We start from the raw sequence: 72,089 nt of genomic DNA, 5'->3' as shown, positions 1-72,089 counted from the left end.
AATCACATTTTGTTGTGTTGACTCGAAAGGTGTTTAATTAAATACTTTACTTGGATATTTATGAAAGCTATATTTTACTATACAAAAATGGACCATGTGATTTATTTGAAATGTTTTGATATGTTCTTATATACAAAATGAGCTGAATCTTTTATGAAAGCAAAGAATTATGTATATGATATATGAAATGAATTTTGACAAGTAAATCTCAGAGCAGTCATGGAATAGATGGTAGGGGCTTAGTCCTGTCTAATCGCCATGGCAGCCTGGTATAATGTCCGGCCGATTGGCAAGGTCATGGTAGCCTGGTATAGAATCCGGCCGATTGACAAAGCCATAGTAGCCTGGTATAAAGTCCGGCCGATTGGCAAGGCCATGGTAGTCTGGTATAAAGTCCGGCCAATTGACCCAAGAATGAAATGAGATCAATCGATAGTCATGAAATCTATTGGTCACCCACCTAGAAGGGGTCTAATCTCTAGGTTGAGTACTCAGTAGCCGGTCATTACATGTACTTGTTATGAGCTAATATGGAAAGATTTATGAGCTAATATGAAATGATTGACGAGCTGATATGGAACGATTTATGAACTGATCTGAGATGAGACTCATGAACTGATATGATTCGATTTGTGACTTGAGACGAAATGATTTATGACATTACGATTTCTCATATTTAATTATCAATTAGATGCTTTTAAATTGCTTGTCATTCTTTACTATTGATGATTTTATAAACAACGGTGCCTGGTTTTGGAAGTGAACAAGGTGCAATGATTTGATTATTTCAATTTATGTATCTATAAAATCAAGAGTGCATGGTCCAATAGGGGGTAGATATTACCTACTGAACGATGTATCGTTCAACCCACTTCTTACCATTTTTGCAGATTCTGAGGAGTATGAATTGGTTTACATAGAAGGCCCTGAGGATGACATTTATTAGCTTTGGATGAATAAAAGTTGGTAGGCTAGCTACTTCTAGTTGTTGGTTTTATTTACTTTTGTTTCCGCTGTTTCAATCAAACAATAAATGTACGAACGTCTTGAATATTCGTAGACTTTCTTTTATATGTAATTTGTACCGCACTTTATTTAGTACCGTTAAAGTTAAACTAGTTAATGTAGCCTTGTATTCTTGAGTGGGACTTGGGAGTACGGCGGATGTCATGTAACGGGCACGTGCGGGCTCGTGGCATGACAAATAGTGTCTCTTCAACTTCCTTTAAACTTACCGTTAAGATCCCTAAACAATCATCGAAGAAGGGTAAGATTATCTCCGTCAATGAGTAAGTGCATCATAACAGAACTATAGTGATTGTAACGGGTCTTACTACATCCACCTTACAGAAGAACAAAATTATTAGCAGTCCCTCGAAAAATATTGTCACAAAAAATAAGTTTTCGAAGGACTCTCGACAGACCATCAAAGAGGCACAACTAATGATTCCAATAAAGACGACGCTGTCCAAAGCTTCAAAACCTTTTTCCGTGACTCACAAGGGAGAAGAGGTCGAAATTGAAACGGTGGACGATCACGATTCTATCGAGACTATTGAAAAGGATGGGACTCAAGTTCAGGGCACTGGATCTACCTAAGGAGGAACCTGCTCATTGGCGAGCGGTAGTAGCAGTCAAGACCGTCATTGGAACCGATCAAAGAAGAGGACATCTTCTGATTTGGAGGAGATTTCCTTCACACCATCACTTGTTATAGTGTTGCCACTTAAGGTAATCATCTCTCTATTTTTGTAACTTTTTTTTCTTTCTTTCTTTTTTTCCTCTTTTTTTTCGTTTCAGACCCCCATTTCTTGAATTTCGCCAAGAACTTGTTGGTAACAATTCACCACTTAAACTCAAAACTGATGATATAATTTCAAACAAGAAAAGTGACGAAGTCATCATCAGTATTCCAAAATAATTTGCCCCCAGTGGAGGTACCTCATCAATGCATAAGAAGGAGTTAACTGGTTCATACGAGCTCCAAAAGAGACCTAAGCCAGCGCTGGTTTCAGAATTTTATGGGCAAAAATTGATCCAATCGCATCGAAGGAGATACTTGCAGAGTTTGTGGATGGATTTTCACGGGCAGATTCTTGACACTCTTGTTGAGCAGATCTCTTCTTTAAAAGAGTGTGCAGAGGAAATCATTGTGAAAATCACAACAACAGATCCTACCATTGGTCTCTCTTTAAAAGACTACTTGATAGAATTGTTTGTTAAGGCAGAGGCATATAATGTTTTGGCATCTTCATCATGGAAAAAGATGAGTAAAGAAACACATGCAGAACTCCTTTCCAAAGTGACCGCTAACTTGGGAAAGTGAAGGCGAAGGAAGAAGAACTAACTTGTCATCTGCAAAGTCCTGAAGAAAAGTTGCAGTCCATTGAAGACAGGAAGAAAGTTCTGCAACAAAAACTTATCAATTTGGAGAAACAAGGCCTGGAAATCAGCTCAACTATCGATCAAAAACATGAAACTTTCAAAGAGATCCAGACTGAAATAACACAAGTACATGATGAGCTCTCTTCTATTGAAAATACCAGCATCTTGACTGATGATGCAGTGAAGCAACTTGAAGACATGAAATCTGCACTTGAATCATGCAAAATAGCTGTAGTGGACTACAAATTTGACATTTAGAATTTTCACCATGTCTTTTTTATTGAATTTTTTTAAAAAAAATTTCATGTAATGAAACCTTCTATAAATGGTAAAATTCTTTTCGTTCCTTATCTTCGATTTTTTTTTTTAAGATAAAAGAACTCAAATGTAGTATTTTATTTATTTTTTTAAAGAAAGAGAAGATTCTTTTCAAGGAAAAGGGAATTGGTTTGAAGTGGTGTAACTGAATTTAGAAATTACCCTCTAAGTTGCCTACGTATCCCCAGAAGGAATCAAGTCACACGTAGTTCCTGCCGTTCACATTTTAGCCTCATGCGGATCAGGAGTATCTATTTGTTTACTATCTTAGACTTGGTCGAGTGTTTTAGCAGTTTAACTACATACTACACTATTGGTGGTTCCCATCCACAGTTTTAGCTCATGCGGCACAGGAGCAATATGCTATTCCGATTATGCATAATACCTTTTTAGATATTTACCATTGATGGGGTCAGTCCTTAATCCATTATCAGCAACCAGTTTATATGAATCTTTCGTATACACTTCTCGAACAACATATGGACCATCACACTTAGGAATAAACTTCCTTTGTCCGCCATGAGTGAGAATGATTGGTCTCCGAACAGCGAGCGCTAACTTTTCAAATTTGGAAAGAGCGAGGTCGAACGTGCTTATTAAATGCTTTTGAAAGGCAAGCTTGATAACACTCAATCCGTTGTTGAGTTTTCAACCTTTTTTCGTCGAGTGCTTCTAACTCTTCAAGACGAAAACGAACATTATCTTCTTCACTAAGCTTTTCTTGAATTGCAATTCTTAGTAAAGGTATTTGACACTCATGTGGAATAACAGTTTCAACACCGTAAACAAGCGCATATGGGGTTGCTTGCGTGGGAGTTCGAAAAGTAGTTCTATATGTGTCGCGCCCCATTTTTTATAAGAAAAATAAAAGACGAGTTTGGAAAAATGGCTTTTGATTCAATTTTTTATTGAAAAAATGATTTTTGATTTAAAAAGAAAATGAAAAACATGGGTCTAAATGGGACTTGAAAATACGACGATTTTGGACCCAAAAATAATAATTTAAAAAGGGTCTTTGAATAAAAAATTGGAGTCGCCACTTGGTATTGATTTGAGGTGTACCAAGTCACCTAAAAATTAATTTTTAAAGAAAAAGTAGAAAAACCCTTTTTAAACGATTCCAAGTCCACGAAAATCAGAAAAAAAAAATTCAGGAGTCACATTTGAAGAAAGGGAAGGCAAGGATAAAAATCCAAGGCACCCTTTCAATCTAATCAGGGCTAGTTGCGCGATTGAATCAAAGATTTTCTTATTTTAACCTAAAGATTTATTACATTTGGATGTACTATATGAATGCAAACCCTAGACCTAAGAGGGTATCGGAGGGTCTGAATTTCTCTTCAAAACTTAATTAGTACCAATCACATTAATTGTGACGCCCAATAGGGGCTCTTTGAAGAGATCACAAATAATGCAAAAATATGAGCTTCTAAGAAAAGAAAAGGAAAATAATAATATACAAATATACATGACCTACAGGAATGCATCATGTCGGGTACAGGAAACTAATGTTCGTGACTCAATTTTCCCTTTTATAGAGGGAATACGAGCGTGCTAAGGTTAAAAAGCCAAACTCGTCCGTATCCCATATTCAAGGGATTTTTCCTATCTAATCAAGCAAATGATATAACCTAATTCTAATGCTTAGATGAAATGTAACTCTAATATCATGTTTCATACAAAGGGGTAAATAATATACATATAAGGGAAAATATGGGGAAAGGGATATACATATAAGGAGAGATTTCATGCAAAAAATGATAAAAGACCTTAAAAGTGAAAAACATGCATGAGAATGTAATGTAGTCATATAAACACAATCTAGCGTAAGAGATCCCTAAGGGTCTAGCATTGGACTAACCCTTTACTAACACTCTCTCACAAGCATTGGACTTGTGAGTTCGAAGGGAAGACCATGACTAGCATTGGATTAGCTACGGTAACGTGCATTCCATCATAGAATCAGATATAGTACTAAAAGCAAGTAGACATGCAAGGCACATATTTTCACGTAACACATAGGCATGCTCATCTAGATGCAGAAGCCCTAAGAAAGCGGTAATACATAGCACATAGGCATGCAAATCACACCAAGCAAATAAAGCAAAGAAGCCCTAACTATTACATTTGAGGGAAGCCTACTACATTCTAAAAGGGGGAAGAATAAAAATAAATAAACCTCTAACTATTACAACTTTGGCATTTAAATGCCTTTCAAATAATTACATTAGAGTAAGCGCATAAATTAAAGTAAAAGTAAATAACTAAAGAAATAAATGAATGAAAATAAAACATTCAGAATCATGCAATTACGCACATAAAACACATAAGTGCACATAGGGTCAAATAAATCAGAAATAATGGATAGAGTGTACCTCCCTTGAGTTGGAGCCTTAATGAAATGAAATTATTCTCTTGTTTACCCTCCAAAACAATAAAATGATCAGGGTACCAATTTATTTGAGAAAAACATGCAAACACAAACTCACTTGCTCATAAAGACCTTAACATTATGAATTAAATGCAGTTTCGATGAAGTATGGTGATTAACTGAAACAAACAAATGACGAAGTTGCGAAATAAAAGCTGCCAAGGACCAAATTCCAATATCCAAAAAGTTTTTAGGGCCGTAGTAGCATTGGACAAAAGTTAAGGGGTTGGAGTGTAATTTTTAAAAAATTTTCATGCATGCTTCGCAGAAAGCATTTTCTTCTCAGAAACTCTTCTTCATTCACTGATTTCTACGACAACTTAGGCCATCTCAAACCAAATCATCAAACTCATTAACCTATTCGATTAAACTCCAAAACGCAATACAACAGGTAGGAGACAAACCCCTGAATGTCCATCAAAGAAACAAAATGGAAGAGCATGCCATCAGGACGTGTTCTGCACTATACTTCTTAGGAAATTCACACCAGATGCGAACAACATCTAATCACACATTGAACACCCAAACCAAAACAACTAGGCCTTGCAACTCTAATCATCAAAATTTAACCAAGATGCAAGCTACAGAAATCCATTGAAAGGATGCAAAAACAAAAATGAAAGTAGCAAAAAGTTTTAGCAATTTGGGCAAATAATCATCTTCTCCATTGAGCTCTAAATCAGTTAGCATTTCAGCTTTCCTTGTGATCAGAGCAATACCAGAAATCTGGTTTCAATTTCTAATCAGTCCCAACCAACAATGAAACTCACAACATCCCCTCTCATAACATCAATTTCAGGAGATTAATTCGGGTTCATACAAAAAGAAGATTAAAGCAGAAATATGCGAAAATGAGCACCTCAGAGCCTTCCAAAACTCTATTTTCTTCCATAAAAATCATGACAAACATTGAATCTTGCTGTCCACTTCATTCTTTTAACACGCAAAGTGCAGGTGAATTATCTATCGAATAAAATTTTCACTCAAGCAATTCATCGAACAGGTGAAGGGTATTAAAATCCTACAAGATTCTTGCTCAAATTGAAGTTATAACTAGCCCCAAAAATGATCAAAAATCAAAACATTCAGCTCCATCAATGTACAAAGCACGTATGTTCTCAAAATTATGAATAATCAACATAAAAAAACCTGCCATAGCAGCCCACGACAGACATGTAAAAAAAAATGTAAGGAAAAGAGCAACTTACAGTGGCCTTTTGCGGTGAGGATTCGTGGATGACGGCGGATTCCGGTGGTGGCAGTGGCGGATTTGGGCGAAGTGACGGATTTCGATGGCTGCAACTCCTCTTGCTTCTCCGTTCGGCTATTGATTTTTCCTCCGCTTTTCTGCTCTCTTGCTCCTCTGCCGGTTTCCTCTATTTTTCTTTTTGCTCGTTGCTTAGCCCGCCGCCTGGTTCCTCTGTTTTGCCTCTTTCAGTTCCCTCCTCCATAGCTCTCTCTCTCGCCTAGTTTCCTCAGCCGCCCCCCTTTTTCTCTTGCTTCCGCCTCCCTTTTTTTTTTGCTCCCCAAAAACTCCTTTTCCCAAATCCCAGATTTCCCCTTTTCTGCTCTCTCTTTTTCCTTTGTCCCCCTTAGCCGGCCATCCCATTCTTCTTTTTTCTTTGATTTTTCTTTTCAAAATTCCTTAAGTCCCCAAGTGTCAAGACACCTAATCCTTTAGGTGTTGTGTTGTCCAAAATACAAAGGGACACTTGTCCCAATGCATGCCTCCCCCTTGCCATTTTTTACTAATTTTCTTTTTTCTTCTTTTTCTTTCTTTTTCTCTTTTCTTCTTTTTTTCCTTTTTTACTGAAATTTAGTATGAAGGCAAAAATAAATAATAAAATAAAATAAACTTAAAATTGAAACAAATAAAGCTAAAATCAAATAAAGTTTGAAAAATCAAAAATTTGGTGTCTACAGTTTGCCCCTCTTTGTCTAAGTTTCGAAGAAACTTGGGGCAAAGACGTAGACACCAAATACTTACATGTGTCTTCGGCTGCAGCTACTCGAATGACTGTCATTATTGAAACGAGGACTGACCTGTTTAATGAAAACTTTAAAATGGGACTGACCCAGACGAGAATTTTAAAATGGGACTGACTCGAACCAGATATTCAAAATAGGATTGACCAAAATAGGAAATTTAAAACGGAACTGACCCGAACAAAAAATTTAAAAGGGGACTGACCTCAACAAGAAATTTTAAAATGGGACTGACCCGAACAAGAAATTTAAAAGGGGACTACTCCCAACAAGAAATTTAAAAGGGGTTGGCCCGAATAGGAAATTTAAATCGGGACTGACCCGAATAAGAAATTTCAATGGGACTGATCCAAACAGAAAATTTAAATCGGAACTGACCCGAACAAGAAATGTAATGCACATTAGTGGGATTGACTCATGTTTAATGGCAATGCGATGAAATGCTCACCAATGGGACTCATTCATGTTTAGTGTCGATGTAAATAAAATGCTCACTAGTGGGACTGACCCATGTTTAGTGGCAAAAAAAATGAAATGCATACTAGTGGGATTGACCCATGTTTAGCGGCAATAAAAATGAAATGCACACTGGTGAGACTAATCCATGTTCAATGGCGGTGAAAAATAAAATGCACACTGGTGGGATTAAATCATGTTCAGTGGCGGTGAAGAATAAAATGCACGCTAGTGGGACCGACCCATGTTTAGCGGCAATAAAACATGAAATACAATGTAAATGAAAGGCTCACCAAGTAGGACTGACCCAATGGCTAGTGGCAGTGTAAATGAAAGGCGCACTAGTGAGACAGATTCAACGGCTAATGACAATGTAAATGAAATGCTCACTAATGGGACTGACCCAACGGCTAGTGGCAGTATAAATAAAAGGCTCATTAGTGGGACTGACCCAATGGCTAGTGGCGGTGCAAAATGAAATGCTCGCTAGTGAGACTGATCCAACGGCTAGTGGCAATGTAAATGAAAGGCTCACTAGTGGGACTGACCCAACAGCTAGTGGCGGTGCAAAATTAAATGCTCACTAGTGGGACTGACCCAACGGCTAGTGGCAATGTAAATGAAAGGCTCACTAGTGAGACTGACCCAACAGCTAGTGGCGATGCAAAATGAAATACTTACTAGTGGGACTGACCCAACGGCTAGTGGCAATGTAAATGAAAGGCTCACTAGTGAGACTGACCCAACGGCTAGTAGCAGTGGGACTGACCCAACGGCTAGTGGCGATGCAAAATGAAATGCTCACTAGTGGGACTGATCCAACGGCTAGTGATAATGTAAATGAAAGGCTCACAGTGGGACTGACCCAACGGCTAGTGGCGGTGCAAAATGAAATGCTCACTAGTGGGACTGACCCAACGGTTAGTGGCGGTGTAAATGAAATGCTCACTAGTGGGACTGACCCAACGGCTAGTGGCAGTGTAAATGAATGGCTCATTAGTGGGACTGACCCAACGGCTAGTGGCGGTGCAAAATGAAATGCTCACTAGTGGGACTGACCCAACGGCTAGTGGCAATGTAAATGAAAGGCTCACTAGTAGGACTGACCCAACGGCTAGTTGCAGTGTAAATGAAAGGCTCACTAGTGGGACTGATCCAACGGCTAGTGGCAGTGTAAATGAAAATGTCTTGACAATGGGTCAGTGTGATTAAACCCGAGCCTGCCGTGATGAAACTTGATTTGATTTTTGATTTTTGATTTTTGATTGATTTTTTTTTTGAGATTTGTGATTGGTTTTTTCCTGATTTTTCTGAATTTTCCTGATTGAGAGAAACTTGTCAAAATAATTTGCCCCAGTGTCGGACCCTTTTCCTCTTTCTTCTTTTTTCTCTTTTCGGTATCAGTTTTCCACATCACCAAATGCTTGTTCATCGATTTCAGCCATAAATACCTGTACAGGGGGCTTATCCAAGTACAACATGCACTTAAATTCCCTTTTTTTAAATTAATGCAACTATTACTTATGAAAAGAGCGGTGTGATTGATTTGAAAGTATATTATTTGACTCTTGTGCGAAATCCTCAAGTGTATTACAAAAATTTTTGCCCCAGTATGGGCCCATTTTGCAAAATCCCTCAAATGAAAATTTGCCCCAGTGTGGGCCTATTTAACTGCAAAAATTTGTTTGGATGACTCTCCATTTATTTGAACAAAATAAGAAACTATGTTTCCTAACAGAAAATTTCATGATGAATCTCTCGAATAAAACCAAATTACAGAAGATTTCTTCCTCACCTTAGCATCGATGCATACAGTAATGGGTCACCATTTCTTGTTAGCAAGTTTTTCAGGACCAATCAAGTGATTTTATTTCTGATTTTGAGGTGGCTAAGGAAAATGAGAAGTCAAGATTTGTCTTGTTCTTGTGCCCAAAATTGTATGTAATCCATTCAACATCACATCTTAGTGAAAGCAAAGAGTTTGTTACCCTTATTTTTTAAGAAAACTTAGTCAACATTTAAGTTTTATAGGCTTGTAACATATGGGTAGAAACGATAGTTGAACATGTGAAAACAGGTTATAGCCTTATGATCCTGAATGATTGAGGGATTCCTCAGAAGCATAATCCTCACTTCGAATTGTAATGTGGCTTGAAAGCGATAGTTAAAGGAATAAGATTTTCAAGGACATTGCACTGAAAATCGCATTTTTCCAAAATTGCTCCTATTTTGAACTCGAACATCTTGGACTTTATTTGACTTTCATCATCACTCAACAGGGACTTCAACATCGAATCTTTTGCATTTCATTTGCATTTATTTCGTTTGCTTTTCCCTCTCTCTTTTTTTTTTAACGACATCCTTGCAGGTTTTCACATGATGAGTAGTATCAACCTCACACCTAATCAATTCATAAATACATCTAAAATTTTCTGGCATCAGTATATGAGCATCACTTGCCAATTAGAAAATTTCTTGACAGAGATATTGCAAAGAACAGAAGTCAGGACTTTCGACTTTTGTAATGGGATCTGGTGGGGTGCTTAGAAAAGTTAAGGCTTGAAAACGGATTTTTAAAAGTGGTTTAAATGATCTGAAATCGCATTATTGTATCAACCCTCTTTTAGGGTTAAATCAAAACTTGCCCCAATTTATTCTCAACTGAAGCTCTTTTTTTCTTTTATTTTCTTTCTTTCGGCCTTCTACTATTCCTTTGAATTTTCAATATTTGCTCCAGTTTATACTTAACCGAGATTCTCTTTTCTTTCATTTCCTTTCTTTTGGTCTGGGGCCATTCCTTTGAAATTTCAAAATTTGCCCCAATTTATGCTCAACCGAGATTCTATTTTCTTCTTTTGTCTTTTGATTTTGCTGCTTTATCACTTTTCACCTCTTGAGACTTTTCTTTTCTTTTCAACTCAAACTTGCCCCCAGTGTGGGATTTGCGATTCTCAGGGGTTGCCAAACGAAGCAACTTATCCTGAAGATTCAAAAGGGATAACTAGAAATAGAATGTTTGATTGGAAAAGAAGAGGGCCTGACTTTTTTCCGTTCCTTACATTAACCTTGAAAGGAAACTTTCATTAATGCGAAATTTCTTGCCTGCATCTGAATTAATTAATTGAGGAAAACTCCTGTTCATCTATATCTGTGAAACATAGGTGATCCGCCGGACAAAACTCTTCCTTTTTTTTGTTCTCTTTCTCTTTTTTCTTTTCTTCTTTTTTTTTTTCAAAATTGAAGCCCAGGTAGAATCAAATTTCTCCAATTTGTGATTCCCTATTTTCTTTTAATTTTAGCATTTTTGCTTTTTCTCCTTTTGAAAAATTCTCCAATCTCCTTCCCCAATGTGGGGTGCGATCGTAAGTGCTTTTGAAAAGAACCACTTATTTTAGCTTAAATGAGGATGCAAGGGATAAATAGTGTTTAGATTGTAGAAACGATGGCCAAAGTATCATTCTTACACCTCATGACAACCAAAATAACGAAATGGTCATTGAAAATCCACTCCCCTTTTGATATCTAAGAATTTTTCAATGTAGGATAGTGATCATTAAGACTCTTATTTGAAACAAAATTATTCTTTCAAAGGCTCAAATGGGAGAAAAATAATAAAATCTGTATGGGTAGAGAAACGAACGCTCGAAGTATCATTCCAAATTTTCAAAACAAACAAGAATAATGCATATTTTTGCTTTCACTTAGACGTGAATTGAATATAATTAGGCACAGTGGACATTTTTCAAGCAAAGATTGCCCCAATTTGCACTTTATCAGTCAATGTGATTAATTTTATTTTGGGGTTAATAGAAGTGAGCAAAATATGAATTGTACAGTAAAGGAGAAAAGGTATCTCAATGGGTCCTTTGAGTGACCGTTCACCCCTTTTTTTTTTTTTTTTACTCTGAGTATTCTTATTGTATAGCTCGGATCACCAATCGAGTGTACATAAAGATTTTAGAAAAGTATAAACTTGTGAATTTTCAGGCTGGAGGTTGAAAATTCTCAACTTGATCTTATTTTTTAAAATTCATCATAAAATCTCTAATGAGCAAAATACAAAATCAAATGTACATGAATATACACAAAACAATAATTGTCCAAAAATTTTATTGCTGAAAAAGTTTAAAATAAAATTTTTCGTTCAATTATAATACAAATGAGAAGAAAAAACTTCTAAAAAACCCCACATACACACTTTTTGTCTCCCTTTCTTTTGGAACAAAAATGTATTAACAAATCAAATAAACAGAATTTTTCTTTGAAAACAATTGAAAAGTCTCTCAGAGGCTTTAGCCTAACGCTTCCAGATAAATCCTTCATGTTTTCATTGCAGGGTCCGCCCAAGAATCAAGTAATACTTGTAATTTTCAAACTTTATTAGATCAAAATTTTTATCAGATATAGAAAAATATTTTCACCTTATTGAAATATTTTTATGAATGCAGGGGGAAGGGAAAAAATAAAAGAAAAATACCCAGAGTTAGTAAGCAAAATTGTAAAATCGCTATGCATGTCCTATGGGGGAGCCCTTTTATACCAAGAGTAGGCCTTGCATGAAAATGCAATCCTTTGGGGTAGGCACTATACAATATCTGATGAATCCGACCAACTTATTGAGTGAAAATAATTAAAAAAAATTTGGCTAATTGGAGCGAGAAGAGACATTTGTCCTAAAAAAGAGGACAAAGTCCGAATGGATTGACTGCTTTGATCAACACATAAAATGATGTGTAAAAGAGATTGCAATGTCTCGATTAATTTATTCAGTGAACCTTAGACTTAAACCCTAAAGGGAAAAAATCAGGTCAAATGGATAGGATGAAATTGATGATTTATTCAAAATCGACCGAATTGCACTAAAAATAGATAGATTGGTCAACTGAATCGAATGAAATTGATGATCTTTTCAAAATCGACTCGATTGCCCTAAAAATGGGTAAATTGACCAAATGACTGATACGGAGTTAATGATTTATTCAAAAATGATTAGATTGTTCTAAAATTGAATGAATTGACAAAATGGATTGGATGAAATTGATGGTTTATTCAAAAATCGATTGAATTATCTACCCATTGGTAGTTCCAAGAAAATCATTGCGATGTATTAGTCTATGAGCCTCCTAAAATCAAAATTTGGCCTCAATCCATTTATCGTTTTAACAATGAGGAATTATTTGTGAATTTCTTCAAGTCAATGTCCTTTAAACAAGGGATTTTTACCAACTATGTTGCAAATAGCCAAAAGATGATTGTTAGATGCTCATATTCTAATGTGCAAAAAATTGCTTTACTGTCTTCGAAAGGATCGGATTCTACCTTACCTCGTGCACTACCCCTTCGGACAGTACAAAAAATATAAACGTGCAAGTTTCATTGGATTATATATCCGAAACACGGGGCGGTTTATTCCTATACGGGATTTTCTAAATGGCATTCCCTTCTAAGGTGGATGCATGATGCCAGTTTATCAAAGCGACTAAATATGCAGTACACCAATGAAACGTGTCCTAAAGGAACCTCTTTTTGTATGCCGGGGTGAGTCTAAAATGAAATGTATTCATACTGTAAATGCGAAGCAACGAATTTAAATGTATCACATCAAATAGGGTAGGCTCCTAAAGAGTACCATGCCAGGACTCTTATTTTCTAAGTTTATGAATGCAATGGAGACAAAATCCAAGAAAAGTTAGTTCAATCAGACAAATACACATAACACATTTGCAACAAAACAATACAAAGAGATAAAGCAATAAAAGGAATAGAGAGGTTGGATCCCTCCCCTCGTAAATAATGTTCCTAATTTAGGGTAAGATCGACTCTACCCTATGTAATTCTAATATGGATGCATGAGCCTTGGCTCACTAATGCATCTAGACTCGATAAGGCTTCGGCTCCCAAGCCTTTAGACCTAAAGGCGAAGGGTCATCACTCCCAGGGCCTTCGGTCGGTGGCTCAAGTGATCCCTTAGGCATCGCTATGGGCGCAGTGCACACCATCCGCCTACCTAAGGAAATCGATCCTAATCCTACAGGGAGATGTGGGATAGCGCTCACGATAAAGAGAAAAAAATATGGTAAATAAAACTATACATGCACGTATGAAGTGCTTTTCTTTGGAGGGGAGGGATTTGAGATCCAACGCGAGGCTCTAGGGTAATATTCCCCCTACCCAAATGCAATGCAAAGCGCGGGATCACATAAATAAACCATTCATCCATCAAATCAATCGTACGCAAATGTGTGAGGGAGTGAGTTGATACGCGCAAAATGCAAAATCCTAAAAAAGGAAAAATGCAACCCTAAACATCCAAATGCGATATATGATAAGGTTAAAAGAAGAAAAAGATTGACTAAATCGAATTTGCTCGGACTCTCTAATTCCCCAGTGGAGTCGCCAACTGTCGCACCCCATTGTTTATAAGAAAAATAAAAAACGAGTTTGGAAAAATGGCATTTGATTCAATTTTTTATTTAAAAAGAAAATGAAGAACATGGGTCTAAATGGGACTTGAAAATACGACGATTTTGGACCCAAAAATAATAGTTTAAAAAGGGTCTTTGAATAAAAAATCAGAGTCGCCACTTGGTATTGAGTTGAGGTGTACCAAGTCACCTAAAAATAAATTTTTAAAGAAAAATTAGAAAAACCCTTTTTAAACGACTCCAAGTCCACGAAAATCAGAGAAAAAGATTCAGGAGTCACATTTGAAGAAAAGGAAGACAAGGATAAAAATCCAATGCACCCTTTCAACCTAGCCAAGGCTAGTTACGCGATTGAATCAAAGATTTTCTTATTTTAACCTAAAAATTTATCACATTTGAATGTACTATATGAATGCAAACCCTAAATCTAAGAGGGTATCGGAGGGTCGGAATTTCTCTTCAAAGCTTAATTAGTACCAATCACATTAATTGTGATGCCCAATAGGGACTCTTTGAAGAGGTCACGAATAATACAAAAATATGAGTCTCTAAGAAAAGAAAAGGAAAATAATAATAGACGAATATACATGACCTACAGGAATGCATCATATCGGGTACAGAAAACTAATGTTCGTGACTCAATTTCCCCTTTTATAGAGGGAATACGAACGTGATAAGGTTAAAAAGTCAAACTCGTCCGTATCCCATATTCAAGGGATTTTTCCTATCTAATCAAGCAAATGATATAACCTAATTCTAATACTTAGATGAAATGTAAGTCTAATGTCATGTTTCATACAAAGGGGTAAGTAATACACATATAAGGGAAAATATGTGGGAAGGGATATACGTATAAGAAGAAATTTCATGCAAAAAATGATAAAAGACCTTAAAAGTGAAAAATATGCATGAGAATGTAATGTAGTCATACAAACACGATCTAGCGTAAGAGGTCCCTAAGGGTCTAGCATTGGACTAACCCTTTACTAACACTCTCTCACAAGCATTGGACTTGTGAGCTCGAGGGGAAGACCATGACTAGCATTGGACTAGTCACGGTAACGTGCATTCCATCACAGAATCAGATATAGTACTAAAAGCAAGTAGACATGCAAGGCACATATTTTCACGTAACACATAGGCATGCTTATCTAGATGCAGAAGCCCTAAGAAAACGGTAACACATAACACATAGGAATGCAAATCACACCAAGCAAATAAAGCAAAGAAGCCCTAACTATTACATTTGAGGGAAGCCTACTACATTCTAAAAGGGGGAAGAATAAAAATAAATAAACCTCTAACTATTACAACTTTGGCATTTAAATGCCTTTCAAATAATTACATTAGAATAAGTGCATAAATTAAAGTAAAATTAAATAACTAAAGAAATAAATGAAGGAAAATAAAACATTCAGAATCATGCAATTACGCACATAAAACACATAAGTGCACATAGGGTCAAATAAATCAGAAATAAGGGATAGAGTGTACCTCCATCGAGTTGGAGCCTTAATAAAATGAAATAATTCTCTTGTTTACCCTCCAAAACAATAAAATGATCAGGGTACCAATTTATTTGAGAAAAACATGCAAACACAAACTCACTTGGTCATAAAGACCTTAAAATTATGAATTAAATGCAGTTTCGATGAAGTATGGTGATTAACTGAAACAAACAAATGACGAAGTTGCGAAATCAAAGCTACCAAGAACCAAATTGCCAATATCAAAAAGTTTTTAGGGCCATAGTAGCATTGGGCAAAAGTTAAGGGGTTGGAGTGTAATTTCTAAAAGATTTTCATGCATGCTTCGCAGAAAGCATTTTCTTCACAGAAACTCTTCTTCATTCACTGATTTCTACGGCAATTTAGGCCATCTCAAACCAAATCATCAAACTCATTAACCTATTCGATTAAACTCCAAAACGCAATACAACAGGTAGGAGACAAACCCCTAAAGGTCAATCAAAGATACAAAATGGAAGAGCATGCCAACAGGACGTGTTCTGCACTATACTTCTTAGGAAATTCACACCAGATGCGAACAACATCTAATCACACATTGAACACCCAAACCAAAACAACTAGGCCTTGCAACTCTAATCATCAAAATTTAACCAAGATGCAAGCTACAGAAATCCATTGAAATGATGCAAAAACAAAAACGAAAATAGCAAAAAGTTTTAGCAATTTGGGCAAATAATCATCTTCTCCACTGAGCTCTACATCAGTTAGCATTTCAGCTTTCCTTGCGATCAGAGCAATACCAGAAATCTGGTTTCAATTTCTAATCATTCCCAACCAACAATAAAACTCACAACATCCCCTCTCATAACATCAATTTCAGGAGATTAATTCGGGTTCATACAAAAAGAAGATTAAAGCAGAAAGATGTGAAAATGAGCACCTCAGAGCCTTCCAAAACTCTATTTTCTTCCATAAAAATCATGACAAACATTGAATCTTGCTGTCCACTTCATTCTTTTAACATGCAAAGTGCAGGTGAATTATCTATCAAATAAAATTTTCACTCAAGCAATTCATCGAACAGGTGAAGGGTATTAAAATCCTATAAGATTCTTGCTCAAATTGAAGTTATAACTAGCCCCAAAAATGATCAAAAATCAAAACATTCAGCTCCATCAATGTACAAAGCACGTATGTTCTCAAAATTATGAACAATCAACATAAAAAATCTGCCATAGCAGCCCACGACAAACATGTTGTAAAAAAAATGTAAGGAAAAGAGCAACTTACAGTGGCCTCTTGCGGTGAGGATTCGTGGATGACGGCGGATTCCAATGGTGGCAGTGGCGGATTCAAGCGAGGTGACGGATTTCGATAGCGGCAGCTCCTCTTGCTTCTTCGTTCGGCTATTGATTTTTCCTCCGCTTTTCTGCTCTCTTGCTCCTCTGCCGGTTTCCTCTGTTTTTCTTTTTGCTCGTTGCTTAGCCCGCCACCGAGTTCCTCTATTTTTCCTCTCGTTCTCTGTTTTCTTCTTTCAGTTCCCTCCTCCATAGCTCGCTCTCTCGCCTAGTTTCCTCAGCCGTCCCTCTTTTTCTCTTGCTTCCGCCTCCCTTTTCTTTTCGCTCCCCAAAAACTCCTTTTCCCAAATCCCAGATTTCCCCTTTTCTGCTCTCTGTTTTTCCTTTATCCCCCCTAGCCGGCCATCCCATTCTTCTTTTTTCTTTGATTTTTCTTTTCAAAATTCCTTAAGCCCCCAAGTGTCAAGACACCTAATCTCTTAGGTGTTGTGTTGTCCAAAATACAAAGGGACACTTGTCCCAATGCATGCCTCCCCCTTGCCATTTTTTACTAATTTTCTTTTTTCTTCTTTTTCTTTCTTTTTCTCTTTTCTTCTTTTTTTCCTTTTTTGCTGAAATTTATTATGAAGACAAAAATAAATAATAAAAAAATAAAATAAAATAAACCTAAAATTGAAACAAATAAAGCTAAAATCAAATAAAGTTTGAAAAATCAAAAATTTGGTGTCTACAATATGCCCAAAGAGTTTCTCCAATCTGAAGATGTCAATCCCTTTTCGATTTATCGATGATTTTCTTCAATATATTAAATAATGTCTTGTTGAATGTTTCAACGAGTCCATTTGCAGCAGTATAGTACATGGAAGAGTTGTATTATTTGAAATGAAATTTTTTGCAAAGTTTATTCATTTCTATATTGCAAAAAGATTTACCATTATCGGTGATGATATAACGTGAGACTGCATATCGATAAATGATGTGCAAATGAATGAAATCAACTACATTTTTCTTTTTGACCTCTCTTAGATAAATTGGTTCTGCCTACTTTGAGAAGTAATCTATCGCTGTCAAAATAAAAAATGTATCCGCCAAAAGATTTTAGAAGCGGTCCAACTATATCCAAACTCCAAGCATCGAATGGCCAATAAACCACAGTTGGGTGCAATGGTTCAGGAGGTTGATAGATGAAATTGCCATGGAATTGACAAGATTGACATTTTCTAGTAAAATCGATGCAGTCCTTCACCATCGTTGGCTAATAGTATCCCAATTTTTTAATGCGAAAGTGTAATTTCGGACCAGATTGATGAGCATCACATATCCCAGAATGAGCCTCCTCCATTGCTTGCATGGTCTCATCTTCTTCAAGACATCATAGAAACACTCCATCAAATGACCTTCGATAAAGCGTCCCTTTGTAGTAAATGAAGCGTGGAGCTCGACGACGTATATCAAACCTTTTCTTGGGGTCTTCTGGTAACTTTCCATGATTAAAGTAATCCATGATAAGATGATGTCAATCCTCTTTTTCAATTTCATGGACAAAAATGTGATAAGCATTTTCCTCCCCACTATTATTTCCTTCATCAAATATCGGAAGTATGACCCAATTTTGATATATTGAAATTCGATTTCGATGAAAAGGTAGAGTGATCATAGATGCCAATATTGCCAAAAAGTCAGCTTATTGGTTGAATTTTTTGGAGATATGTTCTATAGTGATATTGTCTAGATATCCCATGAGTTGTCTTACATACTTATAATATGGGATCAATTCAGGTTTCTTGACATCATAAATACAAAGAAGTTGATTTATCACTAATTTTGAATCACCATAGACTCTAAGATGCAACTGCTTCATGTCTACAGCCGTTTCGAGACCGAGAATTAATGTCTGATATTCGGCCACATTATTTGAACACCGACACGTTAAAGTGAAAGAATACGACAATATAGCTGCTTCAAAAGTATAAAAGATAATTCCCGCACCAGCTCCATCGCGGTAAGCAGCTCTATCGAAATACATCGACCACAGAGATTCGACGATAAACATTTCTTCATCGGGGAGTTCATCAGTCAACTCCCACTCGACAGGTATGGGATGATCGGCTAGAAAATCTGTCAATATTTGTCCTTTGACAGCCTTCGCAGGTATATAAATAATTTCAAATTGTTGAAACTGAAGGCACCATCTCGCAAGCCGGTCAGACAGTACAGGTTTTGCCATGACATACTTAATGGGATTATACTTGGATATGAGTCGAACAGTGTGTGCTTGAAAATAATATTTCAACATCTGAATAGCAAATATAAACGCCAAACACAACTTCTCGACGAGTGAATAATTCAACTCATTAGATGGCATCATCCGACTCAAATAATACAGCGCATTCTCCTTACCTTCATCATTTTCCTGAGTAAGTAAGGCCCCAACCAACCTTTATTGAGCAGAAATATAGAGAATCAATGGTTTATCTAAAATTGGCGCAACTAATACAGGGGGATTCATGAGGTACGTTTTAATGCTTGTAAAAGCATTTCTACAAGTTTCATCCCACTAGAAAAATACCCCTTTTTTTATCAGTACACTGAAAGGTTGGTATCGTCCAGCCAAATTAGAGATGAACCTCCGGATGTAAGTCAATTTTCCTTGAAAGCTCTTTAATTTATGGATATTTCGCGGTTCAAGCATGTTCACAATGGCATCAATTTTAGATCGATCGACCTTTATTCTTCGTTGATGAACGATGAAACCGAGAAACTTGCCAGAAGTTATTCTGAATGCGCACTTCAAAGGATTCATCTTTAGTTGGTATCTCCGAAGGCGTTACAAAATTCTTCGAAGGTCTTGAATATGATCTTCTCGCTTCTTTGATTTTACCACAAGATCATCAACGTAACACTCCACATTTTTATAGAGCATATCATCAAAAATTCTTTGCATTACCCTCTGATATGTTGCTCCAACATTTTTTAAGTCAAACGATATCACCTTGTAGCAATAAATTCCCTTAAGAGTGCAAAAGGCAGTGAGCTCCTCATCTTTGGCTGCTATACGTATTTGATTGTAGCTAGAAGATCTATTGAGAAAGGATAGTACTTCATGTCCTGTTGTAGCATCTACTGTCAATTCTGTGATGGGGAGTGAAAAATCATTTTTGGGACAAACCTCATTTAAATATCGAAAATCAACACAAATTCGGATTTGCCCATTCTTCTTCCTCACAGGGGCAGTTCTTGAAATCCATGTTGGATATTTCACTTCTCGTATGAATCCAGTTTCAATCAACCTATTTATCTCATTTTTTATCAAAGGAATCAATTCGGATCAAAAGCGTCTTTGAGTTTGTTTGACAGGTTTTGTTTCTCGCTTGATAGACAAATTATGGACAGCGATCCTTGGATCCAAACCAGGCATTTCTGAGTAATTTCAGGCAAAGACATCTTTGAATTCGAGCAGCAAATCAACATACTCTTTCTCTTCTTCAGGAGTCATACAAGAACTTAAATAAATTGGGCGAGAGTCGTCACTTGTGCCAAGGTTAATTTTTTTTAACATATCGACTGTATTTTTTACTCCTTGTTCAAATTCAGTAGGAGCGTCATCTGCATCTTCTTCTTCTTCTTCAGGATTACTGATCGTAATATGATGGCAGGAAGCAATACTCTCTTGACCCTGTTCTTCAAAGATGATTTCGATCTTTACGTTAAACAAGTTTTCATAATGCATAAAGAAATTGAAAACTCGTTTTCTCAGAACATTCTTCTTTATTGGAGTAAGATTTCTTCCTTGACAACTTGGTACTCTTGTTTTTTAATGCCTAATCTCTCATGGACGAGCGGTTTCAAATTCTTCGATTGTAGGCCCAGTCTATCAAATACAGAAGTGCGCATTGATTTATTTCCCAATCTATCGAAAACGAACCTCTTTCGATTTGTAACCTCCATTTCTTCGTTCACATAATTACAACTTGCCCTTTTGATCATTATACGAACAGGACATCGATGAATTTTCGACATTATAGCCTTTTTCTTTCAACATTTTCTATGTAGGTATCAATTCATGAGTCTTCTCGCCAATCACTTCAGGAGGAAGTTTGCCCAACGCACTCTTCTCATTTGGGTTACAACCTACCTTAACAAGAAGTCTATATGCGTTTGGATCAAAATCTTCTTAAGTCCGATTAATTGGTAGTGAGTAATGTTCTACTGCAGGTTCTTTTTTGGGATGGACAAACCCTTGCAAGTTTGCTTTTTCACTTTTAATAGGCTCTATTTTAGTGAGCGGAACATTTAATGCGTAATTCCTAATAAAAGAAGACTGACCTTTTTCTCTCTTTGATTTTGGAATATAACGCAAAATGGGTATTTTGGAATCTTGACTTTCTTTCCTTACTGATTCTTTTCTTTTTGCTTCTTTTTAAAGATAAAATTTAGCGTCAGTAAAGTGAATCTCGGTCTCAGTGAAAGGTTATCATCGGCACCAACATTTTTAACTATACCGTTTCAATAATATTTGAAATATTGATGAAGAGTAGACGGTATAATTTCATTCTCATGAATCCAGGGTCTTCTCAAAAGCATGTTATAAGAGGTTTTGGCGTCAATAATATGGAATAACACACTTGAAGACAACTCACCAATGAGCAATTCAAACCTTATGAGGCCAATTTCTCTTTGTCTCCCTTGGTTAAATTCTTGGATCATGAGACGGCTCTGGGAGAGCTCATTGCTTGAAATTTCTAATTCTTTCATAGCACGTACGGCATGATATTGATAGCAGATCCCCCATCTATGAGTATCCGATTCATCTTCTGTTCTCGGACATATGCACTAATAAACAAATGTCAATTGTGGGTTTTAAAACCAACTATTAAATTATTATCATAAAAAATTATAGTCGTTGTACAATTTACTGGTGATTTATCATCAATTTTGAGTTTTTTCTCAAATTCAGTGCTTTTGGACCTGTTGAGAACTTTACCATCGCGTATATGGATTGGAAATGGAGACAGTGCTGGTTTTTGGCAGGAACTAGTGGTAGAGAATTTACCCCAGTACTGCACTCACTGCTGTCGCCAGGGTCATGGCGAGAACAATTGCCATGTTTTGCATCCGGAGATGCGTCACTCTTCTGGGCAACGGGCCAAACTGGGGGATGTGCAGCGGGGGCAGGAAGAGAGGTCCTACGCGCTGGCTGAGGGGGCGGCTGGAGCACAGCGGCGAGAGAAGGAGGAGGTGCAGCAGCAGGGCTTGCTAAAGGGCCCAGCAGACACTCCCAATGGTCCGGCAGTGCGGTCCTCCATACTGGTTGAGGGGACGGCTGGAAGTCAGTAGCATGGGGTGGAGGAGTTGCAGCAGAAGGTTTCGCTAGGAGAGGAGGCGACGCTTCAGCAAGAGGAGTACCAGCTGCAGGCCAAAGGGGTGGGGCAGCAGCCTGCCATGCTTCAAGCGTTGGAGATGGGTTGCTCGGAGATGGCTACTGGCTTAGTAGCGGGTATGGGTGTGGGGCGTATGTTGGGACTGATTGGGAAAGATGACGGCTCTATGGGATCGGTAAGGGCTAGGAGGGAAGTGATGGAACAGGAGGAGGTGTGGACGTGTAGGCTTGAGGAAGGAGATGGGGTGGCGGATGAAGTGGCAGCGGTGCAGCGACAGGTTGGAAACTTATCACCTAGGGGCGGGGGCGTTGAGGTGCGGATTCAAGAGGGATCATCACCGGTGGCCGTGTTGCACCTTGACCCGGTGGTATCTTCTAGCAATTTTGAACAAGAGGTAGATGGGTTGGGGAAGGCGTTTTTGGCTAAGGGCGCGGCATTCGTGCTGGTTTTTCCTCAGATAGGACCCTATGACCTAGGGGTGCTGCTTCATCAATTTCCTTTTCTATGTTATCTTATGATTAAGGTGCTTTTTTGGAATATAAAGGGGGTGGCTCGTACCCCTAATCTATCACATCTAAGAAAGTTAATCAAATTGCACTCTTTACAATTAGTAGTGGTTGTTGAGCCTAAGACGGGTTTGGACAACCACACTGCCATTAGACTAAAATTGGGGATGGACTACTACCTCTCTAATCAGGGGGGTTTCGTTTAGGTGTTTTATCAGTCTCTGTTTACTTGTCAGTGTATCGGGGAGTTGTCACAGCATCTGACAATCCAGGTGCGCTCTCATTTATTTCCTACCCCTATTCATTTGTCTTGTATTCATGCTAAGTGTACGGGACACGAAAGGGAGATTTTATGGCATAACTTATTAAGAGATAACCTAGGGTCGTCTCCGTGGTTCTTAGTGGGGGACTTTAATCTGATCACAAATGGTGAGGAAAAGAGGAGGGCCTGCCATTTAGACATTCGGAGGGTGTGGACTTCCTCAATTTCATGTCCGAAGCAGGAATGGTGGATGCAGGGTTCTCAGGGTCAAGGTATACCTGGTGCAATAATCGTCTGGGCCCAGCTCGGATTTGGAAATGCCTGGATAGACTCCTATTTAATGGGACAGCATTGGGGATGCACCACCAGGTCACAATTCAACACTTGGGTAGGGATCCATCGGATCACGCTCCATTACTGTTATCTGTGGTAACGCGTCTGGACAATAAACCCAGGCCTTTTCGATTTTTGAATATTTGGACCATGCATAAGGACTTGTTGGGGGTGGTTCGTGAATGCTGGGCACAGCCGATGGGTGGGTCTCCTATGTAGGTATTGGCAGCAAAGCTGAGGGGTATGAAACAGGTACTGAGGCAATGGTCTAAACTTTCGTTTGGAGATATTTTTGAGACAGTCCGGGGCGCTGAGCGCGATTTGGTGGATATAGAGACAAAGTATGACTTAGATCCGTCGGATGCCTTGCGGTGTGAACTACATCAAGCCTAGGCACGATTGCGTCGAGCTCTTTCGATCGAGGAGGGCTTCTGGAGGCAGAAGGCACGTGCAAAGTGGCTTCAAGATGGGGATAGAAACTCGAAGTTTTTCCATTCATTAGTGGCAGAAAGAAGACGTCGGTCAGTGATTCATCGAGTGAGGAGGTCAACGGAGAGTGGCTCGACGAGGAGTCGCAGATTGGTGAAGCGGCGGTTAGTTTCTTCCAGGAGCTTTTCACGGTGGAGACAGTTATCCCAGCAAATGGTTTGTTGGAAAACATTCCGAGTTTAGTAACTGCCCAAGACAACGCTGCACTAACAGAGATCCCGCGGCTCGAAGAGGTTAAGGACATAGTGTTTGCCCTAGATAAGGAGTGTGGCAGGGCCGGATGGGTTTACGGGGAAGTTCTTCACTTTTACGTGGGAGGTGGTTGCCATGGATGTGTATCGGGCAGTGGTAAGCTTTTTCTGTGGGATCGAAATCCCTAGGAGCATCACGGCAACATCGATTGTGCTACTGCCTAAGGTGGAACACCCTCAGGATTTCACTCAATTTAGGCCTATTAGTCTCTGTAATTTCGCTAATAAGATCATTTCAAAACTTCTTTCGGAGAGACTAGCTAAGATATTGCCCCGTCTCATATCTCCACAGCAGAGTGAATTTGTGAAAGGGAGACAGATTGCGGATAACATTTTACTTGCTCAGGAGTTGGTGTCAGACATTACGAGGTCTAATCGGGGTGGGAACGTGGTGATTAAGTTGGACATGATGAAGGCGTACGATAGAGTCTCGTGGCCGTTTCTGCTACAAGTTCTTTGCTGCTTTGGGTTCTCTGAGACCTGGATTGATATGATCTGGCACCTGGTTTCTAACGTCTGGTTCTCGATTTTGGTCAATGGCGCACCTCAAGGATTCTTTAAGTCATCACGGGGTCTCCGGCAAGGGGATCCCATCTCACCGGCCTTATTTGTCCTCGGCGCTGAGGTGCTATCTCGAGCCTTGAATACGGTGGCCACTGAGCGACAGTTTGTTCCTTTTAAGGTTCCTCCTCGGTGCCCTGTTGTAACGCACTTGGCGTACGCCGATGATGTTATCATTTTCTCTAGTGGTGCGCGGTCCTCTTTAACTCTGATTAAGAGGGTCCTGGAAGAGTATAGTATGACATCGGGACAGCCGATCAATTCACAGAAGAGTTGCTTCTTGACTCATCCAAGGTTTCTGGCTCCGAAGGCAGCAATGATTGGCCAGGTGCTAGGGTTTCAGAGGCAGGCGTTTCCGGTAAGGTACCTTGGATGTTCTTTGTACATGGGACGGAGGAAGAAGATCTACTTTGCGGATGTTTACAATGCGGTGGTGGCTCGGATCTTATCATGGAAGCATAAACTTTTATCTATAGGAGGTCGGGTGGTGCTAATTAAGAGCATGTTAGCCTCAATGCCCGTACACTTACTCATAGCCGCTTTTCCACCAAAGGGGGTCATTGTGGCATTGGAAAGGGTGTTCGCTGATTTCCTGTGAGGGACGTCTGACTTTGGGACTAAGTTTCACTGGATTCGGTGGGAGGCATTATGTAGACCGCGAGAGGAGGGAGGTATCGGTTTGTGTGGGCTGAAAGATGTGCACGACTCGTTCTCTGTTAAGCTTTAGTGAAATTTCAGGCAACAGAAGTCACTCTGGGCAGAGTTCATGGCAGGTAAATATTGTGCCGGTTTACATCCTTGCCTGGCGGAGGCAAGCCAACGGGGATCCCTCACGTGGAAGAGAATGAGTTCAGTATAGCAAGTGGCGGAGGACAGCATCAGTTGGATCGTTAATGCGGGCTTGATGAATTTTTGGCATGATAATTGGTTGGGGACTGGGGCGTTATGTCAAAAGGTGGAGATCTTCCATGACCACCTGGTTGCTGATTTTGTTGACCGTAGGGCTTGGAACATTGTCATGCTTAATCAGTATTTGGATGCAGGTTTGGTGGCGCGCGTCCTAGCTATGGACCCACCAATCTTTCAAGGTCCTGATAGAATGGTTTGGGCTTTGACACCATCTGATAGTTTCTCCACGGCATCAGCTTATTTCCTGGTCCGACAGGGTGGCCACAGATCATGGAGTGTGGCAGCCATCTGGCACCAGTGTGTTCCCCTTAAAATCTCTTTCTTCATGCTGCGGTTATTGCAGGACAGGCTCCCCACCATGGACAGACTGAGGGGTGCTAGGGTTCAGGGCCCTTCTCGCTACTGGTGTTGCCAAGAACCTAGGGTGGAGGACTTGGATCACATTTTTTGTGCTGGAGAGGGGGCAAAACGAGTCTGGCGTCACTTTGAGATACGTCCGGGGGAAATAGAGGCGGTACATATGGCGCGGCATATGATTTGGCTTTGATGGATATGGAGCGGTAACACAAAGGTCTTGAAATGTTTATATAGGATCCTCCCAGCAGTGGTCTGCTGGGAATTATGGAGAGCGCGGAATAGGGGTGTGTTTGAAGGACAACGACTGAAGATTAGGGCAACTGTGAATCGGATCGTTTAGTTACTGGGCGAGCTCCTGCAGACCCGCTTCCCATGGATGAGGTCTATATCCTCGTGGGAAGAGTTACTTCGAGAGATAGTGTTATGTCGAACGCGAGTGAGTATTCAGCCCGTTCGCTGGATTCCGCCGCTAAGGGGTGGAAGTTGAACTCCGATGGGTGTTCTCGGGAGAACTCAGGGAAGAGTGGAGGGGGTGGGGTGGTGCGGGACTGTCATGGGAATTTTGTCTTCGGCTATTCAGAGTTTTTTGGTACGATGAGTAGCCTGCATGCAGAGTTGCGCGGACTGCTTGTGGGAATAAAGCATTGTATGGTTCGAGGGTTCCAACAGTTACATGTTGAGGCGGACTCGTTGACGTTGATTCGGATCGTGCAGGGGGATAGTGCATGCCTATGGCAGTTGCAGAGAGAGATGGATAATCTCCTCCAATTTCGTCACTGTTTTCAATCCGTCACGCATTGTTATAAGGAAACGAATTCACCGGCTGATCGTCTAGCAAATTATGGAGTCGATTCTGAGGCAAGGCAGGTCTTTACTGCTTTTGCCGACCTACCCCGGTTAGTCAGGGGGAGCCTTAGGATGGATAGGTTGGGCTTCCAACGTTTCGTAGACGGGTGGTGGGACACTCATAGCTGTTGTCTCGTCTGCTTTTTCTTGTGTACGCATGGTTTCAAGCCTTTATAATAAGAAATTAAGTTGTTAAAAAAAATGCTAATTTGTGTGACTTGAAAATTTTTAGCCTTGATGACATGACAAGAAGTAGAATTGTCATCATCGTCACTTAAATACCCCTTGGGCATAAATTTTCTCAGTGTCACAGGTTGTCGAACCTCTTGAAGGAACAGATGACTTGAAGAGACTGGTGTTACGGCCACTCCTTTTTGTTTCTTTGTTGCATTTCATTGTTTCATTGTCACTTTAGCTTTTGTCGAACAAATGCTTTTCGAAAAGATGTACTTCTTTATTTTTTGGCTTGTAAATCCCCTTTCAAGTGACTAAAGTTCATCCTTCATTGTCATCTTCAATAACATCTTCAATTGAAGATTTTTCAAGTTCCCCTATTGCAGACAGAGCATTGCTTGATGTGGATGAAACTTCTATCGGACAACACACAGATCCAAACATTATTGTTGTTTGGTTTGCCGATATTTTATTCCCATCGAGGAGAATTTTTCCTTGACGGGCTAATTCCATAATTTTGTCTTTAAAGACAAAGCATTTTGTGAGATGATGGCCAATTAGGCGATGATAACAACAATAATTTGGATCATTGACTCGATCGACTTCCTCTGGGCACTTCATTTCGGGAAGTTCAAGGAGGTTCTCCTTGAAAAAATCATTAAACATCCCTTGTAAATTAGATTCAAAAAACGGGTATTCCTTTTCTTGCATCTCTTTTAGAGTGGGTCTTCTTACTGACTTATTTTGGGAGAAGTCTAGCTTTACGGTGACCTTTCGACTCACCTTGATAGCAATCTTTATGGGAGCCGTGTTTATTATCATGGACTCTTTATTATTGAGTTTTGAAGGGAGTTTGCCCCCTTTTTTTATTTTTTTGTCTCTCATGGCTTTGACAAGACGGCTGCACTCACGAAATTTGAATGGGAAACCCATTAGTTGCATTGGTCGTGATGTTTAGTTCCATATCATGAGCGCAAGTAGCTAATTCTTCAAATGTGTTTGGACGTATACCTTGTAGAATATAACTTAAGCTCCAATGTATTCCTCTGATGCACATTTATATGGCAGAGGGTTCAGATAGTCTATCTTTACAGTTAAGACTCAGACTTCTCCACCTATCGATGTAGTTGACTACACGTTCATCCTTCCATTGGCGAGTGTTAGTCAATTCCAATATAGTAACAGTTCTTCTAGGGCTGTAGAAGCGATTCAAGAACTCTTGCTCCAGCTGTTCCCAACTGTCAATGGATCCTAGTGTGAGATCAGTGTACCAATCAAATACATTGCCTTTCAAGGATTGAACAAACTGTTTGACTAGCAGGTCACCATATGTTCCAGCATTATTGCAGGTTTCAATAAAATGGGTCACATGTTGTTTTGAACTGCCTTTTCCATCGAACTGTTGAAACTTAGGTGGTTGATATCCAGCAGGCATTGCTAGGTTGTCAATTCTAGCAGTGTAAGGCTTGGAGTAGGTAAAGGTTGACTTTGAACCACCCTCCTTTTTGTCTTTAATCACGTTTTCAACAAGTTTCTTCAGTTGTTCTACGTGAATAGTTCTCTCGGCAGTCACATATACTTCTTTCACATTGTCCTCACCTTTAGAGGAGAGAATTTCACGCTCTTGATGCTCCTTAGGGTTCACATGATTTCTTTCAGGAACGTGATCTTTTTGGGTGAGCAATTGAGCGATAAGAGTATCTTGATCTTTGATGTGTTTCATCATGGTTTCCATCACTTTGGACATGTTCGAAACTTGTTCTTCGAGACTTAAAGTGTTTGTCATCATAGCAGGTATTGCAGCAGAAGAGACAGCGGGATCTTTAATAAAAAATTTTGATTGAAGAGTTTCATAGGAAGAGGCTGATCCAGTGCTTGATGAATCATTATCATGCTTAGAAAATTTGGATTTGGATCCAAGTTCGAGCATGGCAAGAGCCTTCTCAATCAAGGCAGAAACGTCTTCGATCCCCATCATGGAAGAATAGCTCATTGGTGATGTTGAACCAAAGACGGGAGTTGACGCCGATGGAACTTCCATGCTACTTTGGGTGGAGGCTCTCGTCATACTCCTTGTCAAAGGACCAATAGTGCGGGTATTGGTAGCAACATGTGCAGCTTCCTGAACAGGCTTAGCATCAGTAGCATTGGAACGTGCAATTATGGTTTTATTGCTCTTTGGTGTCATTGATGATGTATGTAGTTGAATATTCGAAGAGAAGAGATGGAAGGCAAAGATGGTCCCATCGGGGATGCCAAAAATTTGTACGTGATTAAAATTTTAAGTCTGCAAAATGACAAGGAAAAAGGAAATACACGACAAATATGTAATATATAAATTTAGGAAAATATGTGTGTACAATCTCTGAAATTTTCTCGAACTTGTAGAGAGTTTCCTTCGATTCTCCTCCTCGAACACCAATCCAAGGGCTTCGTAACTTGTTCCTGGATCCACCACCGATTCCTTCAAATCTTGAGATGGAAGATTTGAAGAACTTGGATGATATTTATAGACTTAACTCTTGATATATGGGAGATTTGGAGAGTTTGAAGATCCAGACCTTTGTAGCTCGGAACTTCAGTATTTGAACGTATGAGATGCCTCTTGGTGTCTGTCCCCTGATTTGGTAGAGAGACCCCTATTTATAACTGTGGTATGAGGTAGAGGTTAAAGACTTGTATACCACTTTACTTGTCTTGCAAGACGTGCAGTCATATTAGGACTGTGCACTTAAATATTATCTCTTCATTTTGTATTTACTAATAAAGAAATAATACCAATAAGTAATTCCTTGATTAGCCAAACACGTGACGTGGTGCCATTTGATTGGACAAGCTATTGCCGTATATAAGAAATACATACAAATTAAACAACTCTAAATATTATCTCTTTAACAAGAAATAGATATTTAGATGTCTATCCAATATACATGTGATATGATATGATTTGGTTGGCGGAAACATCCCAGTAATTTCAATTGATTGAAACACCTCGACTTGACACGTGACAAAGTATAATTGGCCATTTAATAACCAATTTTTTCAAGTGTACATGACATACGGCAATACCTGAATGGATAGAAATAAGCCACAAAAATAATTTATAAATCAATGGTAATTCTAAGAATTAATTGAAATTCCACTGTCTACACTCTTCTCAAGCTCTGCCAAGATGAAGAATGTTGACCTTAGTCCCTAACTTTTGATGTTTACAAAACAATAGATAATACTAATATCTCTTCAAGAAATATTTTCAATTACGAAGCAAATTAGATTCAAAGATCAAGTGCAATTGAAAGGGACAAAGGCTGCTGAAAGCTGTCGGACGCTTAGATCGGACGTCCGATAATCATTGCGTAACTTCGGATGCTGAATATGTCTCCACCGAACGTCCGATAGAAACAAGATGATTTCTCAAATCTCTTTGTTTGTTGTCGGACGCACAAAGAGCTTGCACCGGACGTCCGATAGAATTGAATACAATTTCTCAAACTCACTGCCTGCTGTCGGACGCAAAAAACAAGAGTACCGGACGTCCGATACTCCAACGACTAGTTGATTGTTCAGCTACTTTCTATCCGTTGAAAGTATTAATGAAGCACTTTCTTAGTCTCCTATAAATAGAGTATGATCAGAATCTTCAAATAACTTTTGCACACTGAAGAAACAAAAGATCTATAGTAATTTTAATGAGAAAATACTTTACAAGAAAAATTTGTAGTTTTAGTGGTGTGAGATTCATTATAAGCTTTTCATTTGTGAGTGAATACTTCATGAGTGTAGCTCTGCGAGGGTTGTCCTGAGGGATAGTAAAACGTCCTAATTTGACCGAGTGGAGTTCGGGGCAAGGAGGAGGTGAACGTTCCTTTGTACACAAGAGTGATTGTTATTCATCAACTTGAAGAAGGTTGTTTCAATTAATCTACAAGCTCAAGAGGAGTTGAGTAGTTAATTGATTTGCAATTCTTTCCTTTTTATTTACTTATTGTTACGTTTGTGATCTTTACATTGTTTATCTCTTTCACTTGGTTGTCTTCGATCCTTACAATTGGTATCAAAACTTGGTCTCCTAGAGATTAAACTCAATCGATTTGGGAGTAAAAATGACAACCAATAATGCTATTTTTTCGAAAGACATTCTGTTATTAGACCACCTATGTTTAATGGGTCAAATTATGTGAGTTGGAAAAAAAGAATGATTATTTTTTTGCAATCTATCGATATTGAATTGTGGTTTATTATTAGTGAAAGTCCATATGATGTCTCTCTTATAGATGAAAATACTCATAGATCTAGACCAAAAACAAGAAGTGAACTGACTGCTATGGATAGAGCTCATCTCACTTTAAACGCAAAAGTCATGAATGTGTTATATTGTACTTTAAACTCAAATGAATCTATTAGAGTCAAGAGTTGCAAGTCAGCTAAAGAAATTTTGGACAAATTGAAAGAAATTCATGAAGGTAGTGAGAATGTTAGAGAACAAAAGAAATCTATCTTAGTTACTAAAAATGTGTCGTTTAAGATGGAACCTCATGAAAATATTGATCAAATATATTGTAAATTCAATAATCTCATTAAGGATTTAGAAGTGTTGGAAAAAGAATACTCTCTATGTGAGAAAAACAGAAAAATTTTGAATGCCTTATCCAATGATTGGGAGAGTAAAGTGACTGCCATTGAAGAAACTAGAGATCCAAATTCCTTACTTATGGAATCTCTTATTAATTCTCTAATCTCTTATGAGTTGAACCTTAAGTGCAAAATGCAAGAGGAAGAGGATACGAAAATAAGAAGAAGCATTGCTCTAATGGCATCTCGAAATGTAGATGATTATGTCTCCCTAGATGAAGAAGATGCGGAAGCTGATGATAGTGATCTAGCTCTCATCGCAAAAAGTTTCAAGAGAATCCTCAACAAACGAAGGATCAGAAAAGGAGGAAACAGCAACTCATTTCCAAATCAGTTCAGCAACACAAGAAACAAAAGAAAGCAAGAGTACAATAAAAAGTAAACTGATAATGTTTTGAATGCGACCAGTTTGAACACTACATGAATGAATGTTCAATGAAGAAGAGAAAAGGTGAAAGAAAATCAAGATTCAACAACTTCCAGTTCACATGGAATAAATGCAACTCCGATAGTGGAATTGAAGAGCAAGAAAAATCTGCTCAATTGGCTTTCATGACCATTGGAGATGATGAGATAACATCTTCTAACTCTCAATTTGAAAGTGATGATGATCTTGAATCTTTCATTATAAAATTGCATGATAGTTTGAAAAAATCTTATACTAGAAACAAGGAATTAAAACATAAAATTAGTTTTCTTTTTCAGGACAGTGCACGTCTTTTTCAAGAAAACAAAAGATTGAAAACTGAAAGTGATTTCTTAAAAAGGAGTGAGACTATTTTACACTTTGAGCTTGATAGAAAAACAAGAATTTGTGAAATGTTAAAAAATGAACAAGGGAGTTTGACAAAAAGAATGGATGATCTTAATCAGTTGCTTCAACATAAGAAACAAGACTGTTTTCAAAGTAATAAATCAAAACCTCATTTTGACACTTATCAAAAGAAGATAAATTCTGCTGCAAATGAATTTGCTATTTATAAGAGAAGACAAGTAAGATTTATTAAACCTGTTCATGTAAATAACTCTTTGGTTATGTATAATTTTTGTTGTCAAAAAGGTCACATGAAAAGTGATTGTTATGTGAGACAGAATATGAGAAGCGACATGAAATGTATGTGGATAGTTAGACATGATGCTAACTCTAACAAGTAGGAGATTTTGGTAAGATTAATGAGATTCTTATTCATAACATTTTTTGGTAATTCTCTTTTGATGTTTTTGATGTTTTGAACTGAGTTTTTCTTGATGTTTTTTAATATTACTGAATTTGTATGATAATAAAAAGGGGGAGAAATGGATGCTATGTATAAGGGGGAGTTATTCTGAGATTATAAGTTTGAATGCAATGAGTGAGGGGGAGCTTATGCTCATATGCTCAAACTTTTCTTTCTTCCATCCATTGTTTTGTCATCATTAAAAAGGGGGAGAATGTTGACATTGGTCCCTAACTTTTGATGTTTACAAAACAATGGATAATACTAATATCTCTTCAAGAAATATTTTCAGTTGTGAAGCAAATCAGATTCAAAGATCAAGTGCAATTGAAAGGGACAAAGGCTGCTAAAAGCTGTCGGACGCTTGGATCGGACGTCCGATAATCATTGCATAACTTCGGACGCTGAATATGTCTCCACCGGACTTCCGATAGAAACAAGATGATTTCTCAAATTTCTTTGTTTGCTGTCGGACGCACAAAGAGCTTGCACCGAACGTCCGATAGAATTGAATAAAATTTCTCAAACTCACTGCCTGCTGTCGGACGCAAAAAACAGGAGTACTGGACGTCCGATACTCCAACGGCTAGTTGACTATTCAGCTACTTTCCATCCATTGGAAGCATTAATAAAGCACTTTCTTGGTCTCCTATAAATACAGTATGGTCAGAATCTTCAAATAACTTTTGCACGCTGAAGATACAAAAAGATCTAGAGTGATTTTAGTGAGAAAATACTCTACAAAGAAGATTTGCAGTATTAGTGGTGTGAGATTTATTGTAAGCTTTTCATTTATGAGTGAATATTTCATGAGTGTAGCTGTGCGAGAGTTGTCTTGAGGGATAGTAAAACGTCCTAACTTGACCGAGTGGAGTTCGGGGTAAGGAGGAGGTGAACCTTCCTTTGTACACAAGAGTGATTGTTATTCATCAATTTGAAAAAACTTGTTTCAATTAATCTACAAGCTCAAGAGGAGTTGGGTAGTTAATTGGTTTGCAATTCTTTCCTTTTTATTTACTTATTGTTACGTTTGTGATCTTTACATTGTTTATCTCTTCCACTTGGTTGTCTTCGATCCTTACAAAGAAAAAGTGCAGGAATTTTGGTCCAAAACAAAGTTAAGTAGATAGGAAAGTTTGTTAGTCAAACACCTCTTGGATTCCCGCCACTTGTCCCAACAAGATTGAATCTCAAAATTTTCTTTTCTCTCTCTTATTTTGGTCAAGAATTTCGGCCACTTTAAGGATATTTTAAGGTTGATTTTTCTGAAATAAAAGCAAGGAGATTAAGGTAATAAAGTAGCATTCAAATGATGTATTCAATCGATAGCAAACGGTGCACGTCGGTTCGAACCATTTTTCATTAACTCGCCCGTACTAGTGTTTTAACTTATGATTCACTAATTTATTATTATCACTTCTAATCATACACTTTTTCTTATATAAAACTCATTCTTAACCACCAAATTTAGTACACACACCTCCACAATTAATCACACTACCAAAATACGTGAAAACCCTAATTTACCCGAACTGTAAAACTAAAGGTAAAACTCTTAAATCTCTTATTCATTACAACTATTGAGGGAGTAAATGAGTAGTAAAGATATTATAAAGTAATTTAATCAAAATAAGAGGAAATTTTAAGAAAATATGAGCAAATTTTGCCAATCGTCACAATAACCAACAACATACATCTATTAAAAGGTCTCAAAACCAACCAAACAAACCAAAATATCAAAGTTGGAAACCAGTTTAAAGAAGAAATTATAAGCGGCAGATTTGTCATCTTTCGATGTTTTGATCATAACTGTAGTTAGGTATATCGGATCGAAGTAAATTTTATGGCGTTTCGAAGCTAAAACATAGACCTACATTTTATATGAAGACGTCGACACCCATTTCTCACATTTTCAGGATAAAAAATGGACGGTCAGAAGCACATGAAAAACAAGTAAGGAAAATTAGAGGTTTTGTGCAGTCAGGAGTGACCTGGCCAAATCATAAGCTAAAATGATCCAATTGATCTGAAATTTGGCAGGTAGAAATTTAATTCAAATCCTTATAACTTTCATGGTTTGTCCAAAAGCTGATTTAGTCTAAAATATGGAGAAATTCACAGCCCAAATTGATTCAAAAAACAAGGCAGAACTAAAATTCACCACTAAATGCTGGAAATGCAATTTTCAACTATAAAAAGTAATAAATATGCCACTAATCACTTCGCAAGTTCCATTTCCAAGCTCAATAACAACATTCGCTAGCTAAACATCAATAATCAAAGTTAAAAATACAAACCTAGCTGAAATTTTCACTACATAACCCAAAACTAGAAAATCATCCCTAGTATGCCAAGATTCAAAGCTTCTATACCATACTTAGTAAGATTAAAAAAGAGGAAGGGAGTGGATCATCTTATACCTTCCAATATTTGTTGCTCAATGAAGAACCAAGCTTTTTCTCCTAAGACTTTCACCTTTCTTAGCTTCCTAAGCACCAAGAGGTAAGTTTAATCGGTTTAGTTTTTGAGATTTCAAAGTACGGGATGTCGCGTTGTATATTTTGAAGCTATAGGGGCTTTTCTGTGTATTAGATTTACCATAGGGGGTTATTTTGTATTTTACCCTTTTCTTTTTGGATGTTTGATCTTTGAGCCTACTCCCCTGTTGTTCACAACCAGCTCTACTGTTTTGATAGTGTGTTTCTTTACCTAGAGAGTTTCTTCTTCTTTTTCTTCTTCATCTCTCTCTCTCTCTCATTTTGTTGGGTTTCCTTAACTGAACTATCATGGGATTTACTAGATTTCCGATTTTGTTATTTTTCTTAATTCACAAAATTTTCTCCAAGTATTTTAATTACAAAACAAGCCCCTCTTTATTATTATTGTTTTTGGAATATTACAGGTCTATTTAGTACGGCTAGCAAGCTTTGTCAAATTAAATAAAAAAGGTAAGATAAACAAGTTGAAGAGGGTTTTGTATGATTTGAAACAATCCTGATAGCATAATGTACTAGAAATGCTTACTTTATTGTTCTGGTTTTTAGAGATGTCTATGCAAGCACATTTCATACATTAGATCTTCTTCTCATGTGATGTCATATTTCCTCAAAGTGGAGGTTTTTTTTTCATCTAATCATGGTATTTTTATTTTTCAAAAAAAAAACATATATATAGTTGACATTTTGAAGAAGTTTAAGATGAATACAATAAAGCAAATTTTAACTATGGCAAAAAAAATATAATTAAAGTTAACTGAGAAGGGCACTGATGGATCTATGGATTCAAAACTTTTGTGTGGAGTTTGAAAATATTTGACATCTACAAGACTAGACATCAATTTGAATTTTGGTTTGATTAGCAAACTTAGGAAGAATCCACACTTACAAGCATATGAGAGGATGCTTAGGTATATTGCAACTACTAATACTCAAACTCATGGTTTTTTTTTTTTTTTTACTCAAGTGATGATCCAAGGTATCTAGTTTTCCACGCGCACAATAAGTATACTGACATCCAATATCACTTCACATGTAAATTGGTTTGAGATAGAGATTGAGATTCAATTTGTGCGTACCTGACAAACAAGATGATGATATTTTTATGAAGGCATTTGTGAAGTTAAAGTGAATGTTGGGCATGTCCAAGTTTGAGAACCTTAATTTGAAACAAGAACTATAGAAAAAATTAGACCAAATTTTTAGTATTTTGTTTGCTTTAATATGCTAATGTTTCTTTGTGTAGTTTGACTAGGTAGGTCCAATGCTAGTATTCATTAGGAGTTGCATAGGATCAATTTCTTGGAGTAGTACGTAATTGGTTGTTATAAGGGTGCTTATCAATTAACAATTAGTAATTCGGTAGTCCTTGGTTATTAGAGAGGCAAACGGGCAGCTGCCATCTAAATTTCATTACTTTATAAATAGTTTACTACAATTTCACTTATATACTTTTAGTCAAAATTAATCTAGTTACTATGAATCCATTGCTTCTCCAACATATATAAATAAATTGGGATAACATAAATTACCACTCAGAATAGTGCTCGATTTTTTCTCAGCTAACCCGTTCTTGCTGCCTTCTCTTTATGGCTTTACTCTCAACCTTCTCTTCACTGTTTTTTCTCTATAGGAAAGAGATCTTCAGGTCAAGATCTCGCTTTATCTTCAACTATTTTTGTTTTATATTTAATAAAGTCTCCCCTAACTTATTTTACTGAGAGTTTTCTCTTTCTTAGTGTTTATTAGTAAAAGTTTTCTTCTCTCCTAAGCTATTCTAAAGGAAGTTTTGTTTAATTTTTTATCATTTTTCTAAGATTGAAGAGTTTTTTCATATCAATATATTAGATCTGAAATTTCTTAGATATTCTCATCAAAGCTCAATATTGATTTTGAACATGAACCAATTGGATGGCAGATCTGAGAGAATAAACATGCATAAATACTTATATAGTAGTTTATGCAATTGGTCAGATCTGATGGTTTGTGATTCTTAGTATAATTTCTTATTTTGTAACTCTATTAAATGTAATAATTTATCAGATCCGATATATTTGTGACGTGTTTTATATATTTTTTGTCATTAATACAACTTTCTTTGTCAAACAAATCGTGTTGGTCAATGAAGCAAGTTTGTTAATAATATTGGCTTTTGTTTTATCCCAAAAAAAATTGGGATAACTATCCTATTTTTTATAGTCAACTAATTTAGCATGCTAATTTGCAAGAAGTAAAGAATTTACTCCAAAGAAGTACGCTCTATGAGGAAAACTAACAATAAGTAAATAACGGTTTTATGAATTTACATAAAATAAATAACAAAGATATAAATCATTTGATCCATTTTGTTAGTTATTTAGTATGCATTTTGTTTCAAAACTTTTTCCCAGAAAGCTCAAAACTAAAAGAACGAAATATGAAATTCTGCTTTGACCCTCAACTTGTCCTTCTTTTCTCTTATCATATGCAAGAATTCTTGTTCGATTCTCAACTCTCCTCGTTTTTCTTTCTCATTGTAAGGTTTAGAGTCTCTCTTAAACTAAAAATATTTTGGATTATTACATGTATACTTTAATGAGGAGCTTAATTCACATTAGAATATATCATTCCACTCAATTAAAAGGATCTTAGAATACCTAACTTGGGAACTACTACCAATAATGCCTACAACTAAGAAAAAAGATACGATTGCTAATGACTGGATAAGAAGTACGTACTAATTAACACTAATTCTACACACCGTGTAATTTCAACCTTTCTCTTTTTGACCTGCATTTAGCATTGTTTTTAGAGCTACCCGTGATTTCATTCTAATGAAAACTTGATAATATAGTAGTATAAATGACAGTAGACGAAAAGAAGATGAATGGATGTACACTGGTTCAAATGGTGGCGTAGAAGTCTCCCTAACGCCAACAAAAGGCATTGTCCACCTAAGAATCTCCCTCTTTGTTAATTGTTGCTGCAAACATAATCCCTTCGTCACCTTTACGAATCAGATATTAATTTTTATCTTACAAATAATTGGTTAGGTCCCACTCCTAACATCTTTTTGTCTCCAATCATCTAGATAGGATAACATACAATATTCAACAAGTTGATTTGGCCCAATTGGGAAATAGTCTGAAAAGCGGCAGTGACTCAAAGAGTGAGTTTACAGAAAACTTTGTATCATTTCATGCTCAAAGGGAGAAGGTGATGATTCGCCTATAAAACATACAATCATGCTCGGCTCGTTGAGGAGGTTTTGGTCCAGTTGCTGAGGTTGAGATCTCAAAAATTGGAGGTATTAAGCTCAAATCTTACCTCCACACTGATTCTCAAATTACACCATTTTCCTACTAAAAAAACAAAACAAAAATCATGCTTTGCTCGTTGCTCCATTTTCAATCCCCCTTCCTCCTTCTATTCTAATAGACAATTTATTAAGATGGCACCCATTTGGATTGAAGATTATGTACAGTATAGCATTTTGTGTCATATAAATGCATGGGGGGAGAAAACAGGCATAAAAAAATTATAGAAACGATTAATTTCAACAATAATTATTAGCTCCTATCGCATTAAATTGCATCGAAGAGTAAGTTCAAGTATGATCAACAGTCAAAATTAGCCCATCAATAATACTTCAGTTCGAATATTTTATCTTTACTCTTGAGATTTTCTGCATCTTTACTACTCAATTAGATTATAATCAGCTTAAAACTTGTGGATGATTAGTCTAATAATTTCATTAGATAACTTTTTTATACATTGTCAGTGTATAATTTTTTTATACTAGTAGGTTTAGATCATTGACACATAACATAAATTTGAATTTGAAATTCAAATCATACACATATGACATACATTCATAATTACTAATGTAAAAAAATCATTATACTATCAGTATATAAAAAATTAATTTATTTTTATTTACCAAAGTTATATTGTATAATTTCACAAACCTTAGCACGAAACAACATATCAATGGTACATCACAAGCTGGACCAAAGACGTCATACAAACAAAAGTACAAAAAATTCATAACAAAAATTCATCACCAAATCATGGTCTATTTTGTCAAACCAACAAATTCGAAATGACTGAGATTTGAAAGACTTTGACACGTCATAACAAAATATGGCATCCCATAAATACCCACATTTGCAATTTTGCTAGGCGTGAAAAATTTTACTATACAACCATCTTACCATTAAAATTTAATGTACATTAGTTCCGTATATGTTCGTGTTCGTATGAGATGATTATTAATAAGAGTAAATAGCACAAAAGATCACTTAATTATTTAAGATTCCTTATTTTAGTCAAATACACTTCTTCTTTTTTTACCAAAATAGTCTTTCAACTAATAAAAACGTAATTGCATAGTTATTTAATTAGTAAAAATGTACATTTTTTCACTCAATTGATAAAAACACACATTTTTTGGTTTGTCCAAAAATATACTAAGGGTTTGGATCCCCTGTTTTTTGGAGTGTTTTTCAAAAATTAAATTTTTAAATATAATAAAAATTTTTAAAAAGTACTCTAAAAGGTAATCTAAAAATTAATTTAAATTTTTTAAAATTTTAAAAAATATTTCAAAATATATTTTAGAAATTCTTTTACTCTTAAATATTCCAAAATATTTTCTGAAAACATCTGAAAATATAATCTAAACAGCTAATTCAAACGGTAAAACATACTAATATTTATATAAACATCAGTATGTTTTCGTTAATATACCTAAATTTCATCCAATCTATTATGTATATACATACGAATAATAACTATCTCTTCTTGTATTTATACACTTTTTTATTTAATTTTATATTTTTAAATATTATATTTTAATGAGTGTCTAATGGCATCGTTAGATAGAGGCTTAAATAAATTAGTGATGATAAAGCAACCAACAGATTCCATACTTGATGAGCTAGTTGAGGTTATTGAACAAAGGGTCCCTCGTGTATGCATTTCCTTCAATCGGTTATAATCACTCCCATATTAGCTGTCACATTCATTTGTTGCAACTAGTTGTTTGGACTTTGGATGGACGGGTGGGGCCATCCCACTCTAGGGCCCCACCCAACACCCCTCCTTGCGCTCTGGGTTGTGGGCTGCTGATTTTTCAGGATAACCATAAGTCCATAACCTATCAACGTCATAATTTGCTGACAATTTTTTTTTATTTTTTTAACTTTTTCTTTTCCTTTTCCTATTTTTGTAATGTGCAACCAATTTATGGGCATCTTTTAACAATCAAAAACCTTGCTTTGCTTTTATTAGTGTCCTCTCGTGACTTTGGAGTCTAATTCCTGTTGCAGTCCATCTTGAGTCCATTATTTTCTTCACTAATCGCTAATTTAATCCAAAACCCATTTCTCTTTTTCTGTGTTTAAAGACTTTTAGTAGCTGAGAAAACCCACAGATTATAAGACAAGAACTTAAGGAAAGATCCCTTTTTGATAAAAGTAAGTTTTGGTTTCTACTCAATCTAGTACTTAAAATGGTATGCTAGTACAAGAAATGATTACAGCATTTATTTGCAGTAAAAAAAGGTTAAAATTTTGTGAATATTTTGGAGTTGTTTTTTTCTTTTTAAATCTGCATGTTTGATTGTAGCTGTCACTTTCAGATTGTTTAGTAGCGTTGGTGGGAATCTAGGAACTGGCTCTGCCTACTCAAGTATGGTTGAAAAGTACTGGTACTAGAACTACCCATGGGGCTGCTTGCCAATTTAACTGATTAATTATAGAGTACTAGTTGTAAAAGTAAGAATTTCTACTGTTTCATTATTTTTCTTTAGTTTTTGGTTCGAAAGAGAATATGGGTTTCTCCTATTTGCCAAAAAGTATGCTTCTGTGGGCTCTGGTTTATCGGTCTTATGTGCAGTCACAGGATTAGAAAGAAGAACCTTTTTTTTTTGTAGTATTTAATTTCATTTTTGTTGTTTTCTTGAACAACTTTTTGGTGTGTTGTTGATGTGAAAAGATTGGATTTTTACAGTACTTTCATTATTTGACTGTCTCAGAATTGGACTGTGAAAAGAGAGATTTTTATGAGTAATGTGTAAGAATTTTAGTGCTACTAATAGTTGGTGTGGGCCTGGTTCTGTGAAAACTGTTATCAGGATGGCTTTTGGCTATTGGAATTTGGTAGGGAAAGCAGCAGAAATGGGAATTTGAATACTGTTTTCTATCCATTTTAGACTTTCTGGGTTTTTCTCCTTTGTTTGGTTTCTTTCTTGGTGGTCTCTTTCACAGGTCATCACCATGGACAGCTCTAATCAGTACTACTAATTACTGTCTTGAATTGAATTCACCGTCAACAAATAAATTTGTCAGATTTTTTCTTTTCCCTTTTTGGCCTTTCTATTGCTTCTATTTATTGCATCTTTTTTGGGGTTTTATGGTTTTCAGATATTTCTCATGGTCTAACCGAAGTTGTAAACTTCTGTTCATCAATAGGGTCAGCATTTCACAATTGTCCATTTCATCATTTCTGAAGCAAATCACCATTGAATTCATCATCAGCTAGCGTCTCGCTCACTTCCTTGTGATTCTTGTTGATTTTATTGGTACTCAGTGCAGTTCACTTGGCTATTTTTAGGGCTTTTGTCTTTATTCTTGCTTACTGCTTTGCTCTGACACATCTCCTTTCACAGTTCAAATCTACCAATCAGTCACTTGCTATTTATACATAGCTTCATCTCCAAAGAATTTACTGATATCCCATTTAAATGAAATCAGTGGTTCAGAAATATAGTCCAAGCTTTGATCTGAAGTGCTCAGCTTTTGTTTGATATCTATCTCTGTAATTGAAGAAGAATTTAATTGCTCAATTGAAAGCTAGGCTAGATGACAGCTGATGAATCAACTAGTGCTGTTTGGAGTAGAGAGCAAGATAAGGCATTTGAGAATGCGCTGGCTACTTATCCTGAGGATTCTGCAGATCGATGGGAGAAAATTGCAGCTGATGTCCCAGGAAAATCCTTAGAAGAGATTAAACATCACTATGAGATTTTGGTTGATGATGTTAATCGGATCGAGTCTGGCTGTGTACCTTTACCTAGCTATAGTTCTTGTTTAGATGGTTCAACAAGCCAAGCTGGTGATGAAGGAACAGGCAAGAAAAGTGGCAATTTGGGACACTTTAGCAGCGAGTCTAACCATGGAGGCAAGGCTTCAAGATCAGATCAGGAGCGGCGCAAAGGGATTGCCTGGACAGAGGATGAACACAGGTAAATTATGTTGCACTCAATCAGAATTCTTTGTTCTGTAACTCAACTTACATCCCTTAATTATTGTCATCTTACGGTATAGGTATTACTTAGTTTCAGAAAAGAAAGGCTATGGTTCTTCCTTTAGTCACTGTGAGTCCTTCTCTAGTGATCGCACAAGGTTGTTTAATTCAAGGGGGATACTTTTTGTGGCTTACTTCCTGCGTAATGGTCTAAAAAGTATATTGTATCTCATAAATAGTGTGGTAGGTTGGATTGTGTTATTGCTGGCTCACTTTGTCTTTATTGCATCCTGAATTCTTGATTTTATTGATGTTGCTGAAGCAATATCTTCCACATGTTAATTGTACCACATTACTGTGAGGTAAGCACAATGGAATTATGGTTGCAGTGCCTTATATGTGATAATAATAGGTGGTATGGATTTACCCATACTAACATGTAATTTTTTCCCGTCTTGCTTATTTGTGTTTCTGTTGCCCAAAAAACAGTCAATTATTTTCCCAAACTTGGTGCATCCTCCTTATGTCTTGAGGTGGTTAAAGTTGCTATCAAGTTCACTCTTCAGGTCTCTGCACAATGCTGTCAGCGTGAGTTATATACCTGCATGAAATTCCGTAATACTCTTGATTTGGGAATAATTCAGACAAATGTCAGTGAATTAATTAACTGTTTAGAATTGTAGTGAAATGCAGAATGGGAAACTACACACCAATTAAAAGAACTATTGAAAGAAAACCAACTTGGAAAAGAAGAGAAAAGCTAAAAGAGCTGGAAGGAGGGGATGGGGGAACTTGCTTTTCGTATTGTCTTACTTTGCCTTTTTGGCACCTCATTTATTCTTTAAATTCTGCTTGGGATACTCTACTTCCAGCTGAGGAGCCTTCTTCTTGATATCTTTTTTGTTATAGTTACATTTGTTAGAATTACAGAATTTTGAAATAAAAGCCATGTTTCACTAAAATAGTTAGAAAAGGGCATGAGGATATTTTAGGTCATACCTAGGATGGTTATAATCTTTGACTAATTTCTGTCAAAGCTTTTCCATGCCAAACAAAATCCTTGCACAAATTAACCCCAAAGCTAACTGTGCTATATGTAGTTTCCTGAATAATATTTTCATTTATTACATAAGAACAGCATTTGCTTCTTGCGTGCTTTGTAAGACTCGAACCTAGTAGGACAAGTTAATTCTCAATTGTAGCCATATGGTTATCTTTTTGGGGGATTAGTCCCTGAATTAATTGTTTTAGCTTTAGGAGTGACTTTGATATCAATTTACCTAATTTTAGGGTTGCTTTTTATTTCCAGATGCATTTGCTAATTCTTCATGCTTCCTGTGATTGATGAGAGAAAAACACGCTAAAGATTAAAAGCGCCTATAACTTTATAGGTGTTGCGTTAAATGGCTTCACACTTGAATACTTCGAAATTCGACTATGTGATTTAATAGGTGCATTCATAAATTGCATGTATTTCTTCCTCATCTCCGTACCTTAGCTTTAATTCAGGAGTCTGATTGGTACTGTTTTGGAATCATCAGATGTCACCACATATATATGTCAGCTATTTAAACTTTGCCAACACTGATTTCCCTTCATTTTCCAGCATCCTGATTGATTTCATATTATTATCAAACTTATCGTATTATGTTTGCTTGCTGCACGATGAAATTGAACTCCTTGTAGTGGATTGATCTGACATTTTCTTAAGTAATATCCTACTCATTAGGGAATCTTTTGTGTAATGGTCACTTTAGTTATCAGTTTGAGGTAGCTTTTCTTGATGTTCTTCATCATCGTTTTACAAGTCTGTGGAAGATACAAAGATTATCATGCGCGTCTCTGTCTCTTCCTGAGCATGCATGTGAAATATGCTGGTCGAATCTGGCTTTGTTTTCCCCCTCATGGAGAACCTTTACACTTTGTTTGGCCCATGTTAGTGGAAAGGTGACCTTATGTAGGTAAAGAAAAAACAAATACAACTTAGGGTTTTAGTTTCATTTAACTCAAAAGCTTGTAAATGAAAGTTGGTAGTCATGGAGAATATTATGTTTAGCTTGCATTCTGGGACAGAAAACACGAAAGTATTCCTGCAGAGTAGTTGATACACTACTTTCCTGCAAATCAAACACTTAGAAGGGGGAAATGCTGGCTTTGTTTAACCTTCCACTTTCTTTGCTATTCAAATGTACCATTTGGTTGTTAGATCCTGGAGAACAATATTTTTAAAGGCATTTATATAAAAGCTGAAACTTATCAGGACAGAGAAGAGAAATGAAAGAGATGTGAAGAGATAGATGGTTTGCAGAACAGAAGACAAGGATTTCATTTTGATAGATCAAACATGGAATGTTAGTAATGTATTTTTTCTCACTCTGAAAATCAACTTCGAGTTGTTCAAAGGGAATATGCTCTTATTATATATTTGGAACCCAATAGAAGAGTTGAAGCAATAAGCAGTGAATTGGATTGAATTTCTTGTTGCTATTCCTAAATTTCAGAATGAAAAAGGTTTCAGAAAAGTAGGGTTTCATCACTTCATAAATTTCTCTTCCAGTATGAGTTAGTGCTATGTGCCCCCTATGTTTCCGTGAATGTTTACATTCCAGAGGTTATGAAAAATCTGAAAGTTTTTTTTTTGTGCTACAGATGGATTACATGCAAGCTGTGTCTGTAAAGTATTTAGAAGAAAATAATCTGTATGGTCTTTTGTTAAAAACCGCTCTTTGATTCAATAATTTGAAGTACCTTTTCCTAGAAATAGGTGAGGAAAGCCCAAATTAAACAGAGTTTTATCAAGGTTTTCATGTTGGCATTGGCATGTGAACAGTTGTGGGGTTTTGTGCTGAATGTATTTTTGCCAAGTGGCACATTTAATGTTATGGACTATCTAAAGTGCCAATTAAGAGTTAATTGTTGGTTAACATTCTTTATTTCTCCTTTTATTTTCTGTTGAAAGGAGCTTTTGTTTGCAAGAACTTCTACTTGGTTCTTTCTTAGACTAATCTTGTACTATGAGTTTTCTAATGAAAACTCGGATTTCAGGACAATCCTTTTCTGAATTCTAGTATCTAGCTAGTTTGTAATATTTTATATTATTTGTGTTACAAGCAACAATAGTGATTATCTGTCCAGCATAGCCTAGGATGTCGAGCATAGCTATCATTTATCTTGATTTCTGAGATTCTGGCTTTATTTATGTATATTTGAAGCCTCTGCTTCTCTTTATTGCTTGACTTATACTATTCTCTGCCTATCATTTTCAAATTTCATATGTTAAATAACATACATCATTGACAGTAATAAGATGCCTTATCTATTAGGCATTATTGAATCAGTTAATAATCTCTAATAATTGCTAAAATGTCCAAGGGGTAAATTTGTTTATGTGCTTAGTAAATATTACTAGCACCTTGTGAGTTTATGTAGTTTGGGAAATCTCGTAGAGCACTGTCTATGAGAAGGCAAACTTTGGCATGAATGTGTCCCATCTTTCGTTTTCCTTTCTACTGTAAAGTATTTATGTTGAACATTATGGATTTGTCTGAATAACACCAGTAATGATGCTTTGTGGGAAGGATACCACTGAAATTATAAAAACTATACATACAAATATAAAGATGCACATACATGACGATCCTCAGAACTTAAGATACCGAGTTTTTGGTGGACGGAGGTGTGGAATCTCTAAACTTTGGAGTCTTGCCTCTTATCAATCAAGGATTTCATGACATTGTCTTTTTTTTTAACCTTGATTTCTCAGTTAAACTTGAATGCCCTAGTTCTTGCATGTTTAGCATGGAACTTTTCATGGTAAATAAATTGTTCTTTGAGTTGTTGGAGGGGCAGAAGTAGACAAATTAAAGGGAACAAAGTGGAAGAAACTCATAGTTGAAGGACTTGATCAAAAGAATTCCATAGTTTAGTGAGCCTCATGGAAATTAACTGTTTTAGTTGCACTTACTATCTTCTAGGGGAACTGTCTAAAAGGGCATTCAGAAGATCTGCTGTTATAAACCATTTTAGAAATTGGTCAGCATGGGGATTTTACCTTCTTGAAGCATATTCAGTGCATTGGGTAATATTTAATGAAGTACTATTTTTACTTTTCAGTTTGTGCTCAATAATGCTAATCACCTACAGTTAATGTATTCCTGTTAATGAGGAATGCGTGAGAGCTGGAACTTGTGGTTTTATTACCAAAGCCTAAAATAGTTGTCAATGAAGCCTGAAAATTTTTCCAAGCAGGGATAGAGAAACAGTTAGCGGAATTTTTCTTATCATGTAGTCTTCAATCTGGCAACAATGATTTCTGTTCCGAGCATTTTGGAGCAGTTTAGTTTTTGGTGTTTTTACTGGGTTATTTTTTCATGCTAAGTGAAGTGTTCTTATAAATATTGATGCACATGTTGCAATAGGAATTTGGATTCTGCTTTTTTGCTGGAAAACTTCAAATCAATGTGACACTAACAAGTTGGAAGTATCAGTCCTCCACAGTTCTTTATCCTGCTTGCTTAAAAAATTGACCTAGAAGCCTCAAATCCTTCCTGTTGTGTTTGAAAATTGTTACAATGCCATAGTCGTGGTACTAAGATTGTGGCAAAAATGGGTTTTAACTGCTTCAGCATATTGTTTCCCTTCCTCTGAGAATCTTACTCTCGTGAACTTTGCCCTTTAGTTTTGTTGCCAATCATAAGAGTTCAGCGCAGAATAGCTGACAGGAAGGTAAAAGAAACAGGCAACCTTGATGAAGAATAGATCACACTATGTCCTGGAATCGAAGCTTTCATTATCTATTATGATTTATTTCATCCTATGAAAAAAAAAGTGTCTTTGGCAGATAATGAAGTTAGCAATTTTGATTCTGGAAATATGTATACCCATCAATTTAGTACATAGACGACCAAAAGGAATGTTACTGCTTGATTTCTTTGAAATGGATGAGTTCTTGATACCTCAAGAAATTGGCTATTAGATGAAGTATTTAATTAACTACAGAATGGGATGCATGCGCTTGATTTTCTTCATCCAAGGAGAAATACTTGGAAATACTGTACAATTTCCTCTCTGTGTTTATTTTTACTTCATCTTACCTTCATGTCAATCTCGCCCTCCACTATGACTATGGCAGTCATGATTAATGCTTTGCTTTCTTTCTCTGGTTTGATGTCAGGTTGTTCCTTCTTGGTTTGGAAAAATATGGGAAAGGTGATTGGCGAAGTATCTCCCGCAACTTTGTTGTGACGCGGACTCCTACGCAAGTGGCTAGCCACGCTCAGAAATATTTCATTCGTTTGAACTCTATGAACAAAGACAGAAGGCGATCGAGTATTCATGATATTACCAGTGTCAATACCGGAGATGTTTCAGTACCCCAAGGTCCAATAACTGGTCAGACAAATGGTCCTGCTGCAAGTGGTTCATCTGCAAAATCTAACAAACCACCTTCCCAAGCACCTACTGCGGCTCCTGGAGTTGGAATGTATGGTACAACAACTATTGGGCAACCAGTGGGTGGACCACTTGTTTCTGCAGTCGGGACACCGGTGAATCTTCCACCAGCTGCACATATGGCATATGGTGTCCGAGCTCCAGTTCCTGGAACCATGGTTCCCGGCGCACCAGTGGCCATGGGTCCAGTGACGTATCCAATGTCACACACATCTGCACATAGGTGATCTAATGTATACTTGCAGATGTGTACAAAATCAGGCTTTAGCTGATGCTTATTTGGTTAATTGGTGCTTTATAGACTTTTGATAGCCAAAATAATATTTGTTTCATCTTGAAGAAAGACATGTCCAAGGAGACTGTCATTTTTCAACTTGAAGTGAATTGAATAAGCCATAGGATAAACTACATGCATCTGTATAGGGAGCTATGAATGATATGGCAGCATTTAGATTTAGGTAGCGTTCTTGTTCCTTTAGTGTATAGGTATTTCATGACCAGATTAGAGGTGGTTAACCCTAATGGAGTGTTCTGTTGTGGTAAAAGTTGTAGAGGACCCTTGACCTCTCGTAATTGTTTCAGGTAGCATATTAAATATGCTATATCCCTACCCAGTAATTTAGTTACTTTATGGTCAAAACCTGTTTAAATTTTCTTTGCGTGTCCTGTTGGCACCCAATACGAGGAGTTGTATAGCTAACTGTTCACCTTTTTAAATTTTTTTTTTTATTTTGTGTTTTTGGTGGTGGGGGGGGCCCACAGAGATATGGTAGCACAAAATAGATTATATGAATGTTTATAGCTCTTCCATCGAAGAAGCCAGAAGGTGTTATGGGTTTGAAACTTTGAAAGCATGATTGTTGCAAATCCAAGCTGACGAGTTCGTATGTAGTCAAGCCACATGCTGGTGAAAAGATGTACATTGCACTCCCAAGGATAGGGCTCTTCCAAGACTTGAATTCACTGTTGTTACTATTTGAATTTGAAATTTAACTTTTATACACATATGATAAATCAAACGGTGATAGTATATACACTATTAGTATATATAAGATTGACTTTTTTTATGGATTAATGTTTTCTACACTGACAGTGTATATATTATCAGCGTTAGATAAATGTCAATTATGTAAAATTTGAATTCCAAATTCAAATTTTGCACACTTGTAATGAATCAAAAAATGATAGTGTATATACTGTTTATGTATATAAGATTTACTTTTTTTATTTCGTTATTGTAGTTGTTTATGATAGCAAATTACAATGAATGAATGAGAGAGGCTAAATTTACACCCTTTTATCGTAAACCTATACCCCAAATGTCAACATGGTATTGAAATACTTAACATTGAATGTGTTTCCATCAAACTTTTCTCTATTCGAAATGTATGCTTTCACATGATAGAAATAGTATTCCTAGTATTCTTTTAACTTATTTATTCCATTCTTATATCTTTCACAACTTTTCCAATTGTATACTCTCCTAATTTATAAAAGCTATTTACTTATCATAAATTTGTTAAAACAGTTTTCATGTGTTTAGAGATTTTTTGGTCTACCTAATGTGTATTATATGTTAATTTTTTGTTATGTAATAATCTACTCTGCCAAACTATAACTATTTCTTGGGGAAAAAAATCTAATGTTTTGATGTCTTTGTATAATCCCACTTTGGTTTTATGATTATAATATGATATATTGTAGTAGTACTAGTGTTATTGTGACGACCCTATCACCCCCTAGGGCGTACCCCAGGGTTTAGCGGATCGCCTGCCCAATTCTCGTCAGAACTCACTTACTCACATCAAGTAAATAGGTTGCAACCTCGAGAGTAAAAGAAATAACAATTTTCAACTTGAAACGTACATGTACATTCATTTCTATTTCAATCATCCATACAATCCCAAATATATCAAAAGATATGAGTTCCAGATACATTCAACCCTAATCAAGCACTAGCACGAGTACAATCACAAAATTTCAAAAACTAGACCATGCTAACCTGTACTAGTTTCACGCTCTCGCTTGTACCCCCTATAAGGAAAACAAATGGTGTGGAATGGGCTCAAAACCCAGTGAGATTCCAAATAGCAAATTGATCATTATTCAAAAGTACAAGGATCAACGTAGCAAAATAGCGAGCATAACAAGTTTATAAAAGTGAGCAATAACACTTCAAGTAGCAAATCTCAAAATGATCGAGTATAAAATTTTTCAAAAGAAACAATAATCCGATAAATAACAATCATGTCAAAGTATAAGGATACGGATGGCACTCAAGAGCCAAGTTCCCCTTTGCTTCACCAGAACTTGATCAAGTAGTAGTTGACACTCCATCAACTTTCAAGTAAAGTAACCAATCCAGTAGAGTACCCACTTAGTTACAATCTCTATCCACCATCCAAACCCCCTACTGGGTCCAAAATCCTCAATAAATACTGGTGGTAATACTCGAGTATACCGATTAGTCGAGAAAATAACACTCCACTCGATAACACTAGATACCCATGTAAGGCCCAAAAACAACCAATGCAAAGATCATAACCGAAACAATAAGTAAATAAAAAGGAAAGGATTGCAAACCAATTAACTACCCAACTCCTCTTGAGCTTGTAGATTAATTGAAACAAGCTACTTCAAGTTGATGAATTACAATCACTCTTGTGTACAAAGGAAGGTTCACCTCCTCCTTGCCCCAAGCAGCACTCGGTCAAGCCAGGACGTTTTACTATCCCTCAGGACAACCCTCACAGAGCTACACTCATGAAAGATTCACTCACAAATGAAAAGCTTACAATGAACCTCACACTACTAAGACTACAAATATTCTTTTTGGAGTATTTTTTCACTAAAATCTCTCTAGATCTTTTGTATCTTCAGTGTGCCAAAGTTGTTTGAAGTATCTGACCAACCACTATTTATATAGGACCAAGAAAGAGTCTCATTAAAGCTTCCAACGGATAGAAAGTAGCTGAACAGTCAACTAGCCGTTGGTAGTGTCGGACGTCCGATAGCACTGTTTTATGCGTCCGACAGCAGGTAGTGAGTTTGAGAAATTTTCTTCAATTCTTTCGGACGTCCGATAGGCTGGTTTTCTGCGTCCGAAGGTATGATGTAAAACTGAGAATTTTTCTTCAATTCCTTAGGACGTCCGATGCAGTCTTTTTGAGCGTCCGACAGCTTCAGCATACTTTGTCTTCTTCCAATTACACTTGTTCATGGAATCAAATAATTTCATAACTGAAAATATATCTTGAAGAAATATTAGTATCATCCATTTGTTTTGTAAACATCAAAAGATAGGGATCAAGATCAACAATCTCCCCCTTTTTGATGATGACAAAACAATGGATGGAAAGAAACAAAAATAAGTATAAGCTCCCCCTCAATCATTGCAACCAAAACTTTTAAGAGCCAAACTCATAATCTCAGAATAACTCCCCCTTACACATTACATCCATTTCTCCCCCTTTTTGTCATCATAAGAGTAAAAATCAACTACTATAATCCAGCAACAATAACAGAGAATTCAATATTCCAAGAAAAAATAGAGAAATGACAGCAATCACAGCAAATCATCATGAGATCAGCATTATTCTTTTATCTCTCTTTTTGACATCATATAGATTCAGTAGTATTCAAAAATATCAGCGAAAACTCAAATCAAAATATCAGAAATATCAAAAGAAGAATATTGTGAACAAGAATCACTGAAATGATTAACAAAATCTCCTACTTGTTAAAGTTAGCATCATGTCTAACTATCCACATGTATTTCATGCCTTTTTTTATATTTTTTCTCACATAGCAATCACTTTTCATGTGACCTTTTTGACAACAGAAATTACACATAATCAGGGAATTATTTATATGAACAGATTTAATAAATCTTACTTGTTTTCTCCTATGGATAACAAACTCATTTGCAGCAGAATTTATCTTAAAATGAGGTTTTGATTTATTACTTTGAAAACAGTCCTGTTTTTTATGTTGAAGCAACTCATTTAAATCATCCATTCTTCTTTTCAAATCATCTTGTTCCCTTTTGAACATTTCACAAAAACTTGTTTTTCTATCAAGATCCAAGTGTAAAGCAGTCTCATTTTTTCTGAAGTAATCATTTTCAGTTTTCAACTTTTTGTTTTGTTGAAAAAGATTTGCATTATCTCGAAGCAAAAAACTAATTTTCTGTTTTAACTCCTTGTTTCTAACATAAGATTCTTTCAAACTATCATGCAATTTTATAATGAAAGATTCAAGATCATCATCATTTTCATCATCACTTTCAAATTGAGAGCTAGAAAATGTTACCTCATCATCTCCAATGGCCATAAAAGCCAATTGAGCAGACTCTTCTTCCTCTTCAATTTCACCATCGGAGTTGCATTCATTCCAAGTGAATTGAAATTTGTTTAATCTTGGTTTTCTTCCTTCTTTCTTCTTCATCACTGGACAGTCACTTGCATAGTGTCCAGGCTGTCCACATTCGTAGCATTTGTCCAATTGTTTCTTGTTGAATTCTTGTTTTTCTTTGTACCTTGCGTTTGAAGACTGATTCTGGAATTGATTGCTAGGTCCTCCCCTTCTAAACTTCCTTTTATCCAAGATTCTTTTGAAGCTTTTTGTGATGAGAGCAAGATCGTTGTCATCACAATCCGAGTCTTCATCATCCAATAGAGCTTGATCATCTTCACTTTGAGTTGCCTTTAGAGCTATGTTTCTCTTTGCTCTAGCGTCCTCTTCCTCCTGCACTTTAGTTTTCAACTTCAACTCATAAGAAGTTAGTGAGTTAATGAGAGATTCAATAGGCACAGAATTTAAATCCTTAGCCTCCTCTATTGCAGTTACTTTATTTTCCCATTCTTTGCCCAATGCATTGAGAATTTTCCTGTTCTTCTCTCCCAAGGTGTACTCTTTGCCCAACACCTCGAGATCTTTGATCAAGTCATTGAACCTGCAATACATTTTGTCAATATCCTCAAGAGGTTCAATTTTAAATGATTCATACTTTGTAACCAAGATAGCTTTTTTCTGTTCTCTCACGTTGTCACCACCCTCATGGGTTTCTTTTAACTTATCCCACATTTCTTTGGCCGATTTACAGCCTTTTACTCTAATTGATTCATTTGAATCTAAGGCACTATAAAGAACATTCATGACTTTGGCATTCAATGTGAGATTAGTCCTATCTTGAGCATTCATTTCAGCTCTCGTTTTTGGCCGAAGCAAACCTGTATCTGCATCAAGAAAGTTAGCTTCATGCGGTCCTTCACTCACAATAAACCATAACTCAATATCAATAGATTGTAAAAAAATAATTATCCTTTCTTTCCAGCTAACATAATTGGAGCCACTAAACATGGGAGGCCTAATAACAGATTGCCCCTCAACAAACATAGCATGACTGGTTGTCATCTTTACTCCAAGCCGCTTGAGCTTAATCTCTAGGAGACCAAGCTCTGATACCAATTGTAAGGCCCAAAAACAACCAATGCAAAGATCATAACCGAAACAATAAGTAAATAAAAAGGAAAGGATTGCAAACCAATTAACTACCCAACTCCTCTTGAGCTTGTAGATTAATTGAAACAAACTACTTCAAGTTGATGAATTACAATCACTCTTGTGTACAAAGGAAGGTTCACCTCCTCCTTGCCCCAAGCAGCACTCGGTCAAGTCAGGACGTTTTACTATCCCTCAGGACAACCCTCACAGAGCTACACTCATGAAAGATTCACTCACAAATGAAAAGCTTACAATGAACCTCACACCACTAAGACTACAAATATTCTTTTTGGAGTATTTTTTCACTAAAATCTCTCTAGATCTTTTGTATCTTCAGTGTGCCAAAGTTGTTTGAAGTATCTGACCAACCACTATTTATATAGGACCAAAAAAGAGCCTCATTAAAGCTTCCAACGGATAGAAAGTAGTTGAACAGTCAACTAGCCGTTGGTAGTGTCGGACGTCCGATAGCACTGTTTTATGCGTCCGACAGCAGGTAGTGAGTTTGAGAAATTTTCTTCAATTCTTTCGGACGTCCGATAGGCTGGTTTTCTGCGTCCGAAGGTATGATGTAAAACTGAGAATTTTTCTTCAATTCCTTAGGACGTCCGATAGGCTGGTTTTCTGCGTCCGAAGATACTCAATGGTTGTCGGACGTCCGATGCAGTCTTTTTGAGCGTCCGACAGCTTCAGCATACTTTGTCTTCTTCCAATTACACTTGTTCATGGAATCAAATAATTTCATAACTGAAAATATATCTTGAAGAAATATTAGTATCATCCATTTGTTTTGTAAACATCAAAAGATAGGGATCAAGATCAACAACCCATGGTTCGTTATCTAATCGATCAAACCCTTGCCGGCTCGACTCGATTAACTAGCCAGTGGGGTTTGGGTCCCCAAGAAGTTGATGAGATAACATCTACAATCGACGGAATCAAGATTAAAGTACGGAGATGGGAATAAGAGGCACCTCCCACTCGAATTGAGTATAGTACATGCTGCCGCTCAACACTTACAAGTCAAGTACAAGTATAAAAAGTCAATTGTAACAATAAACAAATACATATCTCGTTAGGGCAAGTGCGATAAAGTACACTCTTACCTGATCATACCAATCAAATATCATTTGATCATATTGGTCAAGTATTGAAAACAAGTGTCAAGTTCAATCGGGTATTTGGAAGCACTCACCAAAGGTCTAGTGCTTTTCAAAATCACGTTCAGGTCCAACTCCTTGGTTGGAGTCCAAATCTGCGATTAAATATCATTTAAGAGTTTAAAATCCACTAGGATTCGAAACATAGGATTTTCATTTCAAGAAGATCAAGTAAATGAAACTTGTTTAAGTAGTAGTCATATGACTTCTTAAATTCTCGAAAATTCATGCTCGCTCTTTTAGTTTCGATAAGGAAGCGATTAAAACTCTAGAATCCCCATTTGAGTCGAAAAGACGAGGAAAACGTATTTCTATTTTTCCAAGAGTACGAGTTTCGGCCAAATTCCACCTTATATACCTCTACGAAAGAAGACCCGAATATCCTAGACAATTCAAGTGCAATTCGACTTCAATTCTTTCCTCGAGTCGCAAGTACATTAGCCTAACCTTCGAGTGAAAATTTGGGCGGCATGCCCTTTGTATTTAACTATTTTCTAGGCATTTATGATTTTATTATTTTCTTCAAATCAGCCCCAAAGTCACACACAAGTAATGTTACCACCATAACCCTTCAATTAGGCTCCAAAATAATCCAATTACAACACAAGTCTTAACAAGGCAACCGGAAATCAAGTTTAAAGGCAAATAGTTAAATGGCAGATTTGACGTCTCTTGGTGTTTCGGTCACAATGGAAGCTACGTTTATCAAATTGGTGTAGACTTTATACCGTTTCAAAGCTAAGACAGAGAACGACAAATCATATGAAGACATCAATAGCCAATTTGTCCATTTTCAAGGTCAAAATGTGACATCTCAGAGGAAAACAGAAACTGTCTGCAAAACTGTACATTTGGCAGTCAAGGGTGTTTTTATCATTTCACATGATATAGTGCTCCGACAGAGTTGATATTTTGCAGGCAACTATATATACATCATTTCCTAGAACTTTCATATTTTTCATAATTTGAACTTTCCTCTAGAATTTCATATCTAATAAGCATTCAATCATCAAAACCAACGATTACTAACTCTATAACATCCATTACTAGATAAATAACCATAATCAAGGCTAAAAATGTAAACCCTAGCTAAACATCCACCATATCAATCAAAACTACTTAAATAACCATCATTAGCCAAGAATAGGAGTTTCTATCCAAACTTAAATATGATTAAGGAAGAGAAATAAGAAAGACAGCCATGGTACCTTCTCAAAACTCCTTGTAGATGTGAAATCAAACACTTTCTTCCCAAACTTTTACCACACACAACTATCTAAGCACTAAAATGAAAGTTTAATCAGTTTGGATTTTCACTCAAACTAAAATGGATTCAAGGTGAAATTGCTAGCTTGCCTTCCTCTCTTTTCTCTCCTCAACTCACGGTTGAAAGGTGCAGAAATGAAGGCTGAAATGAGCTCCAAGAAAGATAAGAAGGTAGGAATTGATTTGGGTCAAAGTTGGACAAGTGTCACACTTTGATTGGAAGTCAAAATTTTCTTTTATTGCTTGTTTTTTTGTCCACAATTTCGGCTGCATTGAGAAGATATTTAGAGCTGATTTTGTTCAATTAATAACAAGGAGATTAAGGTAATAAAGTAGTGGTTAAGTGGTGCACTCAATCTGTAATGAACGGTACACATCGGTTCAACCCGATTTTCCTTATTTCGCATGTACTAGGGTTTTAACTTATGATTCACTAACTTATTATTATCACTTCTAATCACACACTTTTTCTTATCTAAAATTCACTCTTAATCACTAAATTGAGTACACACTCCACACCGATTAATCACACTACCAAAAGACGTAAAAACCCTAGTTTACCTTAACGATGAAAGTAAAGGGAAAACCCTTGGTTCTATGATTTATTGTAACTATTGAGGAAGTGAATGAGTAGTAAAGTTATTATAAAATAATAGATTCCAAATAAAAGGGAATTTTTAAGAAAATATGAGGGATTTTACAATTCCTCACAATCACACTACCAAAATGCACACAAAAACACACACCAAAACTCTAATATGCACAAAAACCCTAAGTTATGCCCTTCCTTTAGAAAAATTATAACTTGATATAAATATCAAAAATTTATATAACTTGGCTTATTAAAAGCTAGACTTCAAATACTAAGAATCTTTAGAAGACACTTCAAAGAGATTTAGTTCATAAGTTGGTCCAAATTGAGGCATAAGCTACTACAACATTCCTATGTTTACTTGTACAGCGCAGAATTTTCAGTCAACTTTACCAATTTTCTAGAATTTATATATATTGAATCAAATTTTGAAATTTACATCGCAGGAAGCCCTATGAGTCTAGTTTCAAACGCAACAAACGGAACTCAATTCCGACTTTCCTATACAAAGTTATAGCCAATTTTCCAAAGTTGCGCAGAGCCTCTTGCGAAAATTTCTAGATTTTCTAACAACTTGAGATTATGAAACTTTTCTTAACAAAATTCACTTCCTTGGCTCAAAGTCAACCATTAAAATAACCAAGAATCTAAGGTAAGTGAATTTACATAAGGGTTATAAAGACAAGTAAAATTTTGGAGTCTCACAGTTATGGCTGCTTAGATGATCCTTTTTTTATTAGCATTATGTATGAGAATTTTGGGGTTAGTTCATGTGTGAAATCTGTTCTTTACTATAATAATTTTTTAGAAGATGCTTTTTGCAGTACAAGTGTTAGAGAAAATATAGAAGGTATTCAGAAAAGAGAAAACCTAGGAGATATTTGAAGGGATATTATTATGAAGGCAATTTATTTCTGTTGTGTGAAAGGATAACTTTACAACATGCTAAAAATTACTAATATTTTATTAAATGTTAGGAATTTTAACGTCTTATTGGTGCTGAGGGTGTAAAATTAGTACCAAAAGGTATGAATTTATCCTCTCTCAATTTGAAATAATTTGCTTAATAAGTCGAAATCCGCTTTAAATATGGGCCTTTGTCTTGGCGTTGCCCTTCTTTGTCTTCAAGCCGATGTTTTCTAACCGCTTCTCACCCAAAAAGGAGGAAAAAAGGGGCCTTTGGACCAAATCGTCGAAGCTGATGCTACCGAGTAATGAATAATTTGAAACATCTGGTCTATGTCGAATTCTCCATTACATAAGGTTGATGTTGCCATGTACTCTAGGCAGCAAATGCAAGCCAAAGGAACAAAGCAAGATTTTAAATTGCATCCCTCTTGTACCTTTCTTCACCTGTGAGCAGCATCTTCAAAATCCCAGGAGCGATCAAGTGAAAAATGACGAACCCCCATTCCTGCCTTCATATCAAAACTTACATAGATGACAAAGAAATAGAATTACAGCCCTTTCAACTTAGATTTTGCCAAAATTTAGACACTTTTATAGATGTATAAAGTCAGAAGTAGCAGTACGGTTCACAAACAGTGCACCGCTGTAGTATTGTGTGAACCAGCATTTCTATAAGCCGAGTAGTCTGGAATGGTGTTTTTCCCTATCTGACCGCAAATTTCTTCTGAACAAAAGTTTTTCTTTCTGAAATGAAAAAGTCATGGCTAAAATAGAATAATGAAAAGTTAAAACTATCAAAAGCAAAACAAGATTACCAACATTTTAAATCTGAAAAGGAAGCATTTCAAGTGACAGGTTCGATCAGGTGCCACACAACACTAGTCCAGCCAGATGCTGAACGTCTTCTGACTGTTAAGAACAAACATGACTAGCATGACTATGAGATGTACAGTACATTGCTAAGCATCCAACAGTAGACATCATTACAGAGTGAAAATATATAAGACCACGACAAGGTGACAGCAAGGTCTGGCTAAACACGCCCTTCCCACAAACATTCAGCTCCAACTTTGCCAGCTTTCAAGAGATGCCCTATATCTTCAGGAGGATTCATGCCCAAGGATTTGGCACGCTCCCAGCGAGCAAGCCTGCTCATCCCAAGGCATGGTCCGTATGCCATGTTCATGTCAAATTGCCTGAGAACCTCCTCTTTTTCATCATAATCATCTGAACAACAATATATGCAGTTAGCTATTTCTGTAACTTGGACTAATAGAACCTATATAGATGAAACAAAGCCCAGAAACAAGCTCATGGAACTCAGAAACAACAATAACAGAGTTATCTTAGATAAAGGGCGCACTGTTGACAAAGAGATTCTAACCTTCAATGTCAGGAGAACCATGTGAGATAAGAGCAGCAGGTTGAGTGATGTCAGAGCCATAAGTAGCTGAGCGCTTTGGAGACAGAGATTTCTTTGTAGATGATGATTTGGCCTTCGCCTTTGTTATGCCACCAGACTTCTTCTTTTGCTTGAAGAAGCCCTTCATATCTGATTTTGATGTTGCCATACTTTCAGTTCTTCCTCTCAAACTTTAACTTGGACTTATGAATAAGTAGATATATGACAGCCTGCTTCTCTTTACTCTATGACCTGCAATATGCACAAAGGGAAACATAAATAACACATACAACTTGTTACAGAGAAAGAGAGCTTTAAATGCAACACATTTCATTTAGCAGAAAAATGCACAATCCTAGTGCTTTTTCAACAAAGATATCCGACTTTAAGACTGATGAAGCAAGAGATCTAAATCCTACAGGCAGATACTTCCATAAAAAACTGATTGGAACCAAAATGCAGGCCCAAATTGGATATGCCATAGACTACGAGTATAGAGTTTTCCAAGTAATAGACAAACTACAATTAACCACACACACAAAATGTACAACCAATAAAAACACAAACATATGGAAGAAAGAAAGAACTTAGCTTCACCTTTGGGATGTAAGATGGGGTCATGAGGTTACTGGTGTAGATGATGACACAATGGAGAATAAGTGTCATGTGAGTGCATAAGACAAAGAAGGGGGAAGCATTACAAATGTACCAGTGTAGACAGAACACGTACTTATAAACATGTACATGTATCTGGAAACCAAGATAGGCATTGAAAATGGCAATGCTACTCCTGAAGCTCAAAAATATCATAAATGTTTTATTAAGTTCAGCAGACATACTGCTCTTTCAATCAAGACTAATGAAGCAAAGAATAAGCTTTGGGAAATTGACAGATACTCAGGGACATAAGTTTAAGTTTGTACCAAGATTCACAACTCAGACGGATGGAGCATCAGTCAATTACATTGTACAAAAGAATGGTCAGTGTTAGAAACTTGAGCTAATTCAAGATTCAATAGAAAAACAACATAATAACAACTTGGGACAACTCATAGTTTGCAGCGTTTCTTATTTGAATGTCAGTCACTTCATCACCATTTACAATGATACACATGACATGGATACTAAAATTGTCAGAGTTTAGTCAGCTTCATCGCACTCTTTTCTGCTCCTATACTAATTTCAGATACAACATACATGGAACTCTTATTCAGAAAACCCTTTAAAACTCAAAATTCAAAAAACGTCCATTCTTTTCATTTCAAAAACATTAAACGAGCAGTAGTCTTAAATTCATCTTAAATACCTCTTTCTTACCGTGTTTGCTGGTCCACTGGCATCCATACTCCTCCACAATCACCAAAACTTTGAAAATCCTTCTAACTAAAAAATTTGATAATTACCGCAACAAATTCTACATCTGACATCAAAACTCAAAGTTCAGTCCTTAGCTGAACTTAATAACAATACAAACCCATAATACCTCACTACAGTCCCTACCATTTAAGGAATCATTTCAAAAATCACTTTAAACCTATGCAAAGAAAATGGGAACATTTCTATAAAGAATTCCTTCACATACCACAGGCCAAACTCCTTGCCTTCTATTTGATAAAATCACAAGAAATTCAATATTGTTATACTATATAAACCAATAAATACATACGTTTCTTCTTTTTCATTAGTTTTTAAGTGAAAATAACAAGCAACACAGCAGTTTTATTTCATTCATTTTATCATTCAAGATCAATATCAGAAATATTTGGGAGAAACAGGGCAAACTAAACAAGAACAAGAAAAGCCTAACCAAGAAGAAAAAGGAAAACAAAAACAAAGAACCCAGTAGAAATATGACCGGAAATAACACAAAGAAGAAGGAAGAACGGAGCTTTACCTTCTGGGTAGGCGAGGTGTGGTGGTGGATGCTCGAGTTAGACGACGTCGTAGGGGGAAATGAGAGTATCTGACTGAGCTAAGAAGAAGGGATAAACATTCACCTCTAACATCCGGTTTTTAAGCAGCTTTGCCATTTTTTTTTTTCTCTTCGGGGTGGAAAGTCGTAAACGCTTATCAAATTTTGAAATTTGAATTCTTGGAGTGTGGTAATAAATGCAAGGGTTAATTGCTGTTTGCCCCCCAGAATGTGGGGGTCACTGGCACTTTGTCCGCATGAATGGCAACAATAGACTCTTTGTCGTTTTGAATTTGAGTCGCGAATACTTTGTTTGAGAAAAAGAAAGTCTATGCTATCGTTCAATTGATCTGTTGACCAAATTATCTTTCATGAAGGAAAAAAATTAAGGGTATGTTTGGTACCCCATAGAATTGGGGTTTAGAATTGGAATTGGAACCCCAATTCTAATTCTTGTGTTTGGATGCTGCCTTTTCCATAGAATTAGCATTGAATTCTAATTCCAAGAGGTTCCAATTCCATGAGTTGAATTCTTAATCAGACCAAAAGAATTCTAATTCCAATTCCACATCTAAACCCTCAAAAACGGGTCTACACGCGGATCCAACATGGGTAAAAAATAAAAATCGGGTCAAGTTCATTCGCGTCCCCTTCTCTATCTAATTAACCGCTTTTCCTCAGCACAATTGCTCTGATGTCCACTGCCGCTTCCACCTCAACCCTAACATTTTGCCTCTTCCACCACCGTCTCCCCCATTGCCCTTTGCTCCTCCGGCCATCCCTCTACCCTTCACCACTCCTGCCACGCATCTACCCATCACCTTACCAATCACAAGACTGCTCCGAGTGCTCTCTACTTACCCGTGCCTAATTTTCTCGAACTAGGTTCTTCAGTCCAGAAGGTAACAACTAAAAGCTCTGCTCTGCTGTTGCCTTTTGGCCTTTGGGGGAACTTACAGCTTGCTAGTTGCCTCTGGTGGATTTCAATCTTTTTCTTTGCTTCTTCTTTCTGGTGGCTTCAAGGATAAGCGATTTGGATCTTGGGCTTCTGGTTTTCTCACAGTTTGTTCAAATGTTGTGCCTTTTCTTCTGTTTCGATGTGATTCTCGGGTTTTTTTAGCGTTTTAGTGATTTTGCTGGCATTAATGTTTTATGGGTTGTTTCTAATTTAGCTACTTGTTGTAGGTTTTTGTAATTCTGGACTAAATTTATGACCTTTACTTGCTGTGGATATTTTAAAAACAAAAGGTGAAAATGCTATACAGTAGAAAATTTCAACGGCAAGATCCCTCTTTTCAGTTTGTTTGAGCTATCCCCAATAACAAGACAGAAACGAAACCATATCCATTTTATCTTTCATATCCATTTCTGTTCAGGTGGACTTGTTCAAGTTTTGTTTGGCTCATTTCTTGTCTTGTTCATCAGATATCTAATGACAAAAGAAGTTCCTTTGCACCTGTTTCTCTGGCTCAGTATATTTTTTTTTAAAGTCTATTGTGGGACTAGCATTCTTGAGATGGTGATTGAGAATTGAGAGGCAAACATGATTGATATCCTAGGTTCGGTGGTGGGACAATCCGAAGTTGAAAGAAGGCCTTGCGTGCTTTAGGGAATAAACCTTTTCTTTTCTTTCTTTCCTGGCGATGTCTTGGAGCATATATGTCCACTTCCATTTGTCATTGCTCAAGATTCATTTGTCTGAATTATACTACTGGTTCATTTGTCATGATTTTGAATTGCAGAATTTGGATATTGACATGGATAAAGAAGGAGATGAGCAAAAGGCAAAAAAGAGAAAAGTGGTAGTTGCAAATTATATGGTAACAGTAGCCACATTAGTAGTCTGGTGGCATGAGAAAACATATAGTAAAGGAGCCTTATTTTGATTTTAAAGTAGCACGTGAAATATATCTAAGGCGTCTTTACTATGGAAACAACAGAGTTTGTGTAGAACAACTTCGATTCAATAAACATTGTTTTACTGTTTTATGTACAAATTTAAGAGAGCATTGTAGTTTGAGAGATACTATAAATATTACTGTTGAAGAAGCGGTTGCAATGTTTCTCTATGTTCTTGCTCATAACTTTAAGAATTGCACTGTCAGTTTTAATTTCATAAGATCAGGTGAGACAGTTAGTCGATACTTTAATATAGTTCTACGTGCTATCATAAAACTGGGGAGACACTACCTTATCCAGCCTGAAACGGAAATGGAAGGTTACGAGCATGAAAAGTGGGAATGGTTCCAGGTAATCAATATTTTTTTATATTTGTTAATGAAGATAATATTTACAAGATTCATCAACTTATGATATATTGTTTGTAATACAGGATTGTCTTGGAGCGTTAGACGGTACTTATGTTAAAGTACATGCTCTTCTTAGAGATCAAGGAAGATACAGGAATAGGAAGAATGAGATAGCAACAAATGTTTTAGGTTTTTGCTCCCGTGACATGAGATTTACATATGTATTGCTTGGATAGGAAGGTTCTGCAGCAGATACTAGGGTTCTACGTGATGCATTAGTTAGATCAGATCCATTAATTGTTCCCAAGGGTATCTGACAATTAGACTTATTGGGTGTTTTTTTTTCTTTTAACTATAAATGAGTAACAATTTGTTGTCCAACATTACAGGAAAGTACTTTCTTGTTGATGCGGGTTATGCAAATAGCCCCGGTTTCTTAGCTCTATATAGGGGCGTTAGATATCATCTTAGTGAGTGGTCTGCTAGTGGGAACAAGCCTCAAAATTTTAAAGAGTTATTCAACCTTCGACTTTCAATTGCTCGAAATGTGATTGAAAGGACATTTGGTTTGTTCAAGAAGCGATGGGCCATTTTGAGAGATGCATCTTTTTTTGATGTTAAGACTCATGTCATGATAATTAATTCATGTGCCATCCTTCATAATCTTATTCGAGTAGAACAACCAAATGATCCTTATTTGGATGAAGTTGATGCTGAGATGCGAAGAGTACAGCATGAGGTTGATGATGAAGATGAAGATGAGGAAGATGGAATGGAAGGTGATGGTCCAAATAATGATGGTGGCGTAAATGCTATTAATGAGAATCGAATTCGAACAATACAACCAACCAGGGAGTGGACACAATTTAGGAATGCTTTAGCACGAGCAATGTTTATTGACATCAAATTAGACAAGGCTATCATGGAAGTTGAAATTTGATAGGAACTTATTCGGACTTAATTTAATATTAGAATGGCCATTTATTGAAGAATAGGAGCAATGTATAATTGTGCTTCTCTCTCTCTCTCTCTCTATTTTGTTAAAATCACTTTGTTTGCATATTCATCTATTGAAATTTCTTGTAAGATACAAAACTCAAATTTTTATAATAGGCACAAGTTATGACTTTCCTTCCCAATTAATATCATAGAGTAGGCTTTTGATTTTCTAAAATTTAAAGTTCTTAGCTTTATAAAAAGTATCAAGGTTTTAACTTGATAAATATTAATTAATTTTTAAGTTAGAATATATAGTTATTTTTTATTTAATATAATTTAATTAAGAAGAAAAGAAACAAGAATAATATTTTTTTTTGAAGAAAAGTAACTAATTTTTTTTCTTTAAAGCTTTAGTAACAATTAGTTAAATGCAAGAAAAAATAAATTATTAAAGGCACTAATTGGTTTTTTCCTTAAAGCTTTAGTAACAATTAGCTAAATGTTAAAAAAATATTATATAGTAAAGGAAAAAGAAAATTTTTATGTAAGCAAATGTTAGTTGGAAACAATTCTAATTTTTAATGAATTCTTCTCCCATCCAAACAAAGAATTTGGAATTCCAAATGAATTCTGTATCAATTCTATGCATTTCCCAAACAAAAGAATTTCAAAGTTTTGGAATTCCAATTCATGGAATTCTAATTCTATAGAATTCCAATTTCAATTCAATTCCAATTCTGTTGAACCAAACGCACCCTAAGTCTAAATGATGAATGACAAACTTATAGTATAGATAAAAGGAAAAAGCTTAAAATCAATAAAAATGAAAGGACATATGATACAAAGTGAAAAAATTTTGATGAGTGAAAACCTTAATATATAAACGAAAAAAAAAAGAAAACAGAAAGACATATATATCAAAAGGAAGGAAAAAATTTTGATAAATGAAAATTTTAATATATAGATAATTGTTAAGAAAATTATAAACAATCATAGTACAAAAGTAATAAAACAAATTTTGATGAGTGAAATTTTAATTTTGAATTAAAGAAGAATAAAATTAAACACTGATAGAATTGAAAAAATGAAAAATTTATTAGCAAAAAACTTTTATTGAAATAAATGCAAATAAAAGAATTAAAGAGACTTATAGTTTAAAAGGGAGGGAAAAAAGTTTGATTCCATGAAACTAAATATTTGAATAAAAATCGTAAATCATAAAAATACTCATAGTATAAAAGAAAGCAAAACATTTTGAAGGAGAGAAAAGCATAATGTCTATGTAAGGCCCAAAACAAATTAAGAGGGGCGATGAACTAGGTTGATAAAAATTTAAGCAAGTAAAAGCCAAAATTTCACCCAATAAAAATGTTTCAAATGAAATTCATAAAGATATGACAAATGACTCAATTAATTCAATGAAACTCAATAAAGATTGCACAATTAAGTAGTAAAAGAAAAGGTAAAAGATAGAAATGCAAACCAACAAACTTCTAAGTTTTGTTGAGTCAACAAACCCAAAGTTGAATCAACCAAGTGACTTCTTCAATTAATGGTAATGCTAACTAACTTGCATAAGTGAAGACTCACTCTTTTCTCACTCTAAAACCCTTCAGTTGAGTCAAAGAGTTTTACAGTTCTCCTACTTATCCCTCAACTAGCTACAATTGAAAGTTCACCCAACCAATTAAAAATTACTTTATATGTGAGGGTCACCTTCACAAAGATCTTACTTCCCCTCTTTCAGAAACCTCACAAACCCAACTTTTCCCACACGTATACAATAATCAAAGTATATTTCTATCCAAATATCACTCTTGAAAGCTTGTATTTTGCATAGGCAAAAGTCTCTCTTCTTCTCGTGGTTGGAGGCATTTATAGGTGGTGAAAATTTACTCCAAAAGCCTCTCCAACGGTTAAAAAACTAACTATTAAAAAACTAGTTGCTGGAGCTATCATACGTCCTATCCTATGCGTCAAATGTCCAATTTTATGTTGGACAGTTAGTTCAAACATAGCTTCCTTGGTTTGGACGTCCGATAGTCAAATACTACAATGCCCACTGCAAACAGGCCAGCCAAATTTTAACTCAAACATCTCAATTAAGCACTTCAATTCAACTGTTATACAAAACACAAAAGTTGTAGCCAAATGAGTTAGCTTTCCAATGGATAGCAAGTCATTTGGAGATCTGAAAAATGAGTTATGACCAAATTACCCTTAACTAGTTGGAAGACTACTTCAAATTATAGCCACAGAAAAATACTCTTGAAATTTGAATTTTTGGATAAGAAAACATGAGAATTGGAATTTGTTGACTCTTAACAATTGTAGCTCTTTTCTTAGTTTTACAATGTTTCAAGAATCATCTCAATCCAATGCCCATAATTCAGATTATAGTCGAAGTATTGAAATATGTTATCTTGACCAATCTCATTCTTCATTCCTTATTGATTTGGTTTCCTTCTTTTTCTAATGGGCTAAGAGCCTGTGCTAACAAAATTCTCACATAAAATTATTAGGCCAAATCATCATTTTATTTTCTTATCATCAAAACTAAGGATTGATCAATCTAAATTTTCAATCTCCCTTTTTATGATAATGACAAATAAAATGATGATTTCTTTGATGAACTAAACTCAAATAAACTCCCCCTAATTTCAAGCCCATTATTTAAAGAAATCATTCAATCTTATCCCCCTTTTGACATCATCAAAAACAAATAAGTATAAAGGGACATTGTACATGCAAAAAAAATTACAATAAACTCTCCCTAAGATCAAGGCCGTATTAATTTTCATCATCATTCTCATGAAATATCTCCCCCTTAAAATAACCATGTAAATCAAACAAGTACAAGGAGATGAATTACATTCAAGGAGTTATTTTTCTTCAAATGCATATTAACAAATACATATAAGGGAATCACGTAAATGATTATTTTTATATTTAAAAAATATAAAAAGGCACCAAGAGGTATGTAAAAGTATCATCAAAATAAGAGTTGATCAAAACAAGAGTATAAGCACATGTGATGCAACTACCTTATTTATTATGAGGATAAAAACATAATCATGAATGAAAATATGAAGAACATTAGATGAGTACCTAATTTATTTTCTTTTATGATGTCAATATAGATAGATATAGCATTTAAGTATAAAGATAACAAATAACATCACAATCATTTTACTTGAACAAAATAATTTGTTAGATTTAACTAAGTTATGATAGAATACTCCCACAGTTAGATAAAGAAATACATTATACCTTGTGGTTAAACTTTGTCAAAATTAGGTAACTAGCATATTACACAAGGTGTGACGACCCCACCTCCCCCTAGGGTGTACCTTAGGATTTAGTGAGTCGCCTGCCTAACTCTCGTCAAGACTTATTCACTCGTAGCTCAAGAATATAACTTACATACAGAGAAACTAAATAATACCACAAATTCAAACTTGATATATACATTGATGTTCAAACCCAGATACAAGGCTTCTACACACCAAAATACTTCAAAGTGTATACAATTCAAGTACAAACAGCCCTATTCGGGTGCTAGTATGAGTACAATTTCAAAAGTCAAAACAACTAGACTACGCTAGTCTGTACACGTCTCACTTCTCGCTCGTATCCCCTGTAAGGAAAAAAAACTAACGGAGTGAGTTAAAACTCAGTGATGTTCCAAATAGCAAATTGACCATTAATTAACAGTGAATGTAACAGAATAGTGAAATAGCGAGCATAATAAGTCAAGAAAATGAGCAGTACACTTTGTATAGCCAACATTTCATATTTAGTATTTCACGTAAAAGGATACAGTTGCCTTGGTAAACCAGTTCCACCATATCTTGATCAAATAGTAATTGACACTCCGTCAACTTTCAAGTAAGTTAACTAGTCCAGTAGTACACTACTTAACTCCAATCTCCGTCCACCAACCAAACCCCTTACCGGACCCGAACTCTAAGGTAAACACTGGTGGTAATACTCGAGTATACCGATTAGTCGAGGAGATAACACTCCACTCGACAACACTAACTACCCAGGGTTTGTTATCTAATTGACCAGGCTCTTGCCAGCTCGACTCGATTAAATAGTCATAGGGTTTCTGGAATTCCAGACAAGATACAATTCATATGCATGTATATCAATTCAACTGAAATCAATGACCAAGAACAAATCACATTAGAGCTAGTGCGATAAAGTACACGCTTGCCCTATCAATCCACTCATATATCATGTAATCATATTGTTCAACTATTAAACATAAGTGTCAAGTGCAATCAGGTATTTGGAAGCACTCACCAAAGATGTAGTGCTTTTACAGGTCACGTTCGGGTATTACTCCGTGTTTGGAGTTCAAATCTGCGATAAAACATTGTTTAAGAGTTTTGAAAATTAAATAAGGTTCGAAACTTAAACGTTTCATTTAATGAGAATCAAGTAATTGAAACTCATTTAGAGAATATTCGTAAAACTCTTGTTCGCTTTTCAAACTATGAAACTTTGAAGCAATTATACTTTGAAATACCATTTGAGTCGAAGAAACGAGGAAAACGTATTTCTATTTGTTGTTAATTTCATTTTTCCAAAGATAAAAGTTTCGGCCGAATTCTAACTTATATATCTTTATGAAAGAAGACTTGAATATCCTAAACGATTCAAGTGAGGTTCGTTCTTAAACCCTTATTCAAGTCGCGAGTACATCTACCTAGCCTTCTATTGCAAATTTGGGCAGCACGCCCTTTGTGTTTACCTATTTTTTCAGCCATTTATAGCTTCATTATTTTCCTCAATTCAGCCCCAAAATCACACATAAATAATCTAACCACAATAGCCTTTCAATAGGCTCAACGTCATTCAATTACAAAACAATGCTAGAAAATGGACCGAAACTAATGTTTAAGACAATTAACAAAATCACAGGTTTGACGTTGATGCGGATACGGGTGTGTAGCGACTTCAATTTTGGGTCAAGGATCCTTTGGTCAACATTGGTGGTCCGATGACAAGATCAAGATCCAAGAAGGTGAAGGAAGCTTTACAAGTCTTGATCATTCACCATACAAGTAAGGAGCAAACTAAGTTTGAAGATTTGATGGACCATGAAATTACCTTGTTCACTTGTACGTTTGAAGTGAAAGAATGATCTCATACTTGTTAGCTTAGTTGGTAGTTGTCTTAAAACTACCTAATTTAGTAGTTGTTAGTTGTTGAGTATTTTATTGCTTATTGGGCCTTATCAGAAAGCCTTAAAGAGCTGGCTAGTTTCTTACTTATTGGGCCTTATCGGGAAGCCTTAAAGAGCTGGCTCTTTATGTGGATTGAATTCCTATTCCAGGTTTATGTGGGCCGGATTTGCCCTAGTTTTAGCTTATAAAAGGCACCTATTGTATGAACGAAAGACAGATTATTACAACCAGAAATCGTGAGGAATTTTCCTTCAAGTTCTTAATCGAACTTACTTTTGAATTCTTGAGTTCATTGCTTAGGATTCAAATCTGACTTTATCGATTAGCTTGTTCCCTAATCGTGGTGTCTCTTCATCCATCATTATTTGCTTAAGGTTGCTGATTACTTTTGTGTGTCAGAGGTTTTGAATTCATGAGAACAATCGAGTTCAATTTCTATTGGGAGAAAAGATCCAACTCTGATAATTACAAGGTTGGGAGGGTCTAGGTAGGCCTGTCAATCGGGCCTAATGAGCCGGGCTTTGATGTGTTCAAGCTCAGCTCATTTAATTTGAGACATTTTCGGGATTCGGGCTATGAGTTTCGGGTTCGTAAATGTGAAACTCATACTCAACTCACATAATATTCGGGTTGTGAGCCTTAATCGGGTTTAGCCCAAGCTCACTTATTACTCCTGAATTTTCTTAATATAATTACTATAACTATTAAGTTGTAAAACTAATTTAACATTTACAAGACTATAATATTAAAACTAAACATGAACAAATAATAGTTCTTAAAAAGTATATAAACCAAAATTTTTTCAACAATATTTATATGTAATCCGTTTAAAATGCATGAAAAATAGTAATAAAACATGCAATCATAAGCCAATACATCTTTAAAAGTTGAAACTTTTTTTTATAATCTTGTGATTTAAATCCAAATATGCTTGATGATTTTTGTGTTTGTAGACCAAAAAAAAAAAATCAACCAATAATATGCCAATACAAAAAGTTACTCAACCAATAAGAAAAATTAGAGATTTAGTTATGCATTACTAATATTGGCTCTCAAGAAAGCTCATGAAAGAGTCTTTAGATGTGTTTTTGTGTTTTGTAATTTATATATATATTTAGTATTTAGCAAAAATATATTTGGATATATAATTAAACATAATATCAAAATATAAATATTATATATATGTGTAATTAAAGGGCCGGGCCTATATCGGGTATGAGCCTAATAAGGCCCAAGCTCGACTCACATTTAATTCGGGCCTAATTTTTAGGCTCAAGCTCAGACCGGCTCACTAAATGATCGGGCTCATCGGGCTTTCTGTCGGGCCGAACGAGCCGAGCTCGGGCTGGCCCAGCCCCATTGACAGTCCTAGGTCTAGGAGGGTCTTCCCCTAGGATTGCTCATCAGTTGGTATCAGAGCATCAGATTAATTCTCTTTTAATTGAAGTTGTTCATATCTTGTTCGTTTGTGTCTTTTGTCAAAAAAAAAATACTGGTACCGATTACTGTTCATCGTTACTGTAGCGATTACTGTTCATCGTGACTGTACCGAATACTGTTCATCGTACTGTAGCGTACTATTCACGTTACTGTTCATCCGAGCAAAAAAAAATCTGTTTGGGTGTTGTCTTTTTTTTTGCGTTTTTCTGTCCAAGTTCTTGGGTCGGTTATACTTGTGTTTGGGTTGTTAGGGTTTAAAGACAAAAAAAAAAAGAGTCACGTACCTTATATTGTTTTAATGTCCAAGTTGATAGAGTATTGCTGGAATTTTTTCTTTTGAGTATTGCTGAAATTCTGTTTTGCCTATTTCTTAAGTATTGGTTGTTGTTTTTGCAAACCCTAAACACCATAACACAATTTGGGGAAGTTCTTGAACTTTTTGAACAAATTCTTGAAGTTCTTGGACCACCAAGTCTTGTTTTGAAAATTCTTGAACAATAATCAAGAACCAAGGCCTTCTTGATATTTGCATAACCTTTCATCCATTTTTTTTTCTTGAACTTGTTGGTGTGACCTAAATTTGTGTTCCTTGAAGAGTCGAAACAACAAAAAAAAAAGGAGAACAGAAAAAAAAAGGAAGAAGAGAAGGAATCGACTCTCACACAAAGGAAATCAAGTTTCCCAAATCTTGAGTTTTCAATTCTTGATTGGTTTCCAATTCTTGATTAGTCTCCAAACCTTGATTGGTTTTCCCAAAAAAAAATTTGAGTCTCCAAATCTTGATTGGTTTCCAATTCTTGAGTTTCCAATCTTAATTAAATTTCAACGACCCCAAACTAGCTAACCAGACCCCAAGCACCCCAAATCAGTTTTCAAAGCCAAACCTAAACTACCACAAACACTTTAGCCAAACCGCCTTTGAATTTTTGAGTTTTTAAAATTGGCTGAGCTAGTTTTTGCTAACTGATTTGACTGAAATTTGAGGACTGGTTCTTGCGTTATTTGAGCACCCTAAAAGCACCACTTATCATCCAAAATACTGACCAGAAACTCAGCAAAAATAGCAGCTCAAAAAAAAAGTTCTAGTTTCGAGTAGAGTTTTTCTAAGATTTGTAAAATTCTGCTTTGTGTTTTGTTACTTGCTTATAGGGTAATTAATTCTGGAATTTTTGAGAATTTGAGTTGTTTTAAGAACTTCGAGAAGGAAATTGAGAGTGAGTGTGTTTTCCTTGAGTGATACCGAGTGCTTTGCAAGGTAGATTAGGATACACTTGTTTTACAGGTTGGATAATATGTCTCAAGAGGGGAACATGCCTGAGCTGTCTGAGACTGACATGTCACTCAAACTGGTGCTCCAAACTCTTCAAAAACAAGCAGAGAGACATGAAGTTGTGATGACACAAATATCCGACAGATTGGCTGCCATTGAGATGTGAGGTACTGGAGACACATACAATAGGGTTTCGAGTGTTCAGAGTGCTGATCATGATGCGGATGATGAGAGATATCATTCTAACACCTCCTTTCGATCAAGGAAAAGCCAAAGGGAAGCGAGGGAAGGTCGAGACCGATCTAGGAGAACCGATGACAATCTTGGTTCCATCAAGACCAAGATGCCTATCTTTCATGGGAAAAATGATCCTGAAACTTACTTGGATTGG

At 36.2% G+C, this 72,089-nt stretch overlaps 4 protein-coding genes across 13 annotated transcripts; 2 read left to right on the top strand and 2 right to left on the bottom strand.

Annotated features, from left to right (window-relative positions):
- Nucleotides 1–18,452: 18,452 nt before the first annotated feature.
- Nucleotides 18,453–20,716, bottom strand: LOC140016464 (uncharacterized). Its single transcript, XM_072069987.1, has 3 exons — nucleotides 20,711–20,716; nucleotides 20,346–20,468; nucleotides 18,453–19,181 (listed from the first exon to the last, which is right to left on the bottom strand). The coding sequence occupies exons 1-3, from the start codon at nucleotides 20,714–20,716 to the stop codon at nucleotides 18,453–18,455; spliced, it is 858 nt and encodes a 285-aa protein (XP_071926088.1).
- A 1,527-nt stretch (nucleotides 20,717–22,243) lies between these two features.
- On the top strand, nucleotides 22,244–26,007 carry LOC113715903 (uncharacterized). The gene is made up of 6 exons (XM_027240207.2): nucleotides 22,244–22,594; nucleotides 23,470–23,621; nucleotides 23,759–23,895; nucleotides 24,014–25,145; nucleotides 25,290–25,404; nucleotides 25,507–26,007. The coding sequence occupies exons 1-6, from the start codon at nucleotides 22,244–22,246 to the stop codon at nucleotides 26,005–26,007; spliced, it is 2,388 nt and encodes a 795-aa protein (XP_027096008.1).
- A 14,386-nt stretch (nucleotides 26,008–40,393) lies between these two features.
- LOC113717070 (transcription factor SRM1-like) lies at nucleotides 40,394–48,499 on the top strand. 8 transcript variants are annotated; one of them, XM_072070510.1, is made up of 4 exons: nucleotides 40,394–40,637; nucleotides 40,802–40,870; nucleotides 42,019–42,406; nucleotides 47,582–48,499. In XM_072070510.1, exons 3-4 carry the CDS (start codon nucleotides 42,024–42,026, stop codon nucleotides 48,084–48,086), a joined length of 888 nt encoding a protein of 295 aa, XP_071926611.1. In that variant the 5' UTR covers nucleotides 40,394–40,637; nucleotides 40,802–40,870; nucleotides 42,019–42,023; the 3' UTR covers nucleotides 48,087–48,499. The 8 variants fall into 8 exon arrangements, with proteins under 8 accessions (XP_071926611.1, XP_071926612.1, XP_071926610.1 ...); XM_072070507.1 differs by lacking the exon at nucleotides 40,802–40,870 and adding an exon at nucleotides 41,634–41,743 and having other exon boundaries at nucleotides 40,395–40,637; nucleotides 41,831–42,406; XM_072070504.1 differs by having other exon boundaries at nucleotides 40,395–40,637; nucleotides 41,634–42,406.
- Nucleotides 48,500–58,083: 9,584 nt separating this feature from the next.
- On the bottom strand, nucleotides 58,084–60,725 carry LOC113715625 (uncharacterized). 3 transcript variants are annotated; one of them, XM_027239878.2, is made up of 4 exons: nucleotides 60,588–60,720; nucleotides 60,000–60,113; nucleotides 58,676–58,945; nucleotides 58,084–58,518 (listed from the first exon to the last, which is right to left on the bottom strand). In XM_027239878.2, the coding sequence occupies exons 3-4, from the start codon at nucleotides 58,860–58,862 to the stop codon at nucleotides 58,325–58,327; spliced, it is 381 nt and encodes a 126-aa protein (XP_027095679.1). In that variant the 5' UTR covers nucleotides 58,863–58,945; nucleotides 60,000–60,113; nucleotides 60,588–60,720; the 3' UTR covers nucleotides 58,084–58,324. The 3 variants fall into 3 exon arrangements, with proteins under 3 accessions (XP_027095679.1, XP_027095678.1, XP_027095677.1); XM_027239877.2 differs by having other exon boundaries at nucleotides 60,011–60,113; XM_027239876.2 differs by lacking the exon at nucleotides 60,000–60,113 and having other exon boundaries at nucleotides 60,588–60,725.
- Between the last annotated feature and the right edge of the window lie 11,364 nt (nucleotides 60,726–72,089).

Source organism: Coffea arabica, chromosome 11c (assembly GCF_036785885.1).
Source record: "Coffea arabica cultivar ET-39 chromosome 11c, Coffea Arabica ET-39 HiFi, whole genome shotgun sequence".
In the NCBI taxonomy this organism is placed as follows: domain Eukaryota; kingdom Viridiplantae; phylum Streptophyta; class Magnoliopsida; order Gentianales; family Rubiaceae; genus Coffea; species Coffea arabica.
The sequence above is the reverse complement of the archived record's forward strand: the minus strand, read 5'-3'. Positions and strand labels throughout refer to the sequence as shown.

What these genes read in the sequence shown, in the direction of transcription:
- LOC113715625 (XM_027239876.2), bottom strand. Translation starts at nt 58,862, where the DNA reads ATGGCAACATCAAAATCAGATATGAAGGGCTTCTTCAAGCAAAAGAAG. An exon ending in TGGTTCTCCTGACATTGAAG is followed by an intron (nt 58,519 to 58,675) that starts GTTAGAATCTCT and finishes ATTGTTGTTCAG; the next exon opens with ATGATTATGATGAAAAAGAG.
- LOC113715903 (XM_027240207.2), top strand. Translation starts at nt 22,244, where the DNA reads ATGGCTACTGGCTTAGTAGCGGGTATGGGTGTGGGGCGTATGTTGGGA. An exon ending in AGGGCGCGGCATTCGTGCTG is followed by an intron (nt 22,595 to 23,469) that starts GTTTTTCCTCAG and finishes TCTCCTATGTAG; the next exon opens with GTATTGGCAGCAAAGCTGAG. An exon ending in GATCCGTCGGATGCCTTGCG is followed by an intron (nt 23,622 to 23,758) that starts GTGTGAACTACA and finishes CATTAGTGGCAG; the next exon opens with AAAGAAGACGTCGGTCAGTG.
- LOC113717070 (XM_072070511.1), top strand. Translation starts at nt 42,024, where the DNA reads ATGACAGCTGATGAATCAACTAGTGCTGTTTGGAGTAGAGAGCAAGAT. An exon ending in TGGACAGAGGATGAACACAG is followed by an intron (nt 42,407 to 47,581) that starts GTAAATTATGTT and finishes GTTTGATGTCAG; the next exon opens with GTTGTTCCTTCTTGGTTTGG.
- LOC140016464 (XM_072069987.1), bottom strand. An exon ending in CTACTGAATTTGAACAAGGA is followed by an intron (nt 19,182 to 20,345) that starts GTAAAAAATACA and finishes TTACTTACTCAG; the next exon opens with GAAAATGATGAAGGTAAGGA.